Source organism: Notamacropus eugenii, chromosome 2 (assembly GCF_028372415.1).
Source record: "Notamacropus eugenii isolate mMacEug1 chromosome 2, mMacEug1.pri_v2, whole genome shotgun sequence".
Taxonomy (NCBI): Eukaryota; Metazoa; Chordata; class Mammalia; order Diprotodontia; family Macropodidae; genus Notamacropus; species Notamacropus eugenii.
In genome coordinates, this window is record NC_092873.1 from 277,464,357 (window position 1) to 277,536,445 (window position 72,089).

Here is a 72,089-nt window from a genome sequence, read left to right on the forward strand (position 1 = left end):
CTCTGCCATTTAAATCACCTAGAGTTCCTGATTAGTATAGTGAACCACCAGAAGTGATCACACGTACTTTAAGTTGTAATTATGTAAAATATGCTCATTGTTTCCAGCCCAATGCAAATATGTAGTGCAAATAATTGTAACTGGAAACTAGCTGTACCTTGTAAGGCTTTGGCAAATCATTTAATCTCTGGAGCTCAGTTTCATCATCTGCATAAAAAAGAGGTTGGATTAGAGCTGGCAGATTTCAGCCCTATAATGGGGATTTTAGAAATGTTCTGTTAATCTTATTTTGTCATTTAGGACTGTCTGTTCCCTGAAACTAGAGACTATGCCTTTTCCTTTATTGTGTGCCCCCCACAGTAGTTGGCATGATTCATCAAACAAAACATATCCCTACAAGCAAGGGGGCAGAAACCAACCTCCCTTTTTATGTTTGAATGCTGGTAAGCCTATTTATCTCCCTCTCCCCCTACACACCACTTCTTGTCCTTGGAAGCAACTCATAGCAACAACACTGAAAGACTGGAACATCTGCCTAACATTGTAGGGAAAAGAGGCAGGAAAGAGAATTGGAGGGTTTTGAGAACAAAAGGCCTGTCTAGTTTAATTTGCATTTACCTATAAATTACTACCCATCATGTTTAATGACAAACTACACAACAGCTGGCCTTGAGGCCAAGATTCATAATAAATATTAGTTACAACACAACACACTTGTACATAAACGATAAGATTTAATGAGTTCCACTGAATGATGAATCTTTAACATACTACGGTCTTAAGTTTTTTAAAATGTTCTTTCTTCCTCTGTAGTCAAGTCCTCTGTCAGCATGGAAGTATGGTATCTATTTAAAATCCAATGGCAACTCTATGCAGTTGATCCAGCATTTCCAATGCAATACATAATGTAGCCAGCCTTGTGCCATGTAATTAGGATGCCAGTTTAAACCAGAGAAGCCAATTCAGATGGGTGTCACTTGACAGGTTATATGCTGTTGTACTTTCAGGTGAGTGGGACCTGGGTGGTAGTTCTCCCCAAATCTTTCTCTAAGCATTACCATTAACTCCTCCCTATACTTGCACACTGACAAAGCAAATTATGGTGAGTAAAGTGTTGCCAATCATTTTCTTAGCTTTCTTCTAACAGCTGTCATTTCATTCCCTTCAAAAATGGGAGTTGGGTTTTAGGTCAGAATAACTCACATTCCAACTGTCCCTCTAAGTTTTACCTTATAATTGCAGTCAAAACAGTTTTTAATCCAGTTTCTTAAATGAAGGAAAAGTTATAAAACCACTCTGCCTGTGTCTATGCTACTTTCCTGCTTTGCTGCACCCTCCTACAAGCAAAGTTATCTTGGGAAGTGGTCAAAGTGACATCAGCCGATCCTGATATCAGAAGGAATGATGTGGCCTCTAATGAAAGTGGGTTTTGTTCAATGAACTTATCTTCCTTTTTTTATTCATAAGATGAATCCAAATGTTTGTCCATTTTGTTTTGTCTTCTGAAGTTTCACATCTTTATATGTATACATATCTGACACTGAAATAAAGGAGAGTAGAAACAGTGGCTATGGGCAGGAGCTATCAACACTCGGGGTTTCAGAATCATCTTCTGGCATAGGGAACAGTTTCAGCATTTCTACCTCCAGAGGATGCAAGTTTCCTGTTATAATTAATGAATGCAAAGGGCCACCCAGGTCCACGGTACACATTTGCTTTAAAGTGCCAGCAGCAATTTTCTGCTCCTCAGATCCCACCCTGGCCAGGCCCACACAGATTGTCTCCTCGGTGATGGCTGTAAAATAAGGATAAGTATTTCAAACTGAGTCAGAACCATGTTCTCCCCAATATCCCATCTTTAACAGTTGTACCAAAGCGTGTTTTGTGCAACAGTTCACATTTATGTGGCTTTTTAATGTTCCTTGAACACACTTTATCTTCCCCCTTGATGACACTGAACAAGTGGTGCCCCACGCTTATACATTCCTCCTGCTTACCCTCTGCCTCACTGCTACCCGGGCTCTCATTAATAAGCATGTAAGGGCCAACCTCAAACAAAACTCCTTTCCTTATCCCTTCAATTTATTAGCATACTCACCCTCTTCCTTCTGGCAGAATATAAACATCGTGAGGGCAGGAACTGATTGCTGAACTTACCTGAACTAAAGATTTTGAATTTTACCTTACAATAACTAAATATTATCACCCCTATTTTACTAACGAGGAAACTCAGACTTGGAAAGGATAAAAGAAAGACAAATAGAATGTGAATTGGGGTTAAAATGAGATTTCTCGATCCCAAGGTCCAATGCTAGTCCGATTAAGCAAAGCAAGAAGAGTGTTAGAGCTGAATAGTATGCAAAGAACCTGGATGCCTAGAATGGAGGAAACATCCTTGACAACGATGGGGGCGCAAAGCAGGCTAAGTTTACTGGGAAGATAAATTCTGTTTTGAATTTGTTGAGTTTAATATACTTATTGGATATCACAGGGGAGATTCCCAATAGGGAACTGGAGACATAGCATTAGAGCTCCGGAGATAGTGGAGGGCTGCCAGCCATGCACATCTGGGAGTCATCTATACAGAAATGGTAGGTGGATACATGAGGGAGAAATAATCAACAAAAAAGGGTGGGAGGGAGGGAGGGAGGGAGTGTGTGTGTCTGTGTGTGTCTGTGTGTGTGTGTCTCTCATGAAAACCCAGGGAGGACACAGTACCTGATACTGTCAAATACTACAAGGATAAGGAGAGAGAAAAGGATATACAATAAACATATAATTGCTGACTTTTGACATACAGTTTCAGTTCCATGAAAACAAGAGGAGCCACATTACAAAGGCCACAGAAGTGAAAGGTGACAGAATGAAGGCAGAAGTGGAGATAACTTTTTCCTACAAGTCTGATTATGAAAAGTCAGGAAAAGAAATAAGGTGATAACATGTAGCTTGCCTGTTAGGATGGCAAGACTCAAGTGAAGTGTTTGTTGAGTTCCAATGAATGTGGAATAGTGCACATAATGTCAGACTTTTGTGGAACCTTTTTTTCTATTCCTTTAAAGAAAAGGATCTGTGGGAGGGGACAGGCGGTAGAAGGAGGAATATTGTGAGAAATAAAGGTGATATAAGAAATATTATACATAAAATTTATTAAGAATGGTCATTTCGGTGGCTTAATGAAGAAAAAGTTTATAATGGCCACTGATATAAAAGAATATCTAGTATCAGAGAGAATGGCCACAGGAGCTACGTCCTGGAGAGTCAATTTTTTGCACTCAAAAGGAAATGGAAAGAGCAAGAGAGAAAGAGATTGAATATCAAGGGCAGTTCACCCCTCCTCCCTTACCTTAGGATCTATTCAATTCAATAAACATTTATTAAGTGCCTACAATATAAATGGAAGTGCAAAGATAAATAGTCCCTACTATCAAGGAACTACAACTTCTCAGGCATCATCTTTAAATACAGATGCATTCCAAACATCTTAATTCTTCTTTAGTAATCATAAGTTTAGATGAATTTATCTGACTGAACCTTGATTTACCGCAACTTTACTCCTTTAGCATATTGTTTACTTTTTTGTTCTAAATTTACTTCTTTCACGTTTCAAGGGCTTCCTCCAAGAGACTGAGTTTTCAATTGGTCTGTACAAATCATGAAATGTACAGATTTAATCCTACTTGTTCTCAGAGTCTGTCTTTCTAGACTGAATAGTACTTGCGTAAATGTACTCCTGCAAAGACTTAAGTTTCTTAAGTAACAGTGGCTCTGGCTGACTTGAAAAAAATCACATACTTCACACATGACACTAGTTCGTTTCAGTCACTAACAGTATTTAATTTAACATGACTCACTGGTCTTTAAGCTGAAGGAGTGATAGAGATTTTAGGATTTCTTAGTCAGGTGGGAAAACTGTCCTGACTCCCCTACCCTCAGCCCTAATCCAAACTAGAAATAGTGATCAGTGTGAAAAAAGCAATATGCATTTAGACTGACCTTCATGGAGGGACACATTATGTAAATATGAATACTGGAAACCCTAGCACAAAATGTTTGCATCATCACTGAGGAACTAGTAATGGGAATACATTCAGCATCAGCAGTTACTGAAAAGTTTCTAAATAAATCTCTTTTTGTAAGGGCGTGTCAGGAAATAGTGGTCAAAGTCAGTCAGCTATCTTCCAACGGAGATGAGTGGGGGAAGCTACTGATGTCAGGTGCTAATAATAAATAATAAAGTAAAATAAAGTAAAGCAAATATAATTTACAAGGACTATTCTCTCACTGTTTATACTCTAGCATTGTTTTTGGTGGAATTAATTCATAAGATTTGCATTCTTGGGAAACCCTCAAGTTAAATTTATATTACTAGTACCTCAGTGAACTGTTTTCAGTTCAATAGGTAGCTTACATATTTTAAAAATAAATTAAAAAGAAATGACAAGTGACCAGAGAAATTACTTCACTTTTCTGGGTCTCAGTTTTCTCCTCTGTAAAATGAGGGGGTTGAACAAAATGATCTCTAAAAGCATTTTCCTACTATGACATTCTAAGATTCGGTGAATTCTATGAACCACCATAAAAAGCAAAGGAAAGCTCAGGAGTACCAATGACTCTACCTGTAGTAATTAAAAAAGACCTCTAGAGGTTAATGGAGTCAGTGACTGGGAACTCCTGCAAGTTCACCCTGAGGCTGGATGACAATTTGTGAGGAATGTTACGGGGGGATTCAAGCTGCAAACTAGGTAAAAACCAGTAAAGACCCTTGGAGAGATCTAAGTAAGCACCTGGTTCCTCTCCTCGAGCTCTCTGGTTTTGCACAATCTCCAGAAGCTGCTGGGCTGCTTGATTCACAGTCATGAATCGTGGAGGCTCATAGATCTTCCTTCCCCTACAAGTACAAAGCAGATTTCACTGTTCTTAACCGTTAAACCACACAATACTTCATTAAGGTAATTATTCCCCCACATCTACGTAAGTACTACCTGGCCCACATGCTATTTGAAGCCTTGTGGGAAACCCACACTGGGCACACGATGAACTGCTTAAAAGTTGTGTGTTATTTCTTTTTTTTTTCCCCCACTGTTATTTCTTATGCCTTTCACAGTATTAGCACTGGACTTCAAATTCAGCAGAAAATCCAAAACTACCTTCAAAAAGTAGATGTACTGAGCAAAAACCATTCAAAGTAAGTGGCTGGATATGCTAGGCTCAGCTTTGCTAAGGATACTGAGGAGCTTAATCAGGGTATAACTGATTTTTATGATTATTTTAAAAGCTATCTTTTCCTAGGTTTACTACTTCCTTCAATGGGTTAACTTAAGAGTAAACTTCTAGACACAAATTTGGATGCAGTCAATTTATTTCAAATGAGTAATAAGGATAAACTATGTATGACCAAAGCTTAGAAAAATTATAAAAAAATTTATTATAACTGTAATGAATAATTAAGTCTATTTTTTCTTAACCACTTTCAATATGTATGTCCTTTTACATAAATAACAGAGTAAAAAATATGAAGAGAGTCAAAAGACATCGTCACATTTTCAAAGCAATAACTCACTTTATTAGATTTTCCAAAGACCGTTCCCTTATTTGGAGGTCTGTAGAAAGGGAAAAAAAAAATTATAGGTTTAAATATGTACTTTATTCAAAACATTGTTAAGTCTCAGTTACTGACTTCTGGCGTTTTATAAAGTCCAATTTTGCAAAACACAGGTTAAATAATAAAGAATACTAATAACTCCTGGAGAGACTAATCTGCAACCTAAAGGCAAGTTGCATGCTTGGCAGGCAAACATGCAAATGAGAGGTTGGTCAAAGGCCACCAATTGTCGCTGCACAACAATTCTAAGCTAAAGACAAAAAAAAACTGTGCCTGGGACTAAGCTTTGAAAGAGGAAATTCCCTTCCTCAATGATCTTAGGTGAACTCGACTTATAGCTAATCTAAATTACTGTACTCAAATGGCTGTGAACCAAACAGACCTAAATATGACCTTTTCACAAAGGTTTTAGTAAATGCCTATCCTTATATAGTCTGAAAAGCACAGTTAAGAATTATGCAAGGGTTCCTCCAGACTCCTGAATTTCAGCATCAATGAATTCAAAATGAGAATAAAAAGCCTCAATATTGCCTTTAAAAATAAATTAGCTGTGTCTAATGAAAGGTAGGACAACTAAGGTCAGAATTCAAGTTATTACATCATAAACTCATGGAGGTAGCCTTTCATGGTTCTAACTTGTTAGCTTCTTACACATGTTCAGGAGTGACCAGCTACAATACAAAAACCTAAAATACATTAACACACAAATTGAGTCTCATACACTTACTGGTCAGCTAAACTGTTTGGTGGAAAGATAAAAAGGCAAATTCACTTTCTACCCTTATCATATCTACCAACATGAAGCAGCAGCGGATTCCTATATATACTTCAGTGAAACTTTGTTTTCACTAAAATAAATGAAATGAAAATAAATCTATGAGAGGATTTTTCCGTATCTACTTAATCAGAAATTAGCTTATTCCATAAAAATAAGTTAACATAAACAGACATATGCAGAATTCATCTTAAGTAACAGTTTCTAAGGGCTCAGAGAACTCAATATGAAAGGTACTAAAATTCAAAGTTCCACTTGTATGGTGCAGAACAGAAGAATACACAAAAGAACTACAAGAAAGATCTTAACTTGTAGTTTCCGATCTAGAGTCAGACAACTAAATAGTCAATGCCTTAGGAAGCGCTGCTAACAATAAGGCTAGGGGAGGTGAAGGAATTCCAGCTGAGCTATTTAAGGAGGAGAATCATGTTTTGTGATTAATCTAAATACAGATGACCCAGAAGCTCCCAAAAGCATACGGGACCAACAGTTTAAATAAGGTCTTAGTCATTTTGTTTTCTTTGTTTTAGAAGAGTTAAGAGAAAACAGGCAGCTCTTTCAAAAGAATTCTTGAATCAGGAAAAAAAGGGTTATTCTACTTTGCCTTTCTTACCTCGCCATAAAGTTTTACACTTAGCCTTTGTCCATATTGTGATCCTTCAATATCTTCACCTCTCAATTTCCTCTCAGGCCATTACCCCTGCACTAGCCACTGTCCTCTTTTCTCGTTTTTTATCCCTTGGCTAATGAACTGAACTGTCTTCAAGTTCCTGGCCCCCTTATTACCAAATGCACCCTGCCAAATCTCAGCCTTGGGCCCCTCCCACCATTCCTCACTGTTGGTCATATGTGCTTCGGAAAAAAGATGGAGAAAATCACACAACTCTTTTTTGACTGGGCCTACTACAAATTTATGTCATACACCTTGAGTTGGGCCTTCACTGCTGCTAAGTAGTTCTACTATATCTCCTTAATCAATCACCTGACTCTTCTTACTCTTTCCTTCAACTATTCATCTTCTCTCAAACCTCTCATAATTCCCTCTTCCACCATGCCCACCCTCCCCACCCAAGCAGAGAATCTTGCTTCATTTTACAGAAAAAAAAACTGAGACCATTCTCCATGAGCTCCCTTCTTTCCTATCTCACATCACTCAGATGGCCTTTGTCACCATATTTTCCTTCAAGTATGTCTTATGTGAAATTCTCACCAAGGCTAATTCCTCTACCTGCAATCCCATTCTATCTTGCTTCCTCCAACAGATTGCCCTATGGCATTCCTACTCTTTTACTTATATTCTCCAGTCTACCCATCCTGTCCTAATTTCTGATGATCTTCAATCTCCAATCTTCCATTTCTTTACAGATATCTCAAACTGTATGTTCACTAAACATCTTAAATTCAGAAAGTCCAAAACAGAAGCTATTATCTTTCCCCTAAACCAGGGGTGGTGAACCTGTGGTCTCAGGGCCACATGTGGCCCTCTAGGTCCTCAAGTACAGCCCTCTGACTGAATCCAAACTTCACAGAACAAATCCCTTTAATAAAAGCATTTGTTCTGTAAAACTTGGACTCAGTCAAAAGGCCGAACCCAAGGACCCAGAAAACTACATGTGGCCTCAGAGGCTGAAGGTTCCCCACCCCCGCCCTAAATCCTCCACCCTCCCAACTTCTCAATTACTGTAGAGGGCAACACTATTCTCCAAGAACCTCAAGTTTTCAACCTAGATGTCATCCTCCACACCTTATTCTCTCTCACTTCTCACATCCAGTCCACTGTCCAGATTTGTTGATTTCACCTTTTAAACACACCTCTTCAATACTCTTCCTTCTCTCCTCTGAAACAGACATCATTCTATTATACAGCCTCATCACCTCATACCTTGACTATTGTAATAACCTGCTGTGGGTCTGCCTGTCTCGTGTCTCCCCATTACAATTTATCTTTTATTCAACCACCAAAATGATTTTCCCAAAGCACAGGTCTGACCATATCTTTCCTCTAATTAATAAACTCCAGTCGCTCCCTAAAAGGTCGAGGATCAAATGTAAATTTCTATTTGGCCTTCCTTCTATAATCTATCCCGCTCCTACCATTCCAACCTTCTCACACTTTACACTCCCCAACCCTGGCTGGCATATACTCTTCCTTCCAGTGACACTGGCCTCCTGGTTGTTCCACAAACAAGACGTTGCATCTCTCAGCCATGGGCGTTTTCTCTAGCTGTCCCTCACACGTTAGATGCCTGCCAACTTCTTTAGCTTTCTTCAAGTCCCAATTAAAAATCTCATCTTCTACAGGAACTCTTTCTCAACTTCTCCTGATTCTAGTATTTTCCCTCTTTCAATTATTTCCTATTTATCCTGCATAAAGTTTGTTTCTATATATTTGTTTGCTCATTATCTCCATTAGATTTTGAGCTCCTTGAAAACAAGGACTTTTGCCTTTCTTTGTATCCTCAGGACTTACTGACTTCGCTGTCCTCTTGATTTTATGTATACATGCTTTGCTTTTCTAAGAATTACTAAGTCAACAATGTGATATTTCTACCAAAAAACTTAATGTCTTAGGCTGCATAAAAAAAAAGTGTCTAGAATGAAGAGATCACAAAACTGTTGTTTTCTGCCCTGGGCAGGCTACACAAGGAGTATAGTGTTCAGGTCTCGGTGTCATATTTTAGGAAAAAATTGACAAGCTGGGGTTTGTACTGAGAATTGTGACCAGAATGGAGAGGATATGAGGACCAGTTGAGAAAATGAGAATGACTGGCCTTGAGATGACATCATGGGGATATGACAGCTATTTTCATCCTCCTTTTTCATTTTCACAATTCCATCTATTTCTGTCTCATTTTCTCTCTCTATCTTTTGGTTATTATCTAAATACCTATAAGAAAATTCAGGTCTCTCCTACATCTCTTAAGGTTAAAAAACTTTCCCTCACCTTGCCACTTCTCTCAAATCTTTTGTTTTCCAATTCCAAATCCTTGCAATTTGGCTTTTGACTGCAATAATAGTAAACATGCTTTTGCAAAGATCACCTATGACTGTTCAATTGCTCAATAACCATTCAGTCCAGATCCATAATCTCTCTGCAACATCTGACACTGTTGATCACCCTCTAATTCCTGGAAACTCTTCTCCACGGGCTTCTGCGATGCTACCTTCTGATTCTCATTCTTCCTATCTGAATACTCAGTTGTTGAGTGGGCTGGCTCACTATGCTCCTCCTATTCCCTAACTAAGTATGGATAAAAGCCTGACTTACAAAAAGAAAACATCATAATTTTTACCCAGTAAGCACAGTGTATGCAAGCCATTTTGTCTGTTTGTCTTCACTCTGTCAAAGAAGCTTTCTGGTTTCCAAGTCCTTGTCCAGAAAACAATGGAAGCTACTTCTCCAAAATTATACAGCTGCAAAAGAAAGAAGCAGAGATGGAGAGGCATGTAATACCCTGTTTCCTAATGAGGAGAGAAACAAATTCTTTAAAAGTATAACTTAAGCTATGGGACTGAGTTGAAACTGCTAGAAGTTAACTTTTGACAGAAGAAACTTTTCCAATAAATGTTACAAGTGTTTTGGAAAAAAAAAAAAAACCAAATCCTTTCAAAGAATGTCCTCCATTGCTTGTCTAACAGAAACACCAGGGTACCTCTCTAACACAAGTGAATAAAGAATAAGCCATAATGAGCCATCTGTGCAAGTGATAACCCACCAGGTTCCATTCCTAGTCTAGGTCTTCTAATGTCTATCTATGTGTGAGAAAAGGTTAGAAGAAGGCATAAGGGAAACTTGTTTCTTTGCATTAGAAACAAAGGAAATCCAAGAACACTGATTCTTGGAATAAAAAGGTAAGCTAGAAAATGCCTGTGGACTTCCCTGTCAAAAGTTTACAGTTGTTTTTTATTTCAAATGTGCTGTTTCTGAATTTTCATCCATCAAAGCACCCCAATCCCTCCAAGTCTCCTACCAATCTTCTCTCATGTCTAGATATCAGCAAATCTATAGGCTCAGAGCAGAATAATGGCTTTCACCTTGCAAAGAGGACTCAAGTTATTTCACGTCTCAGTCACCCTTCCTCCACTTCCCATCGCCATGAATTAGCAGCAACTACTTATATTTGGCAGGCACTCACCTCTATTCTTAAAACTGCTTATTTTCATTAAGACTTAGATGAAGTATCACCCAACTGCTGGTGCCCTGCACAAGCACACGCACACACACACATGCACACACACATACACATCACCTCATATCTACTTCCTATGTCTGTCATACCTTTCATAGAATGCAAGTTTCTTGAGGGCCAGGGCTATATTCCCAACACCTAGCAAGTGCCTAACACAGAGTAGGTACTCAATAAACCTTTACTGATTGATTTTAGATTATTTATGGATAACAACTAAAGAAACTTTTATTTATTAATGCTTCCAGTTAGGAAATCTCTGTTACGTTAGAGACTGGTGGTAGGGGAACAAAGGGAGTGAATTCCTTCTTTTTTCAATTTTTAAATCACTGTTTTGCATGTGAACCTATTCTTATTCCTGGGCAATCCCAGAATACTTACATTACATTCTTGCTTCTTCCTTGTCTACATCTGCGAGTAGGTCTCATGACTGAAACAAAATGTTCTGATTTGTTTCTTGTTGATCCCTGTCTTCCCTAAGTCTTTGGGAAGGTTATAAATTCAATGCCCCACACTATCAAAAAGGCCAAGTGGGAATAAGACTGAACACATGCATAATATGACAGCTGAAAAAAGACTATAGATTGTTGGTTTTTATTTGGGGCAGTTTATTTTTCCTGTTGTTTTCTTAATGAAGAGGCAAAATTATAAAGTGCAGCCTTATCTATAACATTTGATTACTCTTGCCCAGATGACCTTAACAGACCATGATACAATATGAATCCTGAAGTCTACAAGTATTCAACTGGGAATCAACAGACCTGCATTCCAACATTTGTTTTACTGGTGGATTTGTATAGGCTCAGGAAAGTTACTTGACTTTACACATCTTTGGATAATACAAATCCTTTTCTCTCTAATGATTGCATTATATATCTGAAACATACTCAATAAAGAAGATATTGGGTTAACATTTCAATGTTTCAGGTCATTTAAAAAAGATTTTTATTCTCTAATGACATATAAAACAAAGAAATAAATCATGTTAATCACTACAGAGTGAAGCATTCATGTTAGTATTCATTTTAATAACAGCATTTGTTTTACTGTAAAATGAAAGGTTCATCTTAAGCAGGTCTTAGGGCAGGAAATATGAACAAAAAGGGATAATTATCCACAGTACTGATGTTGGGTTGTATAACAGTAAGTGATATATGGAAAGGTACAGTGGAAAAATATGGTGGCTAAAACTTCTAAAGGATACTCAGACTATTTGAAATTATCTCTACTGCTTAATTAAGTATTCTTCAGGGACTTTAGTACTGAAAATACTTCAATTCAAGACCTTTGAGAATATTTAGAATTGAGAATACTTCAGTTCAGGAAGACCTTTGAGAACACTGGGCATTATTCTTAAACTTGGCCACTTAAAATGACAAAATCTAATTCTCTCTCAGCAACCATGATATATCTTTTCTAGTGTACTGGAACTTTTTCTATGACACAAATGGATTCTTAATAATGTGTCATAGCTATAAGCCAACTGCTTTCCTCTTGGAATGAACTCAAAGACCACTGCAAAATGGAACTATCTGAAGTTCCTCCTGCCTGATATGTTCCTTTATTAAATATAGCTGGGATTTTTTTTTTTGCATCTCTAATCATATTTCAAAATGTTAGCATTTTTCTGTCTAAACTTAATATGACATTACCAGAATAACAACTTCTAGTGAGGAAAATAATTATGTAGCGACTAGGTATAATATATTACATTTTCTAGAAGAGAAGGTTCTTAATCCTTTTTGTGTCCCTCTCATAGTCTGGTGAAGATGTTATGGACTCCTTCTCAGCATAATAACTTTAAATGTATAAAACAGAGTAAGTAGGATTGCAAATGAAGTATACTGAAATGTTTATCAAAATATTTAAAAAAACACAAAACAAATTCATGGACCCAAAGTTAGTAACTATTCCAGACAAAGCTAGGGAGGCACCCAAATATACAAGATCTCCATTAAATAAACTGCCTTAAATGAAGCACTTTATCTAGGCATCAAACCTTTAAAGTAAAGCAAAGGTGATAATCCATTTACCCTTAAAAAACTACAATGTTTTAAAGTCTACTCTGAATTAATGTTATGAAATACAACTGAAAGAACTGAAACTTTACACAGAAGTATCATTTGAGAAGAAAGGCAGTAATAGCATTCATGACCTTTGATGTCTACATATAAATAAATGTACTCTGTAAAGGGCAGGAAGTTAAGTTAAATATGACCTCACAGGTATCACTGAGATGGAATGGAATATCAACTACTACTAGAAAGATACACTTAACTAAATTAAAATGAACCAAATAGGACTGTACATTGAGGAGAGATGTATTCCTTTGTGAAATCTAACACCTGGAAGATGGAGGCATTAGTCATGAATATATTGATAAGGTGAAAGAAAAACTCTGCATATTATAGTGACTATATTTTAAGGCTCCTATTCACATCATAAACTTATAAATATCTTCTCAGTCTTTGATTCCAAAGTTCCATGTAGTTTGCTTTTTTTGGGGTTTAGTGATCACAGTCTAGTACGGAAGATCTCTCTCTCTCTCTCTGTCACACAGACACACATGTACATTTACTTTCCTCCTATGGTTTCTCCTCTCACCTTTCATTTAGAATGTCTTGCCTTTCTCTCCAATCTAAATCCCATACTTCTTCCTTCAAGTACTAACTCAAGTCCTACCATTACACAGTTTCCTTTCTCTAAATACTTATAATACTAAAAGGAGTTACCACTCACTCCAACATTAGAAAACACAGTCATTTGTTCTCTAGTTGGTTGTATATCTTCCATACCCAACAAAATTATATCCTTGAGTTCAGGGACTATGTATGCTAAAACGTGAGGGGTAAACAGCTGACCTGACAGTGTATGAATGCTGAAAAGATGATGGTTAATAAAGCTGCCATTTTGAAGGCTTTTAGAAGAATGGGAACTTTGGTAGCAACCAAATTTTAAAAGCTATTATATCTTATCATTCCAAGAAAAGCACTTACCATAGTTTTGTAAAAGTATTCACGCTAACAAGATCTACATATGAACAGAAGCTGTGAAATTTAAGTTGCTTTTATGGGTTTTAGTCATTAAGTCATAAACATGTCCAATACCAATATAAACCTTAGAACAGATTAGTTAAATGTCATTTGCTAAGTAGGCAGGCAGCTTGCCAAGAAAGTCACCACAAAAACCACATAATCAAGAATTACCAATTTTCTATTTCTGTGCCTACTCTAGGGGTAGTTTTAAAATCAGTAATGTGTGTTTCACCGATTGCAGCACTAATTTTTGCTGAACAAGTTACAACTATAACTACGTGCTAAAAATACAGTTATACTAAACACCTAAATTCTTAGGAACAGAGATGGAGAAGCAAAAAGACTCTTTTCTCATACGTTAATGGATTAATCTTTAAGTTAATCAACTGAAAAATATAGTGCATTAACTTTTATTAACAAAACAGACTCTGAAATGTTTCATAAAAATATTATCTCCCTTAGGAACTCCAATTATTTGATGCCTTCATCCATCAATAATTGGACTGCCTCCCAACTTAAGAGATAAAGCATTTTGTACTCCCCTGTGACATATATCATAACATACCTTGTATGAGTTATTGACATATATATCGGAACTCTTCTACATTATAACCCCTTGTAAGAAGGGTCTATGTTTCCTCTTAATATCCTCAGTGTTTTCCACATAAAAGGAATTCAATGAACGGATATTTAAATTTCATTAGCTTTTTTTCTTTCAAGATCAAAATAAAATTTAATACTTAGTGTGTCTGAGATACAGATGGGTTAGTGACACCTGACAATAATTCCTAAATATAAGTGACAAAGCACTCCAAGAGACAGGAGGTAGCATTTGCTAACCATGACCACCTCAATGATTACCTCCCCTTGCACCCTGAGGAAGACTGCCCAGGACCTTGGACCCAAAAACCTTGGATAGAGTAGTGCCTCCTCAGATCACGGTTTCTGATTAGACCAAAGGCCTAATATCACCATTCAAGGAAGCATTCATTATAGAGAAAGGGTCTACCTTCCTCAACACCAGTAAAACAAACGTTGACCAATTGCTATTCATGAGAAGGTAAATCCATGAGCTGTGGGAGTAGCAACAGTCCAGCATAGCCATCATCCTAGGAAGCAACCACTATAGATGTAAAGCCTGGTACTGTGTTGCAGCAGTGAAGACCCAGAAAATGATATTCCTGCTTTCAAAGTCTTTGGCACTGTCAAATGGTTTAACTTCAGCAGCTGATACTATTTTATCAATGGAAATTACTCTAAAGAAAATATATTACTATTAAACATTAAGGATAATAAGATTTTTTCCATTTGATTAGCAGCTACAACCTTTTATATATTGTTTCCCCCCATCAGAATGTGAGCTCATTAAGAGCAGGAAGGAAGGAAATAAGATTAAGTGCCTACTACGTGCCAGGTACTATACTAAATGATTTTACAACTATCTCATTTGAACCTCTCGACAAGTAAGATAGATACTATTATCCTCATTTTACAATTGAGGAAACAGAGGCAGAGAGAGGGTTAAGTGATTTACCCAGGGTCATACAGAAAGCAAGGCTGCATCTGAATTCAGATCTTCCTGATTCCAGGTCTAGCTCTATTCACTGAGCCACCTAGCTGTCTTTAAGAGCAGGGACTGTCTTACTTTCCCATTTGTATCCTTAGGGCTTTGCAAACAGTAGGTGCTTAATAAATGCTCATTCATTCATTTATGTGTGTACAGAGATCAGGTTACCTTTCTTCAAGGCTACTCATAGTCTCTGGTATCTCTATATATGGGACCAGACTTTCTATTGTTCTGTATGAGGTAATGATGGACCCTGAGTAACAATAGCAAATGAAAAGCTAGATACTTCCTAAAACAAAAAGGTTAATATAAGAATTCAGGAATGGTAATGTCAATTATTACTGAGTGCCAGATGCTAATTTAAATATATATATATATATATATATATATTTCTCCAATGTGGAAACATATTAAACATTGCAACATATGGCAATACTCAGTCAGTCATGCAACAGCAGTCAAAATGGAAGGTGAATATTGAGAAATTGTAGTCTTTTCCCTGAAACATTACCACAGTTAGCCACAATGGTGATAACGCAGTTTGGCCCAAAACAAAGCTGCTACCTGAACTCATGGCACTGTCTGGATGATTTTGCCACTTCAGATGTTTGAAAAACATCGTAAAGCCTCCTCCACATAAGAAAAAGTACAAAACTACCATAAACACTCTTTAGGTGTTATTTTCACATCATGCACCCAAAGTCAGGCAGAAAAAGCAAAATCAAATTGCTACTGATGAAAAGCAATCTGATTCTATATGCTAATATCCTGCCACATAATACTGTGGAAGTTTTATGCCTGGAAGAATTCAAAGAAGAGGTTCAACCTCTTCAGTGCTAGATTGTGAGTTAGGAGGCCTAAATTCTACTCATGGCTCTGCCTGTTAGTCAGATGTCTACATATAAGTTACTCATTTAAACTCAATGTACTGTGTTGGTGGAGTTGTGAACTTACCCACCTATCCTGGAGAGCAATTTGGAACTATGCTCAAGGGCAATCAAACTATGCATACCCTTTGATCCAGCAATATCACTACCAGATCTGTATCCTAAAGAGATCACAAAAAAGAGAAAAGGACCTACATGTACAAAAATATTTATAGTAGCTCTTTTTGTAGTGGCAAAGAATTGGAAATTGAGGAGTTGCCCATCAATTGTGGAATGGCTGAACAAGCTGTGGTATATGAATGTAATGGAATACTATTGTGCTACAAGAAATACTGAGCAGGCAGACTTCAGAAAAACCTGGCAAGATCTACATAAACTAACATGAAGTCAAATGAGCAGAACTAAGAGAACACTGTGGCACGATCAACTATGAACAATTTTGTTCTCAGTAATACAAGACAATTCCAAAGGACTCATGATGGAAAATGCTATCTACATCCCGAGAATGGACTGAAGGAGTCTGAAGGCAAATCAGAGCATAATACTTTTCACTTTTTTTGGTGGTTCTTTTCTTTTGGCCTGTTTCTTCTTTTACAACATGACTACAATATGGAAATGTTTTACAAGATCACATATACATAATCTATATCAAATCTACTTGCCATCTAATTAGGGAGGGAGAGAAATAATTTAAAACTCAAAAGTTTTTAAAAATGAATGTTAAAAATTATCTACACGTGACTGGAAAAAATTAAAATATTAAAAATATACTCTATGAACTTTAACTTTCTCATGAGTAATGGAAGACTAAGACTAGATAATCTCCAATTTCTTTTGTGGTTTAAGAAAATATTGATTTTTATGGCTGGCTTAAATTTATTTCTAAAGTTTTTATAAAATGAATCCCACTGAAATAGTCTGGCTATTTTGTTAAACAAAGCAGTAAGTTTTACCGTGCTGTGTATGATATATAACTTAGGATCTTCATCTGGATCTGTAAATTTATACGCAATTGGTAATTCTTTACTGTATAAAATTTTCTTAATGTATTTTCCCAGCTTCCTAAGTCTTCAAAGATTTTAGTCAAATTGCCTTGTTTTGAAATAGGGAATACATGTTACTTAGATCAGTTTCTAAAACTAGACAGGATCTTAAACACCACTGATGGTCTAGCCTTTTTTTTAAAAAAATAAATGAAGAAACTATAGACTACACAGGTACTACCTTCGTTTTGAAAAAATACTGTAAGAGCTAGTGTAATTCGATAAGCATTTATTAAACACCAACATATGCAAACTGCTGTGCTAGGCACTTGAGATACAAAACCAAAAGCCAAAAAGCCTTACCTTCAAGGAACAGATAGTCTACTAGGGTGAAATAACACAAACAGATAGGTAAATATGTGCAGAGTGATTATGGAGTGGATTAAATGAAGAGCACTAGTATTTGGAGGGAAGACAGGGAAAGAATCAGGAAAGGATCTGAAGGAAGCCAGAAGGAGCTAAAGGGATGGGGGGATCATTTAAGGCAAAGGCAAAGAGGAGAAGGTGGACTGCTATGTACAAGAAACAGCAGAAGGGCCAGACTGGCCCATGGAGGATGGAAGAATAAGTAATATGAAAGCAATCCAGAAAGACATACTGTTAATATACTAGGAAGGTTTTGGAAGGGTTTTAAATTACTTTATACTAGAGAAACTTAGTAGCCACTGAAGCTTTCTGAGCAGAGGAGTGATGTGTGGTCAGACCTATGCTTTAGGAATATATAGTGGGTGAATTGGAGAACAGAGACTGGAGGCAGGAAGCTTAATCAGGAGGTTATCACGGTAGTCCAGGGGAAAGGTGAGGAGTGCCTGAACCAGGGTCACGGTTGTTCTGAGGAGAGAAAAGGGGGTTAGATGTGGGAAAAAGTTGTGGTTAGTAACATCAAAAAAGATTCAGCAACTGACTACGGAAAGTGAGGGCAAGTTAAGATTTGATGTTCCAAAGGTTATGAACATGAGTTTTACTGAAGACAGGCTTGGATTAGTCGGGTTCAGTGAATTCTCTAGTTCAAGAGCTCTTTCCAATACATCAAGTACATCTTAACAAACTGCTTTTATTAATATGACTCTAATTTTTGTGACTCTTAAAATTGTTTTTTATGAGTCTAAATGATTTTATAAAGATATGGTAGTGATGTCTTCCTAAAACACAACTTTCAGAATGTTATTACCCCTGCTCAAATACTTCTAACAAGTTTCTACAACCCATAGAATAAAAGTTCACAGCATGGTTTTCAGGGTTCTCCATGATTTAGCTAAACCTACCTTTACAAAATTTTCATCTTTTACTCCCTTATCCTACACTTAAGCTGGCCTAATTGTCATTTCCTAAAACTTCTCTGTTTATTTGTTTCCTCTATCTGGAATAAAGTACGATCTGCTCCTGCATTTCCACTAGTGAAGAGCCTATCTATTCCCTAAATCTATCTCCAATGTCACTTGCTTCATAAGACTTTCTGATCTACCCAGGCAGAAATTTCACCTCCCTATATATTCTTGTTGAACTCTATATCTTTATGGCACCTATGTTTGTCTATACTGCAACCTAATTGTAATAGTATATAATTAATCTCACTGTGTAATTGTATATGATAATTTTTCTTTGTACTTAGCTATGTGCTAGTCTACTTAGTCTTTAATAGCTCAATGTCAGCTTTGAAGGAGTTCAATAATGGTTTGCCCCAGGGAATCTTGGTTGGCCCTCTGCTATTGAGCATTTATACATGACCTGGTTAAACGTAAGGAAGGTATCTTCGCCAATTTTGCAAGTAACACCAAGGGATATATACAATATATTTAGTAAGTCATGACCCAAAAAGATCTCGACTGGCTAGATAACAGGGCCAAACTGAATAAGCTGAAAACTAACACAAATATAATAATGCGCTTAGGTTAAAAAAAAAAATTCAGAAATATAAGATGGGGGAGGCATGGTTGGATGACAGTTCATTTGAAAAAGACCTGGGGATTTCTGTGGACTACAAAGCTCATCAACGAACAGTGTGATAAAGCAATGTTAAAAGCTGGACATAACTAGGAAGGTGACAGTCCTTTGATCAGATCGGATATGGAATATTGCATCCTATTAAAGACCCATTTTACAAGGCCACTCATAAGCTAGAGAAAACCCAGAAAAGAATTATCGAGGAAAGGCACTAGAAGACACTATATTCTCTAAGCTTGTAGTGCCTATTACTAATTGTATTCATCCTTATGCCAGAGACCTAGAGTGGCCGAAACTGTGAGTGTCTACAGAGAGCAAATGCTCAGTAAATGTTTGCTGAATTGAAGGCCTCTCCAAGAGCAGTTCCTGTTCAAAGCCAGTGGAAAAGTCTGCTCCTAGACACCCATGGGGTCATAAAGTCACAGATTTAGAACCAGAAGGGACCTCTGACATTCAGTCTAAATCCCTCATTTAAAGGAATAAGGAAACTACTGTGAAGTACAGAGAAGTTAAGTTACTTGCCCAAGGACTCACTTCACTGATACTAAGTGGCAGAGCTAGAATTTGAATCCAGGCCCTGACTGGATATAGTATTCCTTCCAAAGTAATATATATATACATATATACGTATATATGTATATATATATACGTATATATATGTATATATACATTTTTTTTTTCTCTCCATATTATAAACTATCTAACAGCAGAATTCTGCCACTTGTTCACTCTGAAAGGTCACTAAGTTTACATTCTCGTTTGGCTTCTCTTGGAAGAGCCATCCAAAGTGCTTTGCTGCCAGAAGAAAATTGCTAAATGGCAGGAAGTTGATTACTGATTAATTTTAAGAAACATTAAAAGAAACCAACCCTCCAGGTGCAACTCTGGGTGTAGGGACAGTGGTAATGCTAAAAAGTCTTTCCCATGGTGGTGGTGGTGGTAAGAATGACTTTTAAAAAATTATCTACTGCCCAGTTCCCTTTTTTAAAAAACTGAACAAGAGGTCATACTAAGGCAAATGTTATTCAACAGACTAATAAGCAAAACCTAATCCTGGGAAATAAAATCTAATGCATTTGCAATTTTATCATGTTAAAACAAAACCTTAGTCATCTATAGAACACATTTTTCTTGAGACTTTAGAAATTTCAGACATATTGAAGGATTCATAACTCATAGATGCTAGCTCAAAGAATGAAGAAAATGACTAGCCAGTTTAGGCTGATAATCTAGGGAGATTATAGATTTGGAGATGCAATGGCCCTTAAAAAGGTTATCCAGTTCAGTCTGTTTCACAGAAGAGCAAACTAATGCCCAGAGAGTCGAAGTGACTTCCTAAAGTCAGGAGGTAGTAACTGCAGATTGGCATTTAAACCCAGGTCCTCAGACTCCAAATCACAAGCCCTTTCCACTGTGCCACATGGCAATGACTGTATAATGATTTGGACATTTGATGTGAATATATTAAAACAGCAAGCCTTTAAGTACAGTTTTGATTTTGGAATGCCTCATGGAAAGAATCAAAGTTTTGTACTTGAAGTGTACAGTTACATCAAGAGTTTAGTGGCAGAGAAATGTTACTGAACATTTCAGTAAAATGTTAAGTTCCTTGAAGGCAGAGTTTTGGATATCTTTGTATCCCGTCTGCCTAACAGTTAGATACTTAATTTTTTTTGTTGTTGCTGAGCTGACCACACAACTCTCATAACTTCACACTCCTAACATATAATTATTCTCTGACTGGAACTCGAGTTCACTAATTTGAGACTTATTACACGTCTACCATGCACAGAGTATGATGGAGGCTGAAGGAGATGTGAAGTTTAGGTAAAATACTTGGCACCATGCCTTTATTGATCAGTCACACGATAAATGTGTATAGAATTTGCTGCTGAATGAGAAAGGGGCTTTTTAATGTTACCAGGATCTGTGCTGGCTGTTTTGTACACATTTATTTGTAGGGTGAGGGATAAATATAAAATCAAATATTTACGGAATACTAGGCTTGGATTTGAGTTCAACCTACATTCAGAGATTTCCTCTGTGCATAGTTAAATGGCCAACATCTGAATTGAGTTAAACTGCACGTGGAATGAACATTCCATTAAATGAACAACAACAAGTAATCATGTATTTGAAATTTCTTTGTACTTAGCAGTGATGTACTGGATAGATAGCTGGGCCTCATAATCCTGGGCAATTTACTTAAGATCTCAGTGTTCCTAGGTAATGAAGATTGAACTGCAGAAGAGTTGTTAATGATCACTAACTAAGGGAGTTTCCTTACAGGAAATCCCTAAATCAAAGAAATTACATCTGGACCAAAACCAAAACACCCCAAACCAACCTAAAGTTTTATTTCAGATATTGTTAAACGACTCAGGGGGAAAGTGTCACACAGAACTCTATTAAGAGTCTATATTCAATTGTGCATTCATGGACTGTTCGAAGAAAATTAAACTGCAATTAGAACACAAGAACAGTAAGAAATACCACTAGTTTCCAACAACCTGTATAGCATTACCTGCAAACCACAGCAGCCGACAGCGCTCAAGATGGAAGCATTATGAACAATTCGGTATGGGACTCCCATCTTTACTGCTCTTAGAACAAGATCACTGTGTGTTGTGGCCCTATGGGAAGAAAGGAATGGGTTAGATTGAAGCCATAGTCAAGTCAGAGTAACAAAGATTATGATAGGTTTAGAAAGTAAAATTACACTGCACTACAAGAAATGCTATCAATAGGTGAACTCAGCAGCAACCTTCTCCAATCTGTGAAGTACACGGTAGAAGACTTTTACTGTTGATCTACAAGAACTGAAAATACAAGAAGACATATGCACTTCACTAAGCCCAACTGCTTTCTCACAAAGCTGAAACTGAAATAGCACCATGTTTATTGCTGCTTAAAGCAAATCTGGCAGCTATTTAAAAGAGGAAAGTTCCATTTGTCCTTTGTTCTGCAAACACCTGCAAAAACACATCAGCTGAACAGCAAAAATTAGTTTCTAAACACAGCAGCATAACTTCAATGTTCCCAACTAAAGGAGAACATTCTGATAGATTGTAATCTTTATGGTACTTAAGACCTATATGCTTAAATTTGACATTTGAAAATCTTCTAGTCATGGCTTAACTGTAACTAGTTTTCACTGTAACATTTCAAAAAATACTGATGTATAATATTCCTCATTGTATGTCCTGTCTGTCACCTCTCCTTCCTGTTTCTTTTTTTAGCTATACCTATAGTTACTATCAAAGAAAACAAATGAAGGTGATATGTGTGCGCTCCAGCTATTGGAATTATGAAATGAAAAACATCAATTTAGAATTGCATTTCTGAAACAAGCTTTTTATTTTTCAACAGAGGAGAACTCTAGAACCTACTGAGGAAAGCAACATCAGCATGTATAAGCAACCACATACAAATAAGCAGAATCTGTCAACTGGTCAATGCATACTAAGTAGCAGGATCAAGAGCTTTCTCCCCATGAGGCAGGTGAAGACAGATGAACAGATACTCACTAGGGAAGCCTGTTTAATCACATACATAAAACAAAAATTAATCTAAAAAAGCAACCAGTAAGTAACTTGCTTTGCCCTAAGTTTTGAAATTACACACAAACTACTTGTAAGGGGAATTATTTCAGCACAAACTTCAGCAGAATCTTATTATCTCATAGTGTAAAGTAGAACAAACAGCTGCAGATTTTTAAATTTACATTAAATCATTAAAATAATGTAGATTTTTTAAAGCAGTCAATTGATAAAATAAAAATGCAGCAAAACTGGCTTAAAAATAATTATGTAAAATCTTTACCTGAGGTTATTTAAAACAAATCAGAAGGCACTACTGTGTGGGTACTGAACAACAAAAATTTAATAATGATTTTCTAATACATTAAGTTATTATCTAAAGAAACTATTAAAAATGTGAGGAAAATTGAAAATTTCCTGCTACTGAGAACTGAGATTGATGTTAAATTTGTTAATTTTCTGGCTGAAGGATAATTAGGTTAAAATGATCTATTTAAAAAAAAAAAGATGTTAATATAAATAGATGGTGTAAGTCATTTGACTGTTATTAGCTGTCTAATCATTTCATAGGACTAAACAGACTGGCTCAGTGGGGGGCTGGGGGGGAGTTAAGGAGAATGCAGAATCTGCCTAATGTCTATAATAGAGAAATAAAGGACTCCATGGCAAAGTCAGACATGTACTCCAAAACATCAGAAAAGTAGATGTTTTTAAAAGTTCAGAGATATTGAGAAGTTGTAAAACTGAATGGGAAGACAGGTCAAAAGGAGTTGCCAAATACAACATTCTGACAACATAATCGAAAATATCTAGATAAGTAAAAAAACGGGGAAGTATATCAAATGACTGATAGCTACATAAGGATATTATTACTCTGATGTGCCAGCAAGGGGATTTCACTTAAAAATTCAAATTTAAAAAAGCCATACTAAAAATGAAAGTTAGTTTATACACATATAAATACAAATACATATCTATATTAAGTTATATTGATACATAATATATAATAAAGTTGACACAAAAGAGTACTTATAAATCCGCCATGATTACTGCCCCAAGGCCTAAAGACATGGTGAGTTTGGACAAAGTATTAGAGATAATTTTAAAAAAAGAGCTTTTTAAAAGGGGGAAGAAGAACAAGGTGGAGACGGGCCCACTACTTGGGATAACATGGAAAAAAGTAGAGACGTTCGGCTTTCATTTCATTGCCATAACTTCTACTTAGTTGTCTGGTAGGCTAACTTTGTGGAAAAGGGCTAAGATTTGTGCTGGTTGGTCCACAGAGTAGAAGTTGCAGAAAGCAAATGAAGCAAAGAACACATATCCTAACAATCAGATATCCAAAAGTTGAATGGGCTAGCCTGGGAGTCAGAGTCTTGGTGACTGATTTTCCAGGATTTTCAGTTTAGTTGTGGAAGAATTCAACTTACATATCTTGACTTCTTTTACCACTGAAATTCTGTGATTCCAAAATTCTGCTTCAAAAGCTGAAGCTCCCTGTTCCCTGTGCTGATCAAACCCTTTGTGGAACACTGGGCATGGTTTTCTAGGTGCCAGAGTTTAGGAGATTGAGCTGCAAAGTATCCAGAGAATGACTACAACTACTTGGAAGGTGAAGGGCTTTGACTCCAAGACAGCTAAGGGGCTGGCTGAAGTAACTGGGGATACTTGGTCTAGAGAAGAGAAGAATGAAGAAAAAGCTGTTAGCTATCTTCAATTATTTAAAAGGATATCATGTAGAAGAGTAGGTATTATACTTGTTCTGTTTGGCCTCTGAGGGAAGAGCCAGGAGCAATGGAAGTTGCAAAAAGGTGAAATTTAATTTGGTAATATTAAGAAAAACTACCTAACAATTAAAGCTGTGCAATTATCAATAACCATAGGAAAGATTGCTCTAAATCACTAAACCAAAAATTCAAATCCAAACAGTTGAGATTTTACTTTGGGTCCAGCAAACTGACAAAATTTACAAAAGATAGAAATGTTTAATGTTGAAGGGGCTATGGACATATGGGCATAGTAACACACTGCTAAAGAAGTTGTGAAACTAGTCCACAACTATTCTGGAAATCAATTTGGAAATATGATAAGCAAGTGACTAAAATGTCCATATTCTGACCCAGAGATCTCGGAGAAACAAAGCTCTCATGTACTTCCAAATATTAAAAGCAGCCCTTTTTGTGGTAGCAAAGAAAAGGAAATAAAACAGATGCCTAAAAATTATATCTTAAAAAAATTGCAGCACATGAATATGATGGAATTTTACAATGTTATTAGAAATGCTGAATAAGAAGACTTTATAGAAGTATGGAGACACATATAAAATGATGCAAAATGAAGTAAACAGAACCAGGAATACACCACACACAGTGACCACAACAAAGAAAATATCAAGCACACAAAACCCAAAATGAATGCTTAATTGTAATGACCAAGGATGGACCTGGAGAAGAGATAGAAGATGCACTGCATCTGTCTTTACAGATGAGTGACAATGGGTGTTGCTGGGGACTGCTGATGGAGTGATTAGTTAGTCTGACTGAAGTGTTTTTTTTCTTCCCTTTTAATTCTTTGTTAGAATAAAGCTGTATAGTGAAGGGCAGGAGGAAGAAAGGAATATATTGGGAAATGGTGATTTAATAAAAGACAGTAATAAAATGTTTCTTATAACAGAGCTGCCCAAAAGTTTAGTGGGATGCTTTAGGAAGTAGTAGCTTTCTCCAATTGGTGTCTTCAAGCAGAGACTGGATGACTTCTTGTTGAGTATGTTATAAGGGAATTGGGAGAGATTTCTTTTGGATAGTGGTTTGACTGGATAGGTAACTGAATTCTTTCAAATTCTATTAATTCTAGCTTTGAGCTTAAAAGTTATCACCCAGGAAAAAAAATCAAGATTGATGCACTTCAGGAATATGTGCTCTAATTTCCTCACCTATAAACTGAAGCAAGTGCGCAAGGCAACAGCCAAGATCTCTTCCAGCACAAGTGGTATGAACTCACATATACAAGTAGAAATTGCTGTCACAAGTCTATAGAGCTGATAATAATCCAGAGAGAAGCAAAGAATGAGGTAGCACCAACAATGTCATCATTACTTCTGATTTTCTGCAAATCTAGACCTTCATCCCTTTCCTCACATCCCATCTCCAGCAAAATTGTTCTTTAACATCTAATATTATCTGGACCAATCAAATAGTTTCTTCCTAATTCTTAACCTTCTTTACAGCTGCACTAAAAAGTATTACTGGTTTAATGAAATTATCTTTAGCTTTTGTGAACTATACTTTCCTATTCTCCTTACCTTTCTGAATATTTTATCTTCCCCTTTCTTAATTTGGGTTAAGATTTAGTACTTTAACTATTAAGTCTCTTCAATAAGCCATAATTACCATGCTGGTAAAAATAACAGCATTTATAAATAATTTTATAATTTACAAACACTATACAGCTTATCTCATTTTTAAACCTCACAAGAATAGCATTAGATACTTTACTATTTTTCCTCTCAAAAGCTCTTCTCCTTTCTTACCTCATGTATTCTATTGCAAACAAATTCTAGTCACTCAAACTGTCTTGCCGACAAGCATGTCAGAGTAGAAAGAGAGCTAGTCGTAAATTCTGCAAAACTGAGCTCCCAGTATTACCTTCAGTGTATCCTGGCTTTGGGACCCTGAGTAAGTCATGATCAGTAATCTGGGAAACTTTCTGACTTGGAAGTTGCTGAGAAGAGGCTTTATTTCCTTTCCTTTGCTACCACAAAAAAGGGTTGCTTTGAGTATTTTGGAATACATGAGAGCTTTATTTCTCTGGGATCTCCAGGTCAGCATGTGGACATTTTAGCCACTTACCATATTTCCAGAATGGTTGTGGACCAGTTCACAACTTCTTCAGCAGTGTTTAGTATGCCCACATGTCAATAGCCCCTTCAACATTAAGCATTTCCATCTTTTGTAAATTTTGTCAATAGACCAAAACTCTTCCCATGACAGGTCTAAGTATCTTTACTCCCTTATCTCACAATGTAATCAGCAAATAACAGAGCTCTCATTGTTGCTCACCTGGACTACTTCAATAGAATACTAATTCATTTCCCTCTCTTATTTTCACCCACTCTAATCCTTCCTACACACTGCTACCAGATTAATATTCCTGGAACACCAACCTAAGCATGATACTCTTTAGCTCAAAAGTCTTCAATGGCTTCCCATGACCTAGCAAATAAATCATAAACTTTCTCCAGCTGTCTCAAAGAATACCAAAACTTCAAGGGATCATAATATCTAAAGGCTCTTCATGATTTTTCTCTAACTTGATTGTCCAACCTTATCACTATTCCTTTTCATGGCACCTTACCACTGTAAACACTAGCCAAACTATAAAATAGGTACTGTTTCCTCAACATGTCCCGTATTATCTTGCCTGTTTGCTTCTGGTCATGGAGAGGCATGAAACTATGGGAAACATTTAAATATGAAAATCAAACAGTTATATGAGGGAGGTATGAGGTCCAAGGAGTAAAATGGTTTTGAAGGTCAAAGAGGGGAAAAATGTTCTCTAGCCTTCTGGCTGTCCAATTCTTTCTGCAGACCTTTTAGGCCCACTCAAATACCATTTCCTTCTTAAATTCTTCCCTGGATTCCCAGCTGAAAAGATCTATCATTCTTGTGAATATAGGACTTTGTAAGTCCCACAGCATTACTCCTGTACTACAGCTGCATACATGTCCAAGCTCTAATGACAACAGGGATGATATCATCATCTTTAGCATAAGGCATTACTGTTGGTGCCTAGCAGAATGTCTTTCAAAAAGGAGGTACTCAGTAAATATTAGCTGAATGAAAAGAACAATTTATAAATCAGAAAACCAAAATCTGTTATTTGGACTTGGGAGTCAGAAAGACTTTGAGGTCAAATCTGGCCCCAGAAACTTACTAGCTATGGGACCCTGGCTAAGTCATTTAGCCTGTTTTGGTTTCCTTATCAGTAAAATGGGAATGAACACTTTCCTTCCAGAGTTGTTGTGAGAACCAAATGAGGTTAATATTTGTAATGTGCTTTGGTAATCTTGAAGTTCTGTATAAACGCTATAAATATCTTAACTCAAATTGTTTTTTTTATATATATGCACTACTCTTGCCTTTCCCCTTGTCTATCTAGTTTATGCCTAACTTCTAAAGAAGACACTGTATATTTGGGTAAAACTTTCATTTTACAGGCCATAAATGTCAAAGGCCAATCAAAACTCTAAGCTTACCCATGATTATTTACAGCCAAGTTCAAGTATAATGATAGACCTTCCCTTGTGACTTGTATTAATGTAAATTATTCTCTTTTTGACGGACACATGCACATGTAACTCCTTTCCTTTTGAAAAACATCCGTGGTTGTAGGCTCACAGTGATTTAATTGTCCTTATGCTCCTTAAAGCTGTGACATAAATCGTGGGTCGCCAGCTGGAGACAAAGAATACTTCTGTATGGCTTGACATGAGAGACTGATGATGCTTGACTGGACAGGCAAAAGTGCATCCTTTTGGTAATAGGGAATGCCATAGCTCCCAATGGATATAAGAAACTGAAGTCAGCAGCTTAGTAAACAAAATGATTCAAGAACCTACACAGCTTCTAAATTTGCACAATTAAAAATAGAAGAAAACAACTAAATAATATTCAGTATATGATGCAACCACCCTAGGAAAAGGAAAGGAAAACATGTCATTTTCTGGAAAAATATGTTAACAAATCCAAAATCTTTGCAAATAATAGCATGACTTTTGATTATGTAATAATCTATAATGTCTTCATGAAAAACCCATTTAATGCCCCTTAGGACGGCAAGGTGTCCTTTTAAGAGGAAAATCATAATCATCAATAATACAGATAATACCTAATACCTGACAGCTAGAGGATAAATATATGTCCTGATATACGCGCTTTATTGCACATCTATATTTTTTTTTAAAGTATGGATAAGAGAAATGTAAAGTGAAATTTAAAACAAAATTGCAAAGCAAATTCTGTATATACCTAACTTAATGAAACAGGATTTTTTAAAAGATAAATTACTTTGAATGTATCCTGATTTTTTAAAAATGATACTGAATATTAAAAAGTGGGCATTAGTATGCGTAAATCAAAGTTGATTGGTAGGGAGGTATAACAAACTAGGTTCATAGTACTTAAAAGACTTTTCTTTTACATGGAAATATACACATTTGCCTTGTCTTACCCAAATGGATCGCCAACGACAAGGAAGGCAATATCAATGTCATTAGCGTCCTTTAAAATCTGTTCTGCTTCTTGTTCCACTACCTGTCTGTCAGCAGTAATCAATGGTCTTCCATAAAACTGCTCCTAGAAATTTAAGTAAAATACCACCATGAGACAGAGCTACTTACCTTTTGAAACAACAAAAACCATCCCCCCTCCCTCTCAAATCATAATTAAAATATATTATAATCCCTCCCCTCTCAAAAAATAAACACATCAACAGACACTGATCTTTGTCTTCTGCTGGTGGAAATCTTGGCAATTATCCAACATAGATCTGTGTATAATACTACACAATGAGCTAGTGCTCTATATTATGTTGCAATTAACTCTGTCTTTAGGCCTATCTTAATATCCCAAGGGGAAGCAGACCTTTTAACATCTGATGCTTTCTTTGAATTTTAAATTTACCTCTGAAGCAGAACAAGGAAAAGGCTAGTAGGAATAATCCTGACATGTGAGCTGTATTTTGTAACATGATATTGAAGAATATTAGTACTATACAAGAGTTAGTACAAACATATTTTTAGCATTTTGGTTTTATCTACCATGTCTATCAACATCATCTCTTAGGAGTTTAAAAAGACTGAAGTTATCAACAAGCAACATAAAACCCATTCTTAGTCCAAGCCATTGTAGTATACATTTGCAGGCCATTCCAGGAAAAGTGTAATTTTTAAAAGAGTCTTCCACAGTTTTGTCTCAAAGGCCCACAAGGATAGAATACATCAGAATTGGGGAAAAAATGGTGAAATTCAAATCTAGGAACAGATACAAGTAGTGCCTAGCTAAGTATCATAAATAGCTAAAAATTAAATAACTTAATAAGCAAGTATGCCATGGGGCAAAGCTAATAAGTGAACTCTAGATAGTCACACTAAAGTGCAACAGTATTCATGTTACTTTGTAAGATTATGAATTTTATAGCTTATTTCCTGTTCTTTCAACATGGAATAATTGGTAACTCTAATATAACAACAAAATTACTTTCCTGAGCTTAAGAGATTTTAACGACATTACCTAGTTTAGCCTTACAACCTTCACTGTTCAAACTGCAAGTCAAAGAGTTATTTACTACAGTGTTAAACTTCTAAGTTCAGTTCTACTTTTACAATTTCTGGATGTTACAGATAATGAAACTGAGGCCTAGATAGTTCAATTAATTTGCCATCAATCAATAAACAAGAATTTATTGAGAATCTATTAGGTGTTATGCACTATACTTGGCCCTGGGGGATACAAAAACAAAATGAAAACAGACTGCCCTCAATTAGCTGATGTTTTAATAGAAAGTATATCTCTATATAATTCCAATTCATCCTAGATATCCCCAGATTTAATACTTCTAATCCCCTAATATGACCATGCCCCTTACTGATTCTGTACTGCCTAACAAATAAATGTTCATACTCATTAGCCTGGCATTAAGTCTACATCTGACTTCAACCACCCTCTCTTTTCAGCATTTTCTTAACCTACTTCCCTCTTCAGTAACTCTATGTTCTAGACAAACTGAAATATTTCTCTAACATATCCTGTGCTTACCACCTGACATTCTTCATTCCATTCCCTAAATCCAGAACACGATCTTCACTTCACCTCCTCATTTCATTCACCAAATAACTATTAAGGGTTTAAGTGCAAAGCTCTGTGTTAATCACTAAAGGAGATGTAGAGTTTAGAGAAGACGTGGCTGGTTGCTGTCCTCATGGGGATTTTAGCCTAGTATATAACACACAAAAAATTATTATATAAAAAATGCATTAAGTAGTCACAAAATAAAGTGCTGAAGCCTAAAGGGAAAAGTTATTAAGAAGTGAGGGAGATTAAGAAAAGATAGATTTGGATTCACAGGATCTGGCTTCTGCTAGCTCATATGTCTTTGGGTAAGTCACAAACTCTCTAGAACTTCAGTTTCTTCTGTAAGATGAGGGGTTTAGCCTTGCTGATCTCTAAAGGTCTTCCACATCTAAATATATTATCCCAGGACTTTATCAGATAATTATAATTATTAACTTAGTAGTAAAGGAAAGAAGGAGGATATTCCAGGTACAAGAATCAGTACAGTCAGGGGCATGGAGGCATGAGAGTTCAGGGAACAGAGAGTTTGGTTAGATTTTAAAGCGAATATAAGTAACATAAGGCTGAAAAGATAAGAGGAATGTCAGATCATTGCTATATAGAAAAGTCTAGATTGTACGGCATGGTGGGAAGTATACTTAGCACCCCAGAGTCAAAGAAACCATCTTCAAAAGCCGTTTCTTCTGTGTGACCTTGCATAAGCCATCTAACTTTGAACCTGGGTTTTCATATCTATAAAAAGAGGTTAGATCGTTCCTTCCAGCTCTAAATCTAAATGTTACAAAACAGAGGGCACTAAAGATTTTGAGGAGCAGAATGATGCAATCAGATCTACAAATACAATATTCTGGCAGTCGTATAAAGGATGAATAGGGACAGTCTCATCTTTTATATTTGCATTCCTGGTGCTTAGTACAATGTCTAATATGTAGCAGATGCTTAACAAAATGTTCTTTTTACTGTAGTGGAACTGGGAAGATCTGAAAGGAAGACATAATACAGACAGATGGAAGTAAGAGCCTGCACTAGGATGATGTGAGGAGAAGCCTTCTTGGTCCCTCCAGTCACTCAGGTCTTCCTCTCTAAGGTTACCTTTTTTAAACTCAGTAATCTATCACCTATCTATTTAGAAATTGTCTCTTCCATTACTATATATGCTCCTTTGGAGCAGATCCTTTCTTTGTAGCCCCATACTAAACACAAGCTAAGTGCTTAATAAATGCTTGTTGACTGACACACAGGAAAGACATTACACAAGCAGAATTAACAGTATTTGGCAAATAATTGGCTATGACAGCTAAAGGAGTGGGAAGAGTCCAAGATAATTCTAGAGGTAAAAATACAGTCAGCCATATGATGGTGGTACCACAGAACATTTTTGTCCATTTCCTCTTTGCTCCTATCTTTATGTTCTTCATACTGATTTAAATAAGTACATGTCTTAGCCCTCCCCTCACCTCCCTTTTCTAAATGGAACATGAGCTTCCAAAGGATAAAGACTGTCTTTAAAAAAAAAAAAAGCTTTGTATATACAGTGTTCTATACATTGTTGGTATATTAAAAAAATGTTGACCTGAAAGTAAGTTCAGATTTCTGACCAAGCTGCTGGTAGAGTATCCAGCTGGAGCGATATTACAGATCAGGGATGGTGAACCTGTGGCCTTGAGGCCACATGTAGCTGCAGGCTTCCCACCCCTGTTATAGATAGTAGATATGGATTTAGAACTCAAGAAAAGTGGCGCGGACTAAAGATTCAGGAGTCATCTTCATAAAGGTGAGCACCTGAAGCTACGACAATGACTATGACTGCCAGGGAAGAAAGAACAGAGAGGAAAAGAAAAGTAAGAACAGATCCTTAGGGAACTCTCACATTATAGGGCTGAGAAAAGGAGTCATTAAAACAAAAACCAAAAAACAGGGATCTATGAGAACCAGGAGGATGTGGTATATATAAAGTAAAGAAAAAAGAGTACCCAGTAGAAAAGACCGTTTTATTAAGCACTTACTATATACCATACATCATGCTAAGTACTAGAAACACAAACACAAGCAAATAAAGCAGTCTTTGTCTTTAAGGAGTTTATACTCTAAGAAAGGAACAAGACAAGTCACCAAAAAACACATGGAAAACCAATCAGGGGAGTGATCAATATCAAAAGCTACAGATATTAAGGTTGAGGACTGAAAAAATAAAAGCCAATTAGGCAAATTTAGGCAATTATACAGTGTGTGTGTTCACCCTTCATTGCCAAAGAAGACCATGACATTAGAGAAATAATGACTTGACTTGCACTTGCCTTTGTTTTGAGTGAGGGAGGGCTGTGCAGGTCACCTCCAGAGCCATCTAAATCCAGTGACCAGATATTCATCAGGATGACTGGAGATGACCCAGGATGAGGTAATTGGAGTTTAGTGACTTGCCCAAGGTCACATAGCTAGTGTCAGGTGTCTAAGGTGAGATTTGAACTCAGGTCCTCCTGACTCCTGCACTGGTGCTCTATCCACTGCACCACCTAGGCAATTATACGGTACTGTAACCACAAAGACCCGATTTCATAAAATGGTAATGATAAGGAAAGTATCAGTAAAAAAGTAAAAGCATATGGTCTAAAACTTTTTGAAAACAGTTTAGCACAGATAAAGGAGAGAGTTGCGAAGCTAGGTGGATAAGATAAAATGTAAAGAGGAAGTTTTTTTTTTTAGGATTGGGAAAATCTGGGATGTGTTTGAGGGAGAAAAGAAATACCCACTGATAAAGAGGTATAAGGAACAAGAAAGAGGATAGATGCTAACAGGAATATATTGGAGTTAGGTTTAAATAAGATCCAAGGCATCGGTACAAGGATTGGCTTTACTAAAGATTGGGATACTTCTTTTATAATTAGATGGGAGGAAACGGAGACAATGAAAAGTCTGAAGGAAAGGAGGGAATTAAGGGAATTCAAATGAAATAATATTAATTTTATTGGTATAGCTACTAGTCTGAAGTGAAGAGTATTGGTGCAGTTGGGAGCAAGAGATGAAAAGTTTTAGCAGCAAGGCCCAGATGATGTTGGGTACTACTAATACGCAGTAGATAAAATCAGCTCAATATTGTGATTTTCTACAGCTAGGAGCAAATCAGATTCATAATTTGAGAATGCCAAAAGATCAAGGAGTCAAGGAAATCTAAGGTACTGGCTAGTGAAATAAACTAGCAGATCATCTCCATTAGCTGACATTCTATCATTTTTTAAGACAGCATAAATAACTCCATAAAGCCTTCCCTTACGCTTTCAGTTTTAACTGGATCTCTTATCCAATTGCCCATACACTTCTTGAATGTACTTGCTACATTTTATTAAATTTAAGCTTTTATTGAACTTATATAAACGGCTTATCTCTTCAGGATTATAAATTTTCTTCATATCTATCCTCACACCCAGTATAGTATAGTGGTAGTACTTTTAAAAATCTGTTCAATGCTTTTCACTGGTGACAAGACATATTTGAAAGTCAATGGCATTTGCCATAACACCTAAGTAAGGCTAAGTTGCCTCATTCAAAGTCATGACTATGTCCTTTCTAGATGTCATCCACTTTTTTCATAAAATCTCTCATGACAAAACTGAGGAAGTATGGTATAGAAGAAAGAACATATTCTGTGAATGAAGAGCCTTGGGATCTAGAGTTCTGGTTATGTTCTTATTTAAGCTTGAGCCAACACCCCAACCCAAGCTTATTTTGCTCTGAAAAGAGGGCAGAACTAGATGATATCATCTCTAAAATTCCTTCTTTTGATATAAGAAAAGGTTGAACTTGGATTTAAGAGGCCTAAGATCAAAACCCAGGTTCTAACACTTAACTGCAGCATATTATGGGTCTATAAAACAGTGCCAGTATTATTTCACAGGAAGAAAGTACTTTGTAAATCTTGAAAGCTTATATAGGCCTGAGGAATCATTTTTACTTACCTTTCTAACCTATAACATTTATTGATACTATTAATCTAGCAACTATCACATATTATGTTATATATATTACATATGTATTATGATGCATTTATACATACAATATAAACATGTAAAATAATGAAAGATAACAAGAGGTCAAGTAGTAAATATATACTGTATATAAACTTACATATATATACACTATAATATACAGTACATATAAGCTGTATACTTCTTTATATCCCTTAAACAGAGGAATTACAGCTATATTTTAAAGTGCCTTATTATGGACTAAGTTACTACACAAAGTCAAAATCCCTTAGTAAGCTTCATAAGAAAATTCACATCACCCATCCCCATCACAAAGGTATTAAATAACAGAACCAGTACTTGAACCCAAATCTTCTATCTCCATATACATTTCTCTGCACTGTATTAGGCTGCTCTAATAAGCCTATTGTTCAAGAAGTCCTTCTTCCTCCCTTTAAAATAAAAAGGAAATACTGACCTATCTCCAGTCCTTCACCAGCTCCCCAAGATTTCCCCCACAAACATTACTGATTGTTTCTCAGTGATCATATATGCCACTTCAGTACCCTGGTGCACAGTTTGTGTGGATCTAACCAAAGTGCTATCTCTTACTATCTTTAAACTACCTCTCTTAATTTTTTGTTCTATACTTACGAGGATGTAAATGCAATCCAACCAATAATTTCAAGAAACTATGACTTTCTAATTTTTGGCTTAGTTCTCCTGGTTACCTTTTTCAATCACTGGTGGTTCATTAGCTCTCCTCAGTCACTACTAGTGACAGATATGCCTTACAATATTTTCCCTAGTGTTTTGACGTTTTGTCATCATCCATTTTTCTGTAAGACTCATCCTAGTGAAGCAAGAAAAAGCATGAAACATCCTCTAACTCAAGATGTTAAATCCCAGGAGTAGCCCTTAGCTTTCTTCTATGATTCTACTGGGTCTTTTCTGAACCTCCAGCAAACCCTCACAGGGTTTGAAAGACATCAATCTCAAAGTGGGTATAGAAACAGAAGACCAACTCTTTTGATAGCTCTCCCCCACCAAGATGTGATGAGAGATTGTTAACACAAATTGTTATTTATAGCTTTAAAGTTTGCAAAGCATATTTCAGATATTATTTCATTTAAACCTTCTAGTAGGCTTGTAAGAGCTAGGTACCTCAGTTATTACCTGCATTTTAGATAAAGGATTTATAGTAAGCACTTACTATGTGCCACTTATTATGCTAAGTGCTCTGGATGCAAGTAATAGCACCCAAGATGATCTCTATTACTCAAAGACAATATCTAAAAGGGAGCTGATGGGTAGAGGGATGGGAAGAAGGATCAAGGCTGCTGGAAAGATGTGGAGATATCTAGAGAGGGGAGCCAGGAATGAAGAGAACACGATTTGGGGTCCTCATGAAATAGTCTTGTGAACTAAGGGTTCAACATATCACAAGAGTAGGTCTCAAGGTAGAGGTACCTCCAGTGTAGGATGGCGGCTAGTCTAGGAATAGACAAGACAGGGACAATGAGAATCACATTTGTGGTCTCATAGGTAAGTGTCTGAGGTGGAATATATTCCCAGGTCTTCTTGACTCCAAGTCCAGCTTGATGCCCCCAACATCCACTAGGCCCATTAGCTCTCTTAGCCAAATACCGTTTTTGGTCTTCTCTAGCTAAGAGTTTGACAGCGAAGCAACCATACTTTCAAAGCAGCTGAATATTTAATAGCTTGCAAAGTACACTGCAACATAACCTATGGAAATTTATTCCTGTGCCTACTAACTGCACAAATGTGGATTGGCTCCAAACCCCAGTGGGGTATATGAGCTTAAATAAGTAAGATCTGTCTGGATACGATACAGACAGAAAAGAGATTAGTACACCCCAAGGATTACTTCAAAGGGGTAAACCTTATTGCTTGCTATTTGAATATGTAACCCCCTGATTAAGCCTGCGTTAGCTCCTCATTAGCACAGATTCTCAAGCTAGTATTTTAAAACAAAAGATAGTCCCAGGACACAGGCTAACTTTCCTTTTTTTTTTTTTTTAAACTGAAAGTTCTTACAATTGGACTTGTATAGCAGGACAAAACACCTTTTCATTTCGCGTGTTACAGGGCTGTGTAACTTGGGACTGAATCCCAATCCCCTACGTGACTTCTACTCTTATACTACTCAAGTCTTTAATACCAATCCAGGTTGTGTGCTTCACAGAGCCGAGGTGGCAAAGATTAAAATTGTGTTCAAGTTAACAAAGGGAAAAGCAGATGGATTACAGCTTTCTTCCCACGGGAGAGGAGTGGGGGGGAGGGGTGCGTAGAGAAGAAAACATGATGAACCTACCAGCCTTTCCTTCTCTACGGACAGGATTGAGGTGTAAGACTCCAGGTACACCCGGCTACATTTCCTCACAATTTCCAGCCCTTTGACAGTGATGTCCTCGGCGTCTCCCAGGCCCAGGCCGATCAGGTAAAGCATTCTCAGCACCACGGGGGGTGGAGGCTACGCAGACGATGGCAGGCGCCTCTCCCGGATCTCCCCAACGCGTCTGGGAACGAAAGGACAACAGCGGCTAAGGTGAACGGGGGGCAGAGGACGGGCGCCGCGGGGACGTGGGCGAAGGCTTATGTCCTCTCCTGGGGCTCAGCCGCCTCCTGCTCTGGAAAACGAGGGACGCTGGATGCCATGATCCCCAAGGGCCCCTTCCTTGAACCAGACGCGCTCAGGAGGCGTCCAGGCCCAAAGCCCCAGGTCCGCGCGCTTCACCCACTAAATGGACCCCTCTTCGTTCTTCACCTCCTCCCCCCGCCCCGTCCTGGAAGAGGGCTCCCGACCCGCGCCCCTCACGAGTCGGAGAAGTAAACAGAGACGCAGAGATCCGGGCGCCCACCGCGCGGGGGAGGGGCGGGGCGCAGCCAGGGCTCGAACCCCGGATCTTTCTCTCTCTCCTCCCCCGCCCCGTCCCCCGCTTCTCTAGCCCGCGTCCCGGCGCTCTCTCGCTACCCACTGCGCCCGAAGAAGGGAGTGGGTTACCCGCTGAGGGCTCTGCAAGAACCGGGCCTCAGGAACCGCGACAGCTTGCTCTAAGAAAAAGCTTCGGATACCACCCCACCCCCAACGCTGTCCGTTGACTTACGGCGCCGCAAAGCGACCAGCATTTTGCGGCGCTTTTACGTCTCTAAGGGGAGGAGAGGAGAGGGTGGGAAGGAGGGGTCTGAAGGATCCCGGATGGAGGCGGGACTAGGCGGGACAGGGCCGTCCTTTCTGAGCGACCCCCCTTCCTCTGCCCCCTCCCCCCAACCCCGCGTCGTGTTCTCCGTCAGTCCCGTCGGCTAACGGCTTAACAGTCCCCGGTCCTGGGCCTGGATGAGCAAAGGCGCCGCCGTACCGAACCGGAAGCAGGAGCCCTGAGCCTGGGCCTGAAGCTGAGGAAGGCCGCGTGTCCCCGGGGGGGCGGGGCCGGAACGTCCGCCAGCCTCTCTCCCTCGTGGGCGGGCGGCGGCTTCTTTGCTCCCTTCTCTGCCCGCGAGGGTCTGCCCCGGGGCTCTCCTTTCACCCGGGCCCTGAGGTGTCGTAGGGCCCTCCTTTCGGATCCCCCGGCGGTGAGGTGACTCACGGTCTTCTTATCCCTTTGTTCCCCATGACTTCAAATGGCAGGTCTTCGTTCACCGGGGCAGAAAGGGGACTGTCCCGCTCCAGCCGTCCCTCTATTTCTGGACGCCCCCGCCCTCCCCTGTTTGAGGGGAGCGACCTAGCGTCTCCCCTCGACTCTGCCCCACGCAGGGATTCCCCACTGGGGTGGAAAATCCTTTGTAGAGTGAATAGATGTTCTCTGATGTTAAAGAGAATGTGCTTTAGCGTAAGAAAATCCCCTTTATTCAAACTGCCCCGCCCCAGCCAGGAGGCACAGTTGGGTATTTATTTATATCCTTCTTAAAATTCTGAGTTGTTTGTACTTGATAAGGTCATGGGGGGGGGGGGGGGTCCCACGGGACACGCAGGGACCAGGGCACTGATCATCAAGCGCCTGTTTTATGAGATGACGCTGTAGGTAGGAGGTATTCCAGCACACAAACTTAACTGCTCACTTTCCCTTTTTCTTTTTTCCTGGTTTGGCTAACTTGATGGAGAATCTCTGGGTAAGAGAAATTTCTTCAAAAAAAAAAATAACGCACAAATATTTTGTTCCAGAAAAAGTCCAGATGCTGGCTTAAAGGCTATTTTGTATAGATGGGGATTAATTTTTAACATACACCTTTTCCGTCGTTATTGAGAGAAAAAATGTTTTTTCACTCTTCAAAGTGAGTACTTTCCCCGCCATGTCCTTTTGGATTTTGTTTATTTAGAGAGAGCGATACAAATTTATTTGTTGTTTTCAGTTGTTTCAGACTTTTGTGACTCCATTTGGGATTTTCTTGGCAAAGAGACTGGAGTGGTTTGCCATTTCCTTCTCCAGCCCATTTTACAGACGAGGAAACTGAGGCAAACAGGGTTAACGGACTTGCCCAGGTTAACAGATAGCAAGTGTCTGAGTCCAGAACTCAGGAAGATGAGTCTTTCTGAGTTCAGGAAAGGTACTCACTCTATCCACTTTGACACCTAGCTGGCCCCACTAACCTCCCATCCACCGTTTTTTAAAATAAAGATTTCTGCCTTCCTTCTTTTTCCTTCAGATGCAGTGGGGAAGTAAAATGAAAGAAAGGGACTGGGAGAGCCTGTAGATTTGTTTGATTTTTTTCCCCATAACTTATTATAGAGTGGCAAATATTTTGTCCAGTATTTATTTGCAGAACTCTACTACTGGATGTGGACATTTTTTTCCTTAATGATTTAAAAGTTTTTTCAAACTCTGGATCTCAGTTTCCCCATCTGTAAAATTAGGTTGTTAGACCATTGACCTTTAAGGTTCCTTGTAGCTCTAAATCTTTAATCCTGTTATCCCTTGATAATTGCCTTTTGTAGTTATAACACTCCCCCCAACCTTATGTATATCTAGATGATTAAATAAAATAATCCTTACCTACACCAACAGACTTTCATTGTGGCATGAAGGTAACTACATCCTGGGTTCTCTAAGATTACACAAGTGGAATGTAAAAGAGAGAAGGGAGAAGTGCTCAGTTCAAATTTTCCTTATGTCTTCCTTACAAGGAGAAAGTCATTAGTCTGGAAAGAACAAAACAAACATAGCTACTAAGGAGTTCAATAAATCAATATTTATTAAGAGCCTGCTATGCTGAAGATAAACAAAAAGAGGCAAAAGATTGTCCCTGCCCTCAAGGAACTTACAATCTAATAAATGAGTTGATACTTAAATAAGGAGCAATGAGCTTGATGAGCTTATCACCTAGAAAAAAACCTTCAGATGTGATTTCTGAGCAGTCAGTGATCTTTGAAAAATTGTTGAATATGATATAGGTACTGCTGGATTGGAGAAAGACAAATATCCTGACAAAAAAGAGAGGAGTCTCTAAAATATAGACCAGTGAGCTTGAGATCTTTCCTAGTAATATTCTAGATGTGATTAAAAGGATGTTCTTTAAACAACTAGAAAATGAAACAGTAATCATAAAGACCAAGCATGATTTCAATAAGAATAGGTCTCATCTAACCTTCTTTTCTGTTTTAACAAAATTACTAGACTGGTAGAGCAAGGCAATGCTGTATTTTATGTGGCATTAGCAAAGCCTTCAATAAGTTACATTTTGCTACTCCTGGACAAGATAGTCTTGGCTAGGAGATAATAACTGAAACTGAATCGTTTGCTCAAAAGTTGCAATTTTTGGATGTCAGCCTGGAAGAGATCTCTAGTAGAGTATCCAAAGGATCTGTGCCTAAGCTAATTTTTTTATATTAAGTATTTGGATGAAACTCTAATGGCATCCTCATGGTTTATAAATGACATAAAGTTAGGATAGACAGTACAATGATTGACGTAATTAAAAAAGATGTTAACAGAACATTGAAGCAAATGGAATAAAATGAGACTATTGGGATGCAAAGCCCTAAACTTGGGTTAAAAAAATTAATTTCATATGTACCATATTAGGGAGGTGTGGAAAGACAGAAAGACAAATTGACAGATTGATAGAAAAATTTGTTTCCAGTTTGCTTGAAAACAATTTGGGGCACTCAATCATTCAGCAAGGATTTAAGTGTTTACTATGTTCTAGGCCTTATAATTACTAGGGATCCAAAGAAGGCAAAAAGAGCTCCTGCTTTGGGGGAACTTAGAGGCAGAACATGTGAATAACTAGGTATAGGTAAGATATGTGCAAAATATATGGAAGGCAATCTCAGAGAGGAAGGCAGTAGCAGCCTTAGGGGACTAGGAAAGGCTTCTTGCAGAAGGTGCAATTTAAGTTGCGTCTTAAAGGAAGCCTGGGAAACAGAGGGGTAGAGGTGAGAAGGCACAGCATTCAAGGCGTGGGGGAAGGTCCCCATAACACAGACCGGAAATGGAGTGTCACATTGGAGGAGCAGAAAGTGGGTCAGCCAGCACACAGTTGGATTGTTGTGTACATGGAGGGGAGTAAAATATATAAGGTTGGAAAGGTAGAAAGGATCTAGATTATGAAGAGCATTAAATGCCAAATAAAGGTGTTCATATATGATCCTAGAAGTTTTAGGGAGTCAATGTAGCTCATCTAACTGGGCAGTGAAATGGACAAACTTAAACTTTAGAAATATCACCTTGCAGCTGAATGGAAAATGGATTGGAATGGGGAGAAATTTGAGACACGAAACCAATTAGAAGGCTCTTACAGTAGTCCAGACAAGAAGTGAAGAAGACCTGAACTAGGGAGGTGTGGAGAAGGCAGTGTGTATGAGAGATGATGTGAAGGGAACAAGATTTTGCAACAGATTGATCAAGTACAGTGATGTTTCAAGCCTGAGGAATGGGGAGGACGCTGTTACTTTTTTGTAGTCATGCTATTGTAATATGGAAGTTAAAAAGAGAGAATTTGGAGGAAAACATAATTTCTCTTTTGAAGATGTTGAGTTTGAGATGTCTATGGATATCCAGTGTGAGATGTCCAAAAGGCACTTGGTAACGGAGACAGACTGTTGTTTGTTGTTATGCAGTTGACTCATCATTTGGGGTTTTCTTGGCAAAGACAACAGAGTGATTTGCCATTTCCTTCTCCAGCTCATTTCACAGATGACAAAACTGAGGCAAAGAGAGTTAAGTGACTTGCCCAGGGTCACACAGCTAAGTAAGTGTCTGAGGACAGATTTGAACTTTCAAAGGTGAAATTTAGATAGTGTGAACCTCAGAGGAAGAGCATTTGCTCAGTCAAGGCAGAAGAGGAAGATCTTGGAAGTGGCCATTAGTAATGAGAAGTATTCTGACTCCCTTACCAAGCCCAGTTGGGAGGTAGGGGTGGGGACAGTCCTGGCGCTGGAAGAGAGTATGAGAAAATATGTAACCATTACTGGAAAGGATATCCAAAGGAAGTTGAATATGAGTTGAGATGTGATACAGCAGCCAAAACAGCCAATGTTAAGCCACATTAAAAGAGATATAATATATAAGAATATGGAGGTGATAGTCCAGCTAGATTCTGCCCTAGGCAAACTGAAGTCTTAATTTAGGTCACACTTTTTAGGAAGTATATAATCTGGAGAGTGTCCAAAGAACAACAGGAAAGATGGAGGCCCTTAACTTCATAAGATTTGAAGACTTGTTTTAGAATTGAGGATGTAAAGACCTTAGAAACAAAAGACTTGTTAGGGGAGGGGCATATTGACAGCTTCAAATATTTGAATATCCCTCGCATGGTAGCAGTTGGGCTTGCTCTGATTGGCCCCAGAAGATAGAAGTAGGAACAGTAGGTGGAAGGTGCAAAGAGGAGATTTTAGAATTTATAACAGGAAAACCTTCCAAACAAGCTTTTACAAAAATGGAATAGGATGCCAGGAGAGCTCATGGGTCCACCCTCACAGGAAGTCTTCAAGCAAAGTTTTGGAGGAGCACTTGTCAGGCATGTTGTGGAGGAAATCCTTTTTCATCTACAGTCAGATTAGATGACCACTGTGATTTATTCCTTCCAGTTTTTAGGATTCTGGGATAACACATTAGACTTGTACTTATATACCAACTTATATAATAATATTGCAGAGCCTTGATATATTGTTGGAGGCAGCATGATACAATGGAAAGAGCAATGAACTTGTAGTCATAGGACATGAGTTCAAATATTGGTTCCTCTGCTGTGTGACCTCGGACAATTAGAAAACTAACTTGGACTTTAAGGTTTACAAAGAACTTTGTTTGCATAGGTTATTTAATTTGATTATCACAGTGACTTGGTGAGGTAGGTGCTATTACCATCCCAATTTTATAAATAAGACTGAGGGAGGATATATAACTTGTCAACTGACAGTAAGTTTCTGAGATGGGATCCAAGCCCAGGTCTTCTTGACTCCAGGTCTAGTATTTTATCCTCCATGCCACACTGCCTCCCTGGACCTTAGTTTCCAAATTTATAAAATGAGGAGATTGTGTTAGATGAACTTTAAAGTGCCTTCTACCTCTATATAGGATATTATCATCTAATTTAGATGGGGTTTTGAGACTTTTGTTTTTAAATGATTCAAAAGGGAATTTTAAACAAATACAGTAATATACGATCATATAATTTATTTGTCATGATGGTTATAACATGGAAAATTGAAATGTTGTACAAAACAGAACTATAGAAACAGTGGCATCAGTAAAATATATTACTTGGCTTAAGTTAATTTAACAGAAAAAACCTTTAACCAATAGAATGACAAGAATCATCTACTGTACTTTTACGTTTCAGGTCAATCAATCAATAATAAAGCATTTATTAAACAACTATTGTGCATCAGGCACTGTGGTTCATGCTGGGAAAGTACAAAGAATGAAGCAATCTCTATTGGCAAAAAGCTTACATTGCATTGTAAGGGAAAGATAACAAGCAGCGATCTATCAAATCACTCTAGACTTGGAATCATTGAGGCCTTTTTAAAAGAAATTTTTTTGAAGCTATTTTTACAAATTTTGTTAGTAACTCATTTTACTGTTTTATATCTACACTGTTGAAAATTTCTTCCTTCGATCTGAGCCCTTATAATCATATGCAAGAAGATATGAAGATAGTTGTGAGATATTAATGTTGATTGAAGTGAATTTAATACCTTTTCCTCCGTTTCAGTCACACAAAAGTATCATAATGTATTGTAAAAGGCAATAGCAGAGATAAGATACACTATTAAATTATCAGAGTTGAAATTAGCTTCCATTCTAGAGAAAGTCATCCTTCAATTCCTCTGAGATTATTTTTGGTCCATTAAAAAGATGTCAGTGTGATTGTCTAAACTCTCTCTGACCTGTACGTGAATAAAGAATATCATTTTCCTATGAAGCCAGCCCCTTAACCTTCATATTCACCATGAATGCTTTTGTTAGGAGAAATCTTGATTAGTATTTTCAGAGGCTAGAGTTCTCACATTGATGTTCAATTTCATCAAGAAGTCATAATTAAAGTATGGTGTTGCTCTAGAAAAAAACACTCATTTTTCAAGAATTTATAGAAATGTTGAAATTGTTATAATACCATACATTAGTTAAAGAAAAGCTCAATTTACATTAAAAGCTTGTGTTCTCATCTCATCAACATATTAATCATGTAGAGTTTTGAAATGCATATGGACCAAATGAGGAATAGTATGGTGATTTGCCAGCAAAATTATCATAACTCATACTGTGTTTAATAAGACTTTATCATTAATTAATTTTTTAATTCTCAAATAAAATTTTCTCTGTGGTCAGTCTTGATTGCCAAACTATGGACAAGAAAAGCTCATTTGAAAATAGTCCAATTTTTGTATTTGGATCTTAACATCTATCAGTCAGTCAACATTTCCTCATTGCCCACTATGTGAAGAATATTACACTATATAACGCAGGAAGATATAAAAGAATTAGAAAATGTAGTCCCTGTCCCTAAACTTAGCTAAAGGAATAGCAATGTTTAGAACTTCATATAACTCTGTAATTCTGTGATCATGTTAATGTTAATGTAGTGATCGTGTTAATCATGTTAATCATTTCAACCTTTAAGGTAGACAGATCTGCATTAACAAAAGGAAAGGCAGCTTTTGAGGAGTTAACAATCACTTTAATCAAGCACATGTATCATTCCAAGCACATATATCATTCACTTAGTTCAGTGGAGTCAGCACCCTGAACTTCAAAGAAAACAGAGAAATCAAAGATCAACAGACATGGCTTCTTCTGCCTGAATTTAACAGACAGATCTAACTATCTTGCCATAGTTACCAAGAGAGGGAAGCACCGACATCTGGGTTTTCCAAACTGGAGGGCTCCTTAGCAGCTGCCCAGAGTCCCCGTCTAGCCAAACAAACATTTCCAGTAAGCCCCAAAATAAAACCTCAAATCAGAGTATTTATACCTTTTTTTGAGTCAGAGGGCATCACAACCCTTGACATCCAGTGCCATGTTAACAAAAGTCTTGGACCTTTCCACAAATCTTCCCTAATCAAACTCCTCTTAATGGGCAGGCCTGTTAACTGGTGGGAAAGATCTTTAATCACATTAAAATAATTAACAATACAAATACATATACTGTTTCTAGTTTAAGAAGCTCTTGTTTCTGTACTTTTACTCCTAGTAAAGACTCTTGATTGATGAAGGCAAGACTCAATCAGAGGCACTTGATTATACTGAAACAAAAATAGCAAAAGATCCTATTTTGTTTGCCATCACAGGCCCTTGAAATTTTGAGAGTAACTTTCTTTTTTCTTGTATTGCATCCCCAGTGCTTAGCACAGTGCCTGGCACATAGATACAGATGCTTAATAAATGTTCTTTGACTTGCTTTCTGAGATCAAACAGAACGAATATAATACCTGTTCCATATGAGACTCCTTCAAACTGTTGAACAAATCTATCATATACCCCCTGAGTCTTTTCTTCTCCAGAATAAACTTTCCATTTTCTTCTGTTGTTCCTCATATGGCATGAACTCAAGGCCTTTCACCACCTGGTCGCCTCCCACCGGATACCCTCCATCTTACTGACATCTTTCTGAAACTGTCTTATCATACACAGAATTCAATTTTATACTACATCTATGTCCAAGACATTAAACCTACCATGTCTTAATGACTGGAATCTACGTGCATCTGGCTGCCATACTGTTGACTTACATTGAATTTATAAATTTTTTCCAGACAAACTGATGGCTAACAATCAAACAACAAACATTTATTAAGCACCTAGTATGAACCAGGTACTAGGTTCTGGAGATCTAAAGACTAAAATGAAACTGTCTCAGTTATCAAGGGGTTTACATTCTAAAAAGGGTGACAACATACACATATATGTATAGAAAGCCCATACGAAGGAAATACATGATAACTTTGGGAGAAGGGGTTCACTAGAAACTGGAGAGAAGAGGGAACCAGGAATGCCCTAATTTGGAAGACAGTACTGTAGGTGAATCTTGAAGGAAACCAGGGATTCCCAGAGAGAGGTTAAGGGGGAGGGTGAGCATTTCAGGCCTAAGGAGCAGCCAGTGCTAAGGTTTCCCACTGAATTTCATTAGATTCATCCCACTCTACTAGTAGGTTAAGATTTTTTTTTTGGATCCAGATAAAATCCATATTTATTTTGTATTTGTCATTCAGTCTTTTCACTGTCATCTCCTGGATACTCTCTTTGACCTCTGTGTCTTTCCTGGTTTTTTCCCTCACTGTCTGATGTTTCTTCAGTTTTCTTTGTTGGATTATATTCAACTCTCTCAGGAAAGGTATGATCCAAGGTTCTGTCTTTGGCTTTCTCACTATCCGCTAATGAGCTCATCCGCTCCTATGGGTTCCATAATTATCTCTGAGCAGATGACTTCCAAATCTATACAACTAGCCCTAAATTCTCTCTTGAATTTTATTTCCACTTCAGCTATATTCTGGACATGTGATGATGATAGTAACTCCACCAGTTTGTCCAGCTGCTTGGATAGATATCATGGATTTTAGAATCATTTTGGATCTTTTACTAATTTGACTTAAGGCCTCTTTATTCTTTTTCCTCCAAAGACTCATCTCTCTGGTTTCTGGGAGACAGCATACTATAGTAAAAAACAAACAAACAAACAAAAACAGAAGCACACTCAGAGAAAAGAGAAAAATGGGTTTAGATTCCCCCCTTAAGGGGCAGGAAGGTGGCTCAATGGCCAGAGTGCTAGGGATTGAGTTAGGATGATCAGAATTCAACCATTTTCAGATACTTTGTAGCTGGGTGACCCAGGGCAAGTAATTTAACCTCTATCTGCCCCAGGTTCTTCAATTGTAAAATGGGCATAATAATAGCCCTATAAAGTAGGGTTGTTGTGAGGCACAAGGCAAGGTGCTATATAAAGGCTTATTCTCTTGCTTTCCTCCATCTTTGATGCTTAATAAGTAGGTGACTATGGGAAATGCTTTTAATATTTGTAGTTTCCTAACCTGTAAAATGGATGTAACGCCTGTATTTCTTACTTGACTTGATATAGTGTGAAAATCAAAAGAGATAATGCTTTGTAAACCATAAAACTCTTCACTTTTATCTACCTAAATTTAGATGCTTGTGTGCTTTACCATAATTGGGCCTTGCTTTTGCTTCAATGTTTAGTTTTTCAGTGTTTAACTGACCCATTGAGTCTGCTTAGATTTCAGTCTGGCCTGACCTGCCGCTATCCAGATTGATTATTTAATGGCAGACAGCTAGGAGTTGAAAAAAATCAGATTTGATCAGAATATGATCTAGAAAATTGAGGGAATGCCCATCAATTGAGGAATGACTGACTGAACAAGTTGTGGTGTATGAATGTAATGGAATACTATTGGGCTATAAGAAATGATGAACAGGCAGATTTCAAAAAAACCTGGAAAAACTTAAATGAACTATTTCTGAGTGAAGTGAAAAGAACCAGAACATGGTACACGACAACAGCAACATCGTGCAATGGTTGACCATGATCGACCCAGCTCTTCTTAGCAATAATACAAAGATCCAAGACAATTCCAAAAAATTTATGATGCAAAATGCTATCCACATCCAGAGAAAGAACTGATGGAGTCTGAATGCAGGTTGAAGCATATTATTTTCACTTTCTTTTAGTGCATGTATTTTTCCCCCTTTTGTTCTGTTTCTTCTTTTACAACATGACTAATGTGGAAATATGCTTTACATGATTGCACACGTATAACCTATATCAGATTGCTTGCTGTTTGGGGGAGATGGAGATGGAGAAAGGAAGGGAGAAAAATTTGGAACTCAAAATTTTATAAAAAATGAATTTTGAATTGTCTACGTGTAATTGGAAAAAAACAAAATGGTGTTTGCTGTAAGAAAAAAAATATCCAGAGATAAAAAGGAAAGTTTTGTAATTCTGAAAGGAACTTCTGGTAACTTTTATATGTTTTAGAAGTTGATAACACTAGTTCATTGTTGCATCTTATTTCATTTCAAAACATAACTTTTCCTTTTCCTTGATAGAAGTGTGTCATCAGCACTATTCTTGCATTCATTAGCAACATTGACGCTAATTTAAGCTGTGAGCAGACAACCATGGCTTATAACCATTTCTAGAAGTATAATCAAATACCACTTATAATAAAGTTAATTTGAAATACAGACTTTTAAAAAAATATCATGGTAATTAGGCACAAATAGCATGCAGTTTGTGGAAATGTCTAAAGTTTGTTCTACTGTCAAACTAAACATTTTTAAAAGTTCTGTGGTGGGGAGGGTTGAGGTTTGTATGGATGAATAAGAAGAGTGGAAAGATGCTTTGAGCCTTCTCAGAAGGTGTGTGACCCTTTAACCAGGATTTAGATCGGCCTCTTGACCTCCATAACAGGAGGCTTGAGTGTTCTTAGGACCTTGTAGCTGTTTGTCCTTCATTCTTCAAGAAGACCATGACATCAGGGAGGTGATACCATGACATGTAAGTGAACTGGATTTAAGTGAGGGAGGTCTATACAAAGTTACCAGCCTCACTTTCTCCTCTGGAGTCATCTGGGTCCAGTGGCGAGATATTGTGTTCTTAGGAATACCTTACCTCTAGGGATCTCACACTGAGATCCTAGCAGTGCTTGGTTTAAAGCAAAGGAGTCCCTTTCTTTCTATAGTGGAAGTTGCCTCTCTTCATTAAAGGGTAAAGATCATATGAGGTAGCTGAAGTCTCAGGCTTGAGAGTAGGGGCTGGTGGAAGGGAAAAATCACAATAATCACTCTTTCCTTAGTGAGAGAAGAAAGCTTGTAGAAAGAGAAGCTTGAAGCAGGGAAAGTGAGTCTCCTTTTCTTTCTCCCATCCTAAAACTGACTATAAGGAAGACTAGACTGAATGAGAGTGATTTAAACAAATCTCCCTCCCTACTCAAATATGCCTTCTAGTACATCCTGAAATGCCAATCATTAGGGCTGCTTTTAGGTTAGAAAACAAATACCTAGTGGGATTTTAAAGTGATTAATCTGGCACTGATCTACAAAGTAGATCAGTGGAAAGAGAAACTAGAAGCAAGTAGATTAATTAAGAGATTATTGCAATAATCCAGGTGTGAGGTGTAAAGGAACACAGTACATTAAAATAAATTTAAACTGAGAAGTTCATTTGAATGGCCTTTTGAATTCAATTCTGTATTAAATAAATCTTAGGAAAACATATCTAAATTTGTTTATGAATAATACCAAAATTTGTTTCATACTTTTAGAGTTTTATCAGCAGATAAAGATCTCAAATTGAGTTCATATTATATTCCAGAGGTGGGAGCCAGGGACACATGTCAGTTAAGAGTATTCCACAGTTAGGCTATTAAAGTTTAAAACAATAAAGCAGCTGACCCAAGAAGACCTCTGGCTGAGTCTCCTGAAGGCTGTCAAAACATTTGGCTGATATGCATGGGGACTTTGTTTAGACTCCCTCTTTTTTCTTTTTTTGAGACATTTCAACAAAACTGAAATGAGCTTAGGGATTTTCCTTCCCTCAACTAATCAGATGGACACTGGAATGAATGTGTACAGCAAGGAAATAGATTACTCACCTCTTCAAATAATTTGAAACACTCCCAGAAAATAGGTTAAGAGCTCTACTAACTAATTCTATTTGGGGAATGCATTTTTGATAGACTACTGAATTTGCATAGGTGTCTATTACTTATGAAGAGAGAGCATAACTAATCATGCATGCTGGTGGAACTTCCCACCACCAGAAGTGTTTTGTAGAAGATCATAGTCATAGATTTACTACAACTGGTAGGGGGCCTTAGGATCATCTAGTCCAACCCCCTCCTTTTATGATGGGGAAACAGAGGCCAATAGAGATAAAGTGACTTGCCTAAGGTGACACAGGCAATAAGTGGGGGAACTGGGATTTGAACTCAAGTCCTATGACTCCAAGTCCACTGTTTTTCCACTTAATCACATTAAAATGTTTTGATATTGCAATGAAATCAGTTATAAATTTGATTCCAGTTTTAATTTTTTATTTACTTTTAGTTTTCAGCATTCAATTTTATAAGATTTTGAGTTCCAAATTTGTTTCCCTCTCCCTCCTCTCTCCCCTCTCCAAGACATCACACAATTGGATTCTAGTTTATTTTTTGTTTATTATTGTTATTATTATGACTTCAGAAACCTATATACCAATTTACAGTCAGGCAATAACATTTAAGTGTTGAGTACACTGCTAATAGCCTGAGATACAAATTAGGCAAAAAATAAAGCTTCTATTTTTAGAGAACTCACAGTTTATTGGAGGTAAAACATGAAAACAACTCTAGCTCAAGATATGGAAAGGTCAAATAGATAATCAATAGAAGGAAGGCATTAGCATGGGGAGTGGGGGGGGCACTGGTGTGGAGGCGTGAGGGGGTGGGAGAAAGGGGGAAAGATCAGGAAAGTCTTCTTGTAGAAGATTGGGTTTTAGCTGGGTCTTGAAGGAAGCTGTGGAAGCCGAGAGGGAGAGAGAGGAAGGAGAGCATTCCAGGCTTGAAGTCCAGCCACTGAAAATGTTGAGAGCATCTTGTTTGAGGAATAGTCAGGAGTCCAGTGTCATGGGATTACTGACAGTAAGGAGGAGGAGTAAAGTATAAGAAGACTGGAAAGATAGCAAAGGGCCTAGTTGTGAAGAGCTTTGAAAGGCAAAAAGAGGATGAAAAAAGGGAACTTCAGTTGTCTATGGAAGCAGGTAGATGCTGTCTCAAAAGCATAAATGAGAATTGATAAGATAGAACTTAACAATAGACTATGGCAATAGAAGGTCATTGTTAAAAAAACTCAAAAGTTGTTAAAATAATACTATATATCAAGAAGATATAGACTTGTGGAAATCTAAAATTTGAAGAAGGAAGTACACACTATATGCACATATATACATACATACATGTATATATAAATGTGTACATACCATGTACACAAATATGCATATATTTGTGTATATATGTGTAAGTGTAAACACACACACATAATTGCAGGAGTCAAATATAGATTGTCCAGTCCAATAAAGGATCTGGATAGCATTCTTCAGCCAGAAATTACAAAATCGAATTAGAGTTAAGATATGGGAGTGATGAGGAAACTGCATTGGACAAATAATAGAGATCTCATTCTACTAAAAGCAGAGAATCAGATGAAATTCTTGATTTGCATTCCTTACTGTGTGGTTGTTCAAAAGGCAGAAGTAATAATGAGAGAATTGCTGTTCTCTTGTGTGAACTCCAAATGCAATGAATAAATAATTATGAGCATTTCAGAGTTTGGGGTAGAGATCCGAGAACTCTTTATAGAAGTGAGGTTGGAGTTACGTTGTGAAGGACTGTAAAAGCTAAACAAAAAAATCTCGTATTTGATCCTAGAAGCAATAAAGATATGCTGAGAGTTACTGAACAATGTGGGCAGATATTTGCTTCAAGAAAGTCACTCTAGCATACATGTGTAGGATGAACTGGATAGAGTAAGAATTGATGGAAGGAAACCAATTAGGTCACCATTGCCATAAGTAAAGTGAGAAGTAGTAAAAACCTGAACCAAAGTGGTAGGCATGTGAATAGAGAAAAGGAGTAAGATACAAGAGATGTTGTGAATGTAAAAATAACAAAATTTGGAAACTGATTGGTTACATAGGAAGAGTGGGGAATTGAGACTATTGCCTTGTTGACAAATTTGGGAGATTAGAAGAATAGTGGTGGTCAAGGAGAATGACCTTTGTCCTGGAAATTACAGAACAGAAACCACCAACAGGTGGTTAATACCCAAGAAAAGCAAAGAAATAGTAAGAGAACACCTAGCTGCCCTAGATGAATTCAAGTTGCTTGGACCAGATGAACAACATCCTTGGTGTGGAATTACTGTCAGTGATATTTGAAAGATCATGAGAGATGGAAAAAGTACCACAAGATTGTAAAAGGGCAGATGATGTCCCAGTTTTCAAAAAAGGGAAGAGACTAGATTATGCAAACTATAAACCAGTAAGGTTGACTTCAATTGCTGGAAAAATTCTAGAATAGATCGTTTAAAGAGATGGTTAGCAAACTTCTAGAAAGACTATAATGGCTTCACCAAGAACATTCCAAACTCATCTCACTTCCTTTTGTGACAGGATTTGAAACTAATAGATGATGGTAATGTGGTAGATATAGTTTACTTAGATTTTAGCAAAACTTTTGATTTTGTACCTCATACTGTTTTTTGTGGAGAAGTTAGAGAGATGTATGTTAGATGATAATATAATTAGGTGGATTCAGAACTGGCTGGCAGCCCAGACTCAAAAGTAGTTGTTAATGATTACATGTCAACATGGAAGGAAGTCTGCCCTATGGGTCTGTGCTTTGGCCCTGTGATATTAAACATTTTTTTTTCAATGACTTGGTTAAAGGCATGCTTGTCAAATTTGTACATAATACAAAACTGGGAGGGATAGCTTACAAAGGATCATAGAATTATGATCCAAAAACATCTTGTCACACTAAATCTAATAAGATGGAATTCATTAGGAATAAAAGTAAAGTTTTGCATGGGAGTTAAAAAAGAACAATTTCACAAATAAAAAATGTAGGAGCCTTGGTTAGATAGCAGTTGTTTTAAAAAGATCTGATATTTTTAGTGTATGACAAGAACCATGGAGCATGCACAGGGATGACTTGCCTGTTCCTGACCTGCTCTCCATGTGAAATATTTACTGTCCTCAGCAAATAAGATTGGCACTTGAGAGATGTGCAGTGGACAGGAGCAAGAGGTCACTATATTACACAGGAAAAATTGCATAAAAAGAATGCAGTGAAGGATGTCATCATGGGAGGTACACCTAGAGAAGGAGTTAGGTTGATCTTATAACGAGAGCCAAGGACAACTAATGGACAGACTATGTGCTCCATTACTATTCCTCTAATGTCCAGAAATACAGAGAAGGATCTATGACAATGGATAGATCCCCCCCGCCCCGGCCCTGTCGAAAGTTTAAGTGAGGAAAATAATAGTATGGAATAAAAATAGATGGCTGGGTTGCCAAAAACTGCCCACAACAATGCTATTGCAGATGTATCAAAGTGTCCTAGGAATGTTATTATTAAAGGAGGACCAAACTATTTGTTTGAAGATATTTATACAAGTACTAGTAAGTTTAACTGGTTTTGATATTATTTACAATTAGTTACTTATTTTGAAAACATACACACCAAAATAAAACAATGCCTAGAATGAAATCAGTTGATGTGAATACAATTTAAATATAAATTAATTTGGAAGGCATCATACCATAGTAATCTATAAAAGCTTGTCACAGGATTGTGAATAGTCCTAATATCAGTACTGGTTGCAATTTTTTCACTCATTAATTCACTGTATCCATGAGTTTCTATGACCAAACCTTTAGCTGATGATCCTTTCTGAACTAGCTAAGGGTGGTCCCCATAAGATAGATACAAAGTCGTCTTCTTCACCTGAAATCTTTCTACGTTAGCAGGTTCTTCCAGAGGAGGCATTGTGTTAGAATAGCCTTTTGAAAATCTATGTTCCCCTTCGTGCCACTATGAGGCATCAGCATCCATTGAACTATCTAAATACTAACCAGAATTCTGTTGTACAGGAAATAGTTATGATCAGTGTCAGTAATGTTTTTATTTCTTTCTTGATTGCCTTAGTTGCCTTTTCTTCCAGGTCCAGTATTATGTTTCTGTTATTCTGAAGGAATCTGTTGCCCATTGGGGTTAAGAGAAGAAATATAAATCTTTTAAAAGTGATCTTAACTTTGGCAAGCAATACCCAAGCATTTTGTGGTCAAGCTTTCTGGACATTTTCCTAATGTAAGAACCTCTTAGTCTTCATTCAATCAAGGATGTGGTGGAGTCTAAATAATATGATACATAATCCCTACCCAAGGCCATTTGGTCTGCTGCTTTCCAGCCTTAATAATTATATTGCATTTCTTTGGTGATTAAGTCGCATGCTGTAACGTAGCACTGACTCTTGGCTCATTCTTGACTCAATCTATTTCTCAAAATAAATTCATTTCTAAGTACCCTTAATTGTGTATTTCATTTTCAAGGAAAATAATGCTTACATAAGTGAGTGAGCTATATGATAACCTCAAAATGATATATAATGCAAGTGCTTTGTGTGTTTTAAAATTTTCTGTCATGGATATTCAAAATGCTAGAAATGTCCTTCTTTAAAAAAATTCTGATGACAACACTTAGCTATCAGGGCAAAGTGTAAAGTTAAATTTTTTTCCTCAAATTCCTATAGAGTGGAATAAAAGTAAGCCTTGTAAGATATCTCAAGGTTTAAGTTCAGATTTCCCAACAGCATTTTATCATAAAACTTTTTTGTATGTTAAGAAAAAATATTTTAACTGGTCTGCCAAATTTCACAATCTGGTTCAAGATTAGCCATAGAATAATGGTTATAGTGGCAGTGAATTCTTTAGCCTAAAAGAGCATGGTAACAGTGATATGGATAGTTTCATGAGTTTCCGCTATCCTGTCTTAATTTCCACAGCTCTAGGGACTATTTGGGATGATATGGAACACATAAATAAATTTCACAAGAAAAGTAGGAAGTATGGGAAACTTTATAGAACTATTGGTTTCCTTAGGTACATTTATTGAACGATTAAGAATTTCTTAACTATTTAGTTAATAACTTGGTTAACCAATGACTTGGTTAAAGGCATGCTCATCAAATTTGTAAATAACACAAAACTGGGAGGGATAACTTACAAAGGATCATAGAATTAGGATCCCAAAACATCATGACACACTAAATCTAATAAGATGGAATTTGCATAGGTCAGACTCTGTGCTTAAGCGTTCTGAATATACAGAAAAAGCAAAAGTACTCCTTGCCCCCACAGAGCTAACTTCTAATGGGAAAGACAATGTGTGCATGAATCAGTATGTGCAATATACACAGAGGGTAGGTAGATAAGTAGCCTTTGAGAATACAGGTAGCCACCATGACCAGGAAAAGTCTCTTGCAGGAGGTGGTGTTTGAGTTGAGTCTTACAGGAAGCCAGGGATGATTCTAAGAGTTAGAGGCAAGAAGGAGAACCTTCCAGGCATGGATACAAGACAGAGAATATTGTGTGAGATAGGACAGGATAGCTGAACCTTCAATTTTGTGGAGAGCCGGAGAATATTAGAAGATTGGAAAGATAGAGAAAGAAGGTACCAGGTTGTGAAGTACTTTTAAGTACCAAACAAAAGGTTTTATATTTGATCTTAAAGGTAATAGGGAATGACTAGAATTTATTGAGTAGCAGGAAGACTTCTGCATTTTGGGAAAGATCACTTCAGTGTCTCTATGGAGGATGTATTGGAGTAGGGAAAGACTTGAGGTAGGAGTCAAATGAGAAGTCTAGGTGAGAGGCCATGGGAGTCTGAGGTAGGGTGGTGGTTTTGTTAGTGGAGTAAAAGGAAAATATAGGAGAGATGTTGTGGAGAAAGAAACTACAAGATTTAAAAATTAGTTGGATATTTGGGATAAGGATGGGGGAAAGCATGGGTGACTGGGAGATTAATGGTACTCTTGACAGTAATAGGGAAATTTAAAAAAAAAAGGTCTAAGTTTTGGAGTGAATTTTGTTTTCAAAATGTTAAGTTTTGATGCTTACAGGGCATTCAGTCTGCCATACCAAAAGACTATTGATGTGGGATTGTAACTCAGAAGAGAGACTAGGACTGGATATATAGGTTTGGGAATTATCTGCGTAGAAATGACAATTGAACCCATGGGAGTTGATGAGATCACCAAGTGAAATACTTTTAGAGAGAATAATTTCAGCTGAATGATGAAGTTAGAACCTAGATTGCAGAGGGTTTAGAAGAGTTTTTGATGGCTTCATGTTGATGCAGTATCTATTGATCAAACTGCAAAGTGGTACAATGATATGGGAAAGGAATTGGCAACAATTTCCTAAAAGTCGCTACGCTGCATACTCTTTAACTCAGTATTAGCAGACCTAGTCACTACTAGGCCTACCCCAAAGGGATCAAAGAAAAGTCCCATGAACAAAAATATTTAAAGCAGGTCTTTATTGTAGCAAAATATGAAAAACAAAGGGGTCACTCATTATTTAGGGAATGGCTGGACCACAGATGAGGTACGTTCATCAGGTTCCCCATCCCTGTGCTGGGCAATCATGGTATATGAATGTAATGGAATATTATTAGTGCCATAAAAAATACTGAAAGAGTTTCGAAGAATCCTGGGAAGATCCAAGAACTGGTACAGTGAGGTAAGTACCACTGGTGGAGCAATTTATACAATAACAACATTGCAACTAGGTGGCACAGTGGATAAAGCTCTGGGACCTTCATTCAGGAAGATTCATCCTCCTTAGTTCAAATCTGGCCGCAGACGTTTACTAGCTGTGTGACCCTGGGCAAGTGACTTAACCCTGTTTGCCTCAGTTTCAACTGTAAGATGACCTGGAGAAAGAAAATGGCAGATCATTCCAGTATCTTTGCCAAGGAAACCCCAAAAGGGGTCACGAAGAGTTGGACAAAACTAAAAAACAAGTAAACAACGACAAAGAAAAACAACTTTGGAGCAATATAATGCCCAACTATAATTCCAGAGGATTACTGATGAAGTGTGCCATGTACATCCTGATAGAGATGGGTGATGGACTTAGGGTGCAGAGTGGGACACATATTTTAGGACATAGCAAATGTATGGATTTGTTATTCTTGAATATGCACTTGCTACAAGGATTGTGGGGTTCTTTTGGGGGAGTGAGTATGGAGATCATTTAGAGAGAAAGGGGAACTGATGATCGTGCTTCCAAGAAAAGATAGTCATAGAAAACATTTTCAAAAACAAATAGGAAAGAATAGAAGGAAGTTCAGAAGAAAATAAAGAGAAGTAGAATAGTTTTGAAAGTTAACAGATGGAATTTATCTTATATGTATATATATTATTTGAAAAAAAATTGGATATTGAATTTGTTTTACCTGTTTATGTATATTTTTAGAATGTAGGTAGTCAATGCTGAATTACTTTCTGCTATTTTTGAAGTTTTCTAATCATAAGTAATATAATTTATTTATATCCAACAAAAGTGTCTACCATATGTAATGAAATTGCAGTATATGGCCAGGGATACAAAAATGAAAAGTCAACATTCTTTCTGACCTTGAGAACTTATAATTTTATAAAAGAGATTTCTCACACCAATAATTAACAATATTTTGAACTAGAACTTGATCAGTATATCTGTTAGATTATGGGTGCCACATAGCTAGAGATTAGGGTAACTGTGAATAGCCCTTGACCCAGTGATACTGTTGTTAGGTATTGTAATAGTAATTTAAATGGCAAGATCTTTCCCATTCATTAATAGGCCTGTGTGACCTATCACACATAAAGCCTGAGTCACATGAGTCTAAGTCAAATGGAACAGGAAGGGGTGGAACAGGAAGAGGCAGAGCTAGAACAGAGATGAGAGGAAATTGGTCAGAGAGCAGTCAGAGCTAAGAAGGATGCAGGCAGCTGGCTAGGATGAGAGAGAGAGTTTATTTGTGATTTTATTTCATGGATCTGGTTTGTGGGAAACCTAGTAGGGGGAAGGCTTGGGGATGGTGTTGTCCTCTGCATTGTTATTGTGTATAGATTTTTGTTGCTATAATGGATTTGGCTTTCTGGTGCCTGAATAAATGTTTTGGTTCTGTCTTCCATGTGGAGAGTCTGTTGTATTTCTTGATTCAAAATTGCACTGGCATATTCATGGCCACTGTGAGTATCACATTAATGCTACAGGTATATACCCCAAAGAGACCCAATAAAAAGGAAAAGGATGTGTGTGTGTGTGTGTGTGTGTGTGTGTGTGTATGTGTAATGTTTATTTATTTATTTAGAAGTTCTTTTCATAGTAGCAAAAAACCCCCATAAACTAAAAGTTCCCACTTATTGGGGAATGGCTAAACGAATGATGACATATGAATGTAATGAAATGCTATTATCCCATAAGAATAACAAAATGAAAAGTTTCAGAGGAAGCTGGGAGGACAGTTATCCACTGATATGGAATGAAGTGAGCTGAACTAGGGGAACAGTTGATGCAATATGATAAAGAATACCAAATTTGAAAGACTTTAGACCATTGACTGATGCAAAAACAAACCAAAGCCTCAAAGGACTGAAGATGCAGTATACTAATCCTCTCCTGCCAGAGGGGTGATAGACTTAGACATGTACCTTTGGACATTAGCTATATGGAAATTGATCTGGCTTGACTATGTATATTTATAGCAGCTCTTTTCATAGTGTCAGAAGGTTGGAAACTATGGTGGTGCCCATCTGTTTGGGAATAGTTAAACAAATTGTGGAATATTTTGCCACATGTATTCTCTACATGTGTGTCTCATTATCATTATTAGAAGTTTGAGCCTATTATCCCAGTGGACCTTATATGTGCAAGGGGAGAATACATTCTCAACTTGGGGGGGGAGGTTGTACCATTTTTTTCTTATTATGCCTGATTAGGAGATTCCCTTTTTTAATAGCTAATTGAGGCTATTGGCTTCCAATCAATGGAAAGCATAAGGGTGGGAGTTCATGAATGATAATACTAGAAAGGAGTAGTAGCAGTAAGCTATCTTCAGGAAACCTGACCACTAATGGGAAAATAGGCTCCTAAAATTGAAAATATGTTGTATATTGTATCCTTTTTTAAAAAAAACAAAACAAACTCTAATTTCTTTTCATTTATATTTCTTGAGCTCAGTTTCTTCATTTGTAAAATGAGGGGTGTTGTTGGACTAAATGGCTCTATACTTGTGATCTGTGACTTCATACTACAGAACTTTAGTACATTCTTATTACCAGAATTCATGGATCTGAAGATCCAGAGGTGAGGCTATCTAAAGAGGAAACTGAATTACTCAGTTTAGTAATTTTTCAGTCGTGTCTGACTGATCGTGACCCCATTTGGGGTTTTCTTGGCAAAGATGCTGGAGTAGTTTGCCATTTCATTCTCCAGATCATTATACTGATGAGGAAACTGAGGCAAACAGGGTTAAGTGACTTGCCCAGGATCAACAGCTAGTATCTGAGGACAGATTTGATGAGTCTTCTTGATTCTAAGCTTAGAGCTCTATCCCTTGCACCACCTAGCTGTTAAACTCAATCTGAAAGAAGCTGAGGACAGCGAGGTGGCACAGTGGATAGAGTGCCAGACCTGGAGTCAGGAAGACTCATTTTCCTGAGTTAAAATCTGGCCTCAAACACTACCAGTGTGATCCTGGACAAGTCATTTAACCCTGTTTGGCTCAGTTTTGTCATCTATAAAATGAGCTGGAAAAGGAGACGGAAAATCACTCCAGTATCTTTGCCAAGAAAACCCTAAGTGAGGTCATGATGAGTCGGATATGACTGAAAAATGACAGAACAAACAACAAAAATAGACTGATAGGAGGAAAGATACAGGATCAGTTGAAGTGTATTTCTGTGTTGTATTTGTCCTTTGTTTTTGAAGAGGGCCATGACGTCAGGGAAATGATGACGTGACTTGTAGTTGACTTTGATTTGAGTGAGGGAGGGCTATGCAAGCTTACCAGCCTCACTTTCTCCTCCTGAGCCATCTGGATCCAGTGGTCAGATGTTCAACAGGATGCCTGGAGATTGCCCAGGATGCAGTGGGAGACCCTGTCTTATTTAGACTAAGGCCTTTTCAGGTTCTCACTTTGAGTGAGGAAACTCCCATTTAGTGAATAGGCTTCTTTAAGAAGTCAGTCAAGGGATGACCCCTTTAATTAAAAAAATAAATCAAACTGGGAGGGGAAGACCCTCAGATTGCTAGTCAAAAGAGAAACAGTTACTATGGACATTCACTGAGCCAGAATGGCCCAAAATCACAGCAAGGTGTCCAGCCTGACAAAGAGTTTGCTCAATTTGCAGCGCTAAATTGTTTTTTTGTGTGCCTGGATATTTTTCTGTCCTACTTTCCAGGTTCTTCCGAGGTCCCTTCATCTAGAATGCTTTTGTGGCTCTCCACCTTCATTTTTCTTCCTAACTGGCTACACTAAGCAGTGGTTCATACCATTATCCTTATTTTTGGTTAATTGAAATTAATGATTTCTCTTGTTTTGCCACCTTAGGTCTGTGCTGTTTTCATATTTTTAAGGCCTACCTGTTCAGAAAATACATTGAATTAATAACATAGATTTTAGAAATACTTAAGACATTTTAAAACTTAAGGTTTTTTTGGGGGAAAATTGTTTTGCTTTTAAGAAATATTACCTTATTAATGAATTTGTTGTCAGAAGGGGTACCATAAGCCCAGTTTTCAGGTTCCCTTTCTATCCATAAGCTTGGTGGTATAAAACCACCAAGTAAATTTAAATTTAATATATAACCAAATTGCACTATCATAACCATCTCATCAGAATTGGAAGAAGAAATAATCATAGAAAATGAACTCTTCTTTGATAGATACAATGCTACCTGATGAGCTATTTTGCTGGAGTCTTTTATTTGAAGAGTTTGTCTTTCAAAGCTGTTGGAAGCTGTTACTTTCTTTAAAAAGAATAGTTTAAAGTGCGAAATTTTGTCGTGCTGGTCATCTAGCCTGAATAGTTCCAACATGAAGATTTCTCCATTTTAGCTAAAGAAAATTTTGTATTTGATCCATTTAGTGATCTACTTTAACTTCCCTGGGAAGGCTAATTGACTTGGTTTTACTGAGGAGAGGAGAGTAAATGGCTCCTTATTTGAAGATGTATTAACTCTTTGAAGAAATAAGAGTTCCATTCACTATGTTAGTGATAATTTACTAAATGGCCTCTACTGGCTTTAGACACAGCTCTAAAAGCTTTAATGTTGGAAGGGTCTGGTCCATTACACTGCTAACTTTTCCTTTAAAGATTCTCTTTTAGACCTACTATTACTCTCCTAGTCTGAACAAAGTCTTAGGTTCCCATTATATCCAGTAATGGATTGATGCCTAGTTGATTGATTATTGTTAGTATTGGTCTCTGTGAAGGCCAGATAAATAGAAATTAGCATTTGAGAATCTCTTTAATTTTATCTTCCAGCTATATTTTTTTTAGATTTGCACCTATCATGTATTCATAGGTTAACTATCATTGTTAAAAGTAACAGCTGCCTTTCTCTTCCTTTAATTCTTTATTTCACTCTCTTCTCCTTGCATTGCTTTTTAAAAATTCCTATCCCTTCCTTTTCTCTCTTCTTTTATCCCTTTTCCCATCTCATTTAGCTTTGGTTCTTTCATCTTTTCCCTCCTTTCTTAAAAAGTATTTCCTTGTACTACTTATTAATGTCTTTTAATTAAAACAATGTTTTCGAAAACTTTTGACCGTGCATTCCATCAGCGAAAGAATTTGAGTGCTCATGCTGAATATATATATTCACTTATTTGTAAATTATATGCATATGCTATTTTATTAGTATGGTATATGTTGTAAAATATGCATGAAAATAGATATTTAAAAAGATGGAATGAATAATGTTTAAATACAAGTTTTATTATTTTTTAAAATTAAAAATTTTTTCCTCTTGCTAAAATGATACCAATAACAATAACTTAGTGAGAGCAATATGATTGAATTTGCTTCAGTATTTTAAAAATTCTCAGTTTAATACTTAGTGATACAGTAACATGACTTAAGGTGAACAAAGGATGGTCAGAATTCCAAATTACTTTCCAGAATGTCTAGACCAGTTCATAGGAGCTCCAATAATGGTGCACCAATTTGCCTGCTTTCTCTAGCACTCAACATTTGTCATTTCATTTTTTGGTCAGTTTTTCCAATTTGATGAGTGTTGAATGGAATATCAAAGTTGCTTTAATTTTTATTCCTATAATAATTAGTGATTTGGAACATTTTTTCCTATGCTGTTCATATCCTTTTGACCATTTTAAAAATTGGAAAATGGTTCTTACTTGAATGGGCACTCTATACCTTTCCCACACCTGACCATGGATGACCTCCTCTAGATTAAGTTTATATAGTGTAAGGACAGAATTGAAGCCACTCCACACAATTTTAGCCTTGATTCCTCAATTAAGTAGTTCTGTATAACAATCTACCATACATAAGTCCTAGACTGAGTGCTAAAAAGTATTTGATATTAGAATCATGTGCTAATGGGTCAGGAAATCTTGGACATAGCAAGAGATTGTAATTTATCAAGGGAATTCAGAATATATGGTATTCCAGAAATTCAAAAGTGCGACTTAACAGTATACTACTAAGGAGGAACCACCTGTGGGGGAAGGAGATGCCCCAACTTCAGACAAATATCTTTTCCTCCTCCCATCTTTTGACTAGAGAAGTGTGGTAGATGCTTGTTAGTATCAAGAGTGTCAAGGATATTTGATTTCCCATCTTTTCATCAGAATTAGCATTGATGTCACAATAGTGACATCCGTGTCCTAAACAAAGATCTTGGGTCAGCTGGTGGCAGTGTCTGTAACACTGGGAACCAAGAACATATGGATTCATAACTCTGTAATAACCAAGGACAGATAGACTAGACACAGCTATATCAGAACTGCAGCAAAGACACTATGCCATGCCCAAGTTCCCACTTATTGAGGGCCCAGGAAAAAAGACTCAAAAGCAACCCAAGAGTTGTGACTAACCTCTTTGCTACATGTGCTTTCTATGCCTAAGGCTACATTCCCTTGGGCTCCTATATGTATTTGAGGGAGAGTGTGTCATAGAGTTTGGGGGACATATTTTGTAGCAACAATTCTTATATTATCTTAGTAAATACTAAAATCCTTTTTAGAAATTTACTAAATTAATTCTCAACTGAAAATCTAGGAGGTGGGGAGGAAGGGAGAACATTGGTTGGGGCTCGAGCCCCAACCAATTAGAGAATAGCACCTAACCCCTCAGGGGTACCTCTAGAACTTAGGAGATGAGGAAGGAGATGTAGCTAGCTTAAACCTGGAAGCCCTACTCAACTTTGAGAGTGAAGGTTGGGAAAAGTAATGATACCTAGACTTACATAGGTTCTAATTGCATGTATCTATTACTTTGTCAGTAATGAGAGGGTTGAACTATATGAGCACACTGAAATTCCTCCATCTGCAAAATTATTTTTCCTCATGATTTTGATTCACATCAGTTAGATGGATTTTTTTTTTGCTATGTCCTAGTAATTTAAGCTATACTATAGTATGACTTATCAATGAAAAATGATGGATGGATTTTTTTTTGAAAGGAGGGCTGGAAATAAGTTCTTATAACCCTGACTTTCTGTGTAATTAATACATTACCATTATTCTTTTAATTTTTTTTTTACAGTCACCTTATGGTTTGTAAAATTGGGATAATACTTGTTCCTTTTACTTCTTTGAGACTTAGATATCTCTATTAAATATTTAGTATAAACAGGAAAACAGATTGATTTTTGCAAAGTACTCTGGTTTTTAAAAATGTATTTTCCAGTCATATGAGACCCTTATTGTAGTCTTAATGCATATGTTTTAGAACTCAAAACCTCAGAAACCATTGGTTATAATATGTCGTCACTGAGGCCCTTTGATGGGGGTGGATACATGTACTTTGTGAAATTGTTATTTTTCCTATACCTGCCTACCTCAAAAGAGCCAAAAACATGAAGAATATTTTAGCATTTGTGAGAATCTATTTGTACTTTAAGTGAATATATATATGTTTTTAATTTAGTATTCAAAACCAACACTCAAAGATGCACTAAATAGAATTACAGAATCTTAGACCTAAATGGGTTCTTAGCAGTCATCTTATTTAACACCTTAATCTCATAGCAAAATCAGGACTTGAGCCTATGTGTTCTGGCTTCTGATCTTTTGTTCCTTCTGCTCTACTCTGCTGCCTTTGTAGAAATTATTTATATGCATGAATCTTCCCTTAAAATGCTCTATAGTGTCCAAAATATTTGATATTTTATTCAGTTTTTCCAGTACAATTACACCTAAGTTTCTGAATTTGTTGCTGGAGGTAGAGGTTATATAAATAATATAAAACCATAACAGTATTTGAGAGCTAGTATAATTCATGCAAAAAATGATGTATACTCAAATTTAAAGGCATTTTCTTACAAGCATTCTACTTTATGATCAGAGAAGTAGGTTACATTTAATTTTGGCATGTCATGTCTATTTTTCATATGTGTTAAAAGTGCATGAGTCATTTTTATAGTGTTTTGGATAGTCATTCTCTATTTTTCTTACTTGACATTTTCAGATCTTTCCAAAGACTTTGATTCTTTCAGAATTTCACACAGCTTGGTTGGCATAAATAGATTACTGTTTGTGACCAACAATGTCTTTTCTGGAAGAAGTGGCTAAATGATATCATCTAGGAAATATTTTTTTAATTAATTAATGTATTTGTTTTCAGTTTTCTACAATAACTTCCGTATATCTTAGATTTTCTCCCCTTCCTTCCCCCTCCCTCCCTGAGATGGTGTGCAATCTTATATAGGTTCTACACACGTTCTTATTAAATATATTGTCACTTTACTCATGTTGCATAGAAGAATTAAAATGAATGGGAGAAACCATAAAACAAAACAAAACAAAATATAGCTGAAGAGAAAAAGGTCTGCTTCATTCTGCAATACAATTCTATAGTTTTTTCTCTGGATGTGGAAGGCATTTTGCCTCAAGAGTCCACTGGGAATTTTTTAGGTTCTTGCATTGCTGTGAAGGGCTAAGTTTACCAGGAAAACGATGTGCCAGAGTGAGAGGTAATGACTAACATTTGCATAAAGCTTTAAGGTCTGCAAAATGCTTTAAGTACATTATCTCATTTGAATGTGATGTAATTACTTCTGGTACTAGTCTCCTTATTTTATAGATTAGTATCACAGAGGTTAAGGGACTTGCCTATGGTCATACAACTAGTCAGTATCAGCATAGGTAGGCTGACCCCCAATTTTTTTGATTTCCAAGTTATTATTTTTATTTATTTTGTATTTTACTCAAAGCACTAAGCCACAATGTCTCATGGTAACAGATGGACAGAGAGCTGCACTGGTACATATACAACATTAAGACCTAAGGAAGGTTGTCTTGTGTGTTGGGTTTATCTTTTATGGAAGATTTATGGAACGATATGAACAAGTGTTGGGTAGGATGAGGCAATGATAGTTTACAATGTGATAGCATCCAAGGGAACAGCCACATCTGTGAAGTCTGGGGTTGATTGAAGTACTGATTTATTGTGGCATTGATTAATTTTTCCTTTATAAAATTTTTTTCTTTTTTAAAACAATATGGCCCTGTGATTTCTTTTTAAATGTTTTAAAATTTCTTAAAATTTTTTCTTTCATTAAATTTTAAATGTTCAGTTAATAAAAATATATTCTCTTTTCTTCCCGCTTCCATTCTCCCCTTCATTGAAAAATGAAAGAAATCCAAAATAATTATAACAGATATGTATGGTCAAGCAAAACAAATCCCTGAATTGATCAGGTCTTAAAAAAAAATATGTCTCCTTCTGCACTTTGAGTCCATGACCTCTCTATCAGGTGATGGGTAGCATGTTTTATCATGAGTCCTTGAAATTGTGGTTAGTGATTACATTGATCTGAGTTCTTAACCCTCTCAAATATTTTTTTTTTACAATGTTGTTATTGAATAAATTATTTTGGTTTTGCTAAATTCACTCTGTCAGCCGTTCATACAAATCTTTCCAACAGCACAATAAAGTACTCTATTTTATTCATGTACTATAATTTGTCCAGTTATTCTCCAGTTGATGGCTACCCCATTAGCTTCTATTTCTTTGCCATCACAAAATGGCCTGCTATAGTTTTGCATATATGCTCCCTTTTCCTCTTTCTTTCATCTTTTTTTGGGGTATAGACATACTAGTGCTGTCATCAGCACAAAAATAATAAATGAATACCAAGGAGCTCACAAGATTACCAAGTGAGGTAGTATAGAGGGCATGGAGAAGAGTGCCCAGGACAGAGTACTGTAGGAGACTCATGGGGGCATGAACCAAATAAAGATCCAATAAGGAAGACTGAGAAGGAGCAGTCTGGTAAGTAGGGGAAGAACTGGAGAGAATAGTGTTCTGAAAACCTAGGGAGGAAAGAGTAGCAGGGAGAAAAGGGTGGTTAATAGTGTCACTAACTTCAGAGAAGTCAAGAAGGATGAGTATTGAGGAAAAAAACATTAGATTTGGCAATTAAGAGATCATTAGTAACTTTTGAAAGAGGAGTTTTGCTTGAATGATGAAGTCTAAAACCTGATTATAGAGCTAAGAAAAGAGTAAAAGAATATGAAGTGAAGGTATCCATTGTAGATGGCCATCTCAAGGAGTTTAGCCACAAAATGATCTGTGCCCCACTTCTGTATTGTCAGTGGCAGAGCTGCCAGTTGACACCTGTTTCTTCTCCTTCCAAAACACAAGCTCCTTTCTGCACCTTCTTTTTGTCATACATATCCATGGAACCTGTGCTAAAATGATACATGGTATCCCCTCCTTGCTAGACTCTGTCCCTAGTGTTTATAGATCTCTGTTCATCTGCCTATTCTTACTTGGCCTTCAAAAATGACTCACTGTGATCTTTTTTCTTGGCTTACCTGATTAAGATTCAGTCTTGTGTGTTTTCTAGGTTTTGTGGCATAGTTGTGAGGAAGATCTGAACTGTATTGCTTTCTCCTAGCACATCATGTTATCTGGTCTCCTTGATTAACTTTTTAAAAACTAAAATAGGATATCACATTAATATCATCTTTAGTATCACAACTTTTCTATTAAATTTTCTATTAAAAATATACACCTACTTGATCAATGTATAGCATGAGAGAAGGTATCTAGCATGCTAAAACTCTTGAATGAAAGACCCTCCTCCATAACTTTTTTAGCTTAATATTAAAATACACTATTTTTGTTTAAGTAAGTTGGTTCTATTAATAGGTAATAGGTGGGTAATAAAAGCATACTCAACTACCTTTTAAAGTTAATTTCTATATTATTTCAATGGATTTGTTATCTGATCATCATGTAATATAAGTGAATGAATGAACGAGTGGATGGATGGATGGATGGATAGAAAAGCACTTATTAAAGACTTTCTGCATATCAAACTTTGGACTAATTGAGAATATAAAAAAAACAAAAGCAAATATAGGCCTTATCCACAAGGAGTTTTCATTTTGATGGAGGGAGAGAACACAAACAAGGAAGATCGTTAGTACAAGAGTATTGTGGTTAAGAAAATTACAAGGTTTATCTGTGTAACCATAGGGGAAAAGATTGACATATCTTTCCAGTTGCAACGGAAGTATTTAGGGGCACCCTTCCCCAGATTTTCATTCTTTGCCACTCAGAAAGAACTATAAATATTTTTTTCACATCCTTACTTAGAGTTAATGACTCTCTAAATCCCACCTCTAAATCTTTTTTCTCTCCTAGTCCCCTGTTGAGTAAAATGTATTTTCTGTTCCCAACTCTGTGTGTGTACATTCTTCCTGACTTTTGCCACTTCAGACAAGTATAAAGTTTGAGTTGTCAGCTGTTTCCTGTGCAGTCAAAAGACTATAAAATTAGAAGAAAATATAAGCTATCTTGTAGTCAAACTCTCCTGGATAACAGATGGAGGAGAAAAGAAATTTAAGAATCATTGGACTACCTGAATGCCATGACCAAAAAAAAATATATAGTCTAGCTATCATATTTTAAGAAATCTTAAAAGAAAACTGCCAAGATTTCTTAGAACCAGAGGGTTAAGTAGAAATAGAAAAAATCCAGTGGTCACCTCATGAAAAACAAAAACACCTAAAATGAAAATTTCCAGGAACATCATAGCCAAAATTCAGAGTTTTCAATTCAAAGACAAAATACTGCAAGTATGCAGAAAGAAAGAATTCTGGTATTAAGGAACTACAGTCAGGATCACACACAATTTAGCAGCCACAGCAGAGAACTTGGAATACAGCGTTCCACAGGGCAAAGGATAGGGACTTACAACCAAGAATAACTCACCGAGAAAAACTGAGTATAAATGCTACCAGGGGGAAAATGGATCTTTAATGAAATAGAGAAGACTTTTAAGCATTCCTGATGAAATGAACAGAACTGTTTAGAAACTTTGAAGTCAAATATAAAAGTTAAAAGAAACCTAAAAAACCAAACACTAATGAACAATTGTAAGGGACTAAACAAGGATAAACTGCTTGTATTCAAACATGGAAAGATGATAATCTGTCCCCTCTGAACTCTCTCATTATAGTGTTCAGAGGCAGCTTAATTAGGACAAGGCCTGGTTTTGTTATAGTTTGATGATTTTAAGGAAAGAATGAAAAGAGAGGGGAAGAAGCAGAGAAGGGAAAGGGAGGTTAGAGGAAATAGTCCACATAATCAGGGCATGCAAGGAGATATCTGTATAAACAAGGATTCTAGGTTTGCTGGTTATTTAGACTCATCATTTTACAAAAGCAACTTAATGGGCTAAGACAGAGGAAGGAGGAAAACCAACCCACATACCATAGAATGTAGCTAAAAAGAAAGAAAAGAAGTAGAGATGCTCAGAAATTCATAGCAGTAAAAAATTAAGAAGCCAGCAATAAACCCCATGACCTACCTAAAATGTTTATAAAAATGATACACAATATATGAGTTATAAAGAAGGTGAACAGGAGATTCTAACAAAATGAGGCAAATTTGAACTCTCATCAAAAAGGTTTGTTGGAATAAGACCTAGGAGTGGAATTTGGATCTGGAATAATATCCCTAATTTTAAAATGATAGATAAAACAGAAGATTGAGGAGGATCATATAAGATTCATTCATGAAGAAATCCATAATAAGAAGAAGGAAACATTGTGAACAGAATTTGGGTGAAATTCGAAAGAGGAAAAACAAGAAAGAATACTGTTATCGGAATATACTGTGGACCACTAGGACAGAAAGAGGAAACAGCTGATTTCACCACTTCTCATGGGTTCAGTTAACATCCTTTCACGGATGATTTCCAGTTACAATCTGTCTCTAAAGCTCTAATCCTACATTACCAGCTGCTAGTTAGATATTTCTTTCTGGATGTCCTAAACTTGTCCAAAACCAGAACTTATTAACTTACCCCTCTAACGCATCCTTCTTCCTAACTTCCTTATATCTTCTAAAACAATCATCAGCCTTCCAGTTTTGTAGTCTTACAGTCATTCTTAATTCTTTACTGTCCCTTGCCCCCCACATCCAATTGTTTGTCAAGTCTTGTGATTCTTTCTATCATATCTGTTCTCTATTTCCAAAAAGCCTTCTCCCTAGTTCAGTCCTCATCTCCCCTAATATTGTAATAATTTCATAGTTGATCTCCCCATCTCCAGATTTTCTGAAATCTGCCTGTTCATTCTTTCTTATTGCACAATAGTATTACATTACATTCATATACCACAATTTGTTCAACCATTCCATAATTGACGGGCATCCTTTTGCCACCCCGCAAAGGGCTGCTTTAAATATTTTTGCATATGTAGGTCCTTTTCCCTTTTTAATGATTTCTTCGGGATACAGACCTAGTGGTGGTATAGCTAGATCAAAGGATATGCATAGTTTGGTTGCCCTTTGGGCACAGTTCCAAATTGCTCTCGAGAATGGTTGGATCAGTTCATAACTCTACCAATGTGCATCAGTATCCCAATTTTCCCACATCCTCTCCAACATTAATCATTTTCCTTTTTTGTCATATTAGCCAATCTTATAGATGTGAGGTATTATCTCAGAATTGTTTTAATTTGCATTTCTCTAATCAAAAGTAATTTAAACCACTTCTTCATATGCCTATAGATACCTTTGAATTCTTCATCTGAAAACTGCCTGGTAATATCCTTTGATCATTTATTAATTGGGAATAACAGTTTTTTTCTTGCCTTTATGATCATTTCACTCTTCAAAAAGTGGAAGAGTCAAGAAGGGGAAGTTTCCTTGTAGATATGATTCACACTAGCAAGAAGGAACTGGTTGCTGTGATAAAACTGATAGGATCCTTGGTGAGAAGTAACCACTCCAGTTTAGAATTTCCAACAAAGAAAAGAAAGAGAACCAAGCATAGTGTATGCCAGTATGACCTGGGAGCCCAAACAAGTAATCCTCTTTTGGGATGCATTAAGGGATGCGTAGTATTTTGGACAAGGAAGGTAGTAGTACTACCATACTTTGCTCTGGTTAGATAACAACTAGAGCATTACATTCAGTTGGGATGTCATATCTTAGAACTCAGGTCCTCTTGATTCCTGCACTGGTGTTGTCACCTCAGACACTTGACACTCACTAGCTGTGTGACTTTGGGCAAGCCACTTAACCCCAACTGCCTCATCCTGGGCCATCTCCAGTCATCCTGATGAATATCTGGTCACTGGATTCAGATGGCTCTGGAGGAGAAGTGAGGCTGGTGACCTGCACAGCCCTCCCTCACTCAAAACAAAGTCAAGTTCAAGTCATGTCATTATTTCTCTGATGGCATGGTCTTCTTTGGCAACGAAGGATGAACATATGTACATACGTACATATCTTAGAAAGGACAATAATAAACTGGAAAGCATGAAAGGGAAGGTAACCAAGAAGATAAAAAGCAATTACTGAGGAAGAATTGCTAAAATTTGTTGACTGTCCAGGAAGAACAAAAAAAAAAAATTGTTCTCCGTATCCTCCATAAGTTTGCTAGAACAGTCTTCTTAAAACAGACCACATATAATTCCCTTGTTCAAAAACCTTCTACCAGTCCCTGCTGCCTGCAGGATGAAATGCACATTTTTCAGCCCCCATTTAAGGTCCTCTCTAATCTAGTTGCAACCTAATTTTTCAACCTTTTTTTTCTTGACTTACCCTTGTTAACTTCACGCTCCAACTGTTTCTCAAACTAAACAAACATGTAAATCGATAAGTTCTTCCCTGTACTTTAAAGGTATTCCCATACCTGTACAAGCAGTCCTCTATAATGCACTCTATAAAAGATCCTAGCTCACTTGAAGTCCTTTCCTTGGGAATTCCCCAAGCACAAGTCACCTCACTCTAACCTCGATCTTCCAGAGTTCACATTATTCTCTTTACCTATTGTGCTGGCACCCCCGGGTTTCTTTCCTGATTGGTGACTCCTTTCTACAGAAGAATATTTTGGGAAGGACCCCAAGAACACCACCTCACTCTCTCCTCAACTTTTTCTGGACTCTACTTCCTTCTACTCCATCACATTGCCCCCTTGTTGGTTCACCTCCCTCCCTCCTGCTTTCTAGCACACACACGTGCACACACACATGTGTGTGCGCGTGTGTGTGCGTGTATATACTTTATATATTATATACATACATTATATATTATATATATACATAATTCTAAAAAGGGGAATACATATGCATGTGTGTGTGCATGCATGCACACACACAAACATACATACACACACATACACGTAGTAGAATTAAAGTTTTTTGAAGGTAAGAACTGTCTTTCTTGCTTGTATTGGTGTGCCCAGTGCTTAGCACAATGCCTGGTATATAGTAAGTACATACTAAAAGCTTTGTCTTCATTCCTGTCTGTCCTTGAAGACTTCTAGTGACAAGTAACCTGGTACTTTGAGAAATGGCCTGCACTATGTTGGGAGGCAGCCCATTCCGTTTTTGGCTGACTAATTACTCAAAGCCTTTTCTGTTTTTTTCTAAATTATCCTTTGCAGTCTCTACCTATATTTTCCTGAGTACTACCATCTGGAATAAGCATAACAATTGTAATTTCTCTTCCATGTTGTATTCTCCAAATGCTTGAAGACATCTGTCACCTACTCTGTCCATTTCCTCCTGCCCCCAGCCTTCTCTTCTCTGGGCTGAATGTTACCAGAAGCTCCTCATATGACATGACTGGAAGAGGATTTTTGTCCTCAAAATAATTCGCATGAGGAAGAGAAGGGAGAATTTCTTAAAAGGAGCAATGTGGGTTCACAGATAACTCACCAACCAGCTTGGACTTTAAAAATGCATGTGCAGAAGATGGAAGTGAGGACAAATGATAAATAACAAAAACTTTTTTAAAAGTTCTTTTAGAGAAAGAAGATTTAAGAAGGTATAAGATTGCTGCTTGATACTGGGGGCCTATTAATAGATTACCAAGAGAAAGGTGCTCAACTTATTTTGCTACTCTTTTTTCTACCAAACAGAATAATCTTTATAGTGGAATAGAAAGAAGAAAGTGACTAATAGAGAACTAATATGACA

The 72,089-nt window shown here is 37.1% G+C and overlaps 1 protein-coding gene across 3 annotated transcripts; it reads right to left on the bottom strand.

Moving 5' to 3' along the window:
• Positions 1-714: 714 nt before the first annotated feature.
• On the bottom strand, positions 715-37,889 carry DPH5 (diphthamide biosynthesis 5). Of its 3 annotated transcripts, none has more exons than XM_072644150.1 (8): positions 37,772-37,889; positions 36,727-36,931; positions 28,808-28,932; positions 21,565-21,673; positions 9,671-9,791; positions 5,561-5,600; positions 4,785-4,888; positions 715-1,795 (listed from the first exon to the last, which is right to left on the bottom strand). In XM_072644150.1, the coding sequence occupies exons 2-8, from the start codon at positions 36,859-36,861 to the stop codon at positions 1,569-1,571; spliced, it is 861 nt and encodes a 286-aa protein (XP_072500251.1). In that variant the 5' UTR covers positions 36,862-36,931; positions 37,772-37,889; the 3' UTR covers positions 715-1,568. The 3 variants fall into 3 exon arrangements, with proteins under 3 accessions (XP_072500251.1, XP_072500250.1, XP_072500252.1); XM_072644149.1 differs by having other exon boundaries at positions 37,417-37,844; XM_072644151.1 differs by lacking the exon at positions 37,772-37,889 and adding an exon at positions 37,520-37,543.
• Between the last annotated feature and the right edge of the window lie 34,200 nt (positions 37,890-72,089).

What these genes read in the sequence shown, in the direction of transcription:
- DPH5 (XM_072644150.1), bottom strand. Translation starts at nt 36,861, where the DNA reads ATGCTTTACCTGATCGGCCTGGGCCTGGGAGACGCCGAGGACATCACT. An exon ending in CCGTAGAGAAGGAAAGGCTG is followed by an intron (nt 28,933 to 36,726) that starts GTAGGTTCATCA and finishes TTAAATTTCTAG; the next exon opens with GAGCAGTTTTATGGAAGACC. An exon ending in GCATACACTGTGCTTACTGG is followed by an intron (nt 5,601 to 9,670) that starts GTAAAAATTATG and finishes CCCTTTCTACAG; the next exon opens with ACCTCCAAATAAGGGAACGG.